Source organism: Jaculus jaculus, chromosome 18 (genome assembly GCF_020740685.1).
Source record: "Jaculus jaculus isolate mJacJac1 chromosome 18, mJacJac1.mat.Y.cur, whole genome shotgun sequence".
Classification (NCBI taxonomy): domain Eukaryota; kingdom Metazoa; phylum Chordata; class Mammalia; order Rodentia; family Dipodidae; genus Jaculus; species Jaculus jaculus.
The window spans coordinates 45016977-45089065 of NC_059119.1; the positions used below are offsets into that span (position 1 = coordinate 45016977).

Genomic DNA, 72089 nt, shown 5'->3' on the forward strand with positions numbered 1-72089 from the left:
CCAAATTGCCTTTTCCAAATTGCAGAGCCCGTTGTATGGAACCAAAAGGCTTTTGAGATATCCAAGGATCTCTCAAATTTGCACTTCACTAGGCTCCTGCGGCAACAAAAAGCGAACAAAAACAGAAGATCAGAACCCTAACCCTCTTAGGTTATGTCAAGAGGAGACACTCAAATGGACAGACACAAAGGTACGAGCACTTAGCTGCATCAGCCGTCTTGTAGCTACACGCTGGAAAGAAAAATGAAAGATTCTTCCATTTTGACACATGGATAGAAGACTCCCCCCCCACCTCCCCCTGTAAATTTAAGATGGAGGCAGGGGATTTTCTTATATGAAAATTTCCAAATCTGGGGAGACATTTATCAAAGAAATTAAGCTCTGGGACCTTTAGACTACAGATTTGTATGTGGGCATGATCCTAACAGCAACTGTTTAATTAAAAAAAAAAAAAGTTTTCAAGGCTGACCCCCCCCACCCCCCGCCCCCAACCCTCTCAACCCAAGCAGTCCATTATGGCTTTGCGCTCCGCGCGGAAGGACAGGGTGACGTCTGGGGCGCGGGTCCCCCTACTTCCTCCTGGGGCTGCGGCTCTGCGCCTGGGCGGCACTGATCAGCGAGCCGAGGCAGGTGCGCACGCCGGCCAGGTGCAGCAGCGAGCCCGCCGCCTCCTGCAGCTCCTCGTCGATCTCCGGGCCCGGCGGCTCGCGCGCCCTCGGGCCCTCTTGCCCGCTCTCGGGGGCGCCGGCGCGGGCCGGGGGCAGCCGGGGGCCGTAGCCGCCGTCGGCGAGGGGCTCGTCGTCGTCGTCCCCGTCGGTGTCGTCCTCGCTGCGGAAGCCCTCGCTGCCCGCCCGGCTGCTCTTGGGGACGAGGCCGCCCCCGTCCTCGCCGGAGGACAGGGAGGACGCGCTGCCCCGGCCGCCCAGGCTGCTGGCGCTGTAGTTGTGATCGGCCTTGGGGTCCACGCCGGCGGCCGCGGGCTCGCTGTCCCCGTGCCCCGCGCGGCCGTGCCCCGGGGGGTCAAAGGCGTGGCCGTAACTCCTCTTGTTCTGCAGGGACGTTTTCAGAGGAAGGGGCTTGTCGCCTGTGGACAGCGGAAGCTCTATGAATGGGTCACCTGTTATTTCGGCTGCAAAAAAAAAAAAAAAAAAAAAAAAAACCACCAAAAAAAAAAAAAAAAAAAAACACCACTGCAAAAGGCTGTCACTCCCCAGCAAGAGTAAAAAGCTTCCCATTTTTGTTTTTTAGGGAGTTCTCTTTCGTAACCAGGTTGTATTGTACTGTAGGCATTAATATGAAACATTTGCATACCATTTAAAATGATTTTTACCAGGGCTGGAGAGGTGGCTTAGCAGTTGAGGCACACGCCTGCAGAGCCTAAGGACCCAGGGTCCATTCCACCAGGGCCCACGTCAGCCACATGCACACAGTGGGGCATGCATCTGGAGTTCCTTTGCAGTGGTTAGAGGCCCTGGCACGCCCATTCTCACTCTCCCCGCCCCCCACCTCGTCTCTAGTAAATAAATAAATAAATCTTTTGAAAGATTTTACCAGGCCAGGTATAGTGGCACATGCCTTTACTCCCAGCACTTGGTGGGTGGGAGGATTGCTCAGAGTTCAGGGCCAGCCTGGGCTAGAGTGAGACCCTATCTCAAAACAAACAAAAAGACACACACAGAAAAAGAGGGAGGTAGTATGATGAAGAATGGAATTTCAAAGGGGAAAGTGCGGGGGGGGGGGGAGGGAAGAGGTATTACCATAGGATTTTTTTTTTATAATTATGGAAAATTGTGAAAATAAAAAGAAAAGAAAAGAAAAAAGAGTTTTCACAGAACATCTAATTTTCTTGAAGTAGTGCACAGAATGCGGGCCTCAGTATGACTATGTCACCTCGCCACAACTTCCCTGTGGATATATAGGTTGCTCCCGATTTCTTATTAGTACCAATAACGCTGCAGTGAAGGGTCTCGCTCTAGCCCAGGCTGACCTGGGATTCACTCTAGAGTCTCAGGCTGGCCTCCAACTCATAGCGATCTTCCTCCTTCTGACTCCCAGGAGTGCCAGGATTAAAGGTGTGCACCACTACACCTGGCTCCTTTAAAAAAAAAAAAGGACTTGTATCACGCCTGTAGCCAGACACACACTAGTGAGTCTCCTACCACGAGACTGCGTCTCTTGTTGCCGCGGGGTTTATTTAGTTGCTCCTTTTGAGACAGGGTCTCATTTAGCTCACTATGGCCTCAGATCCAGCAGGTGCTCTAAGATGACCCTTGAACTCCTGGTCCTCTGCCTCACCTCCAAGTGCTGCACCATACCCTGCCTGATGTAGTTTTCATAAAGATATGTTTGTTGTCAGAACTCTAATAATTTTGTATTTTATTAAAATTGGCTGGGTGGGGTGGCACACACCTTTCATCCCAGCACTCGTGAGGCAGAGGTAGGAGGATCGCCATGAGTTTGAAGCCACCCTGAGACTCCATAGTGAATAGGTCAGCCTGAGCTAGAGTGAGACCCTACCTCGAAAAACCAAAAAAAAAAAAAAAAAAAAAAAAATTGTTGGGCTGGAGAGATGGCGCAGTGGTTAAGGTACTTGCTGGTAAGGCTGAAGGACCCAGGTTTGATTCCCCAAAACCTAAGTTGGCCAGAGGCACAAGGTGGCACATGACTCTGGAGTTCATTTGTAGTGGCTGGAGGCCTTGGTGTGCCATTTTCTCTCTCCATAAAAAAAAAAAAAAAAAATGAATTTGTCCGTCTTTTCCTATATGGATTGCATAATTTGAGTATTTTGTTTGTTTCAAGGCAGGTTCTCACTCTAGCCCAGGCTGACCTGAAACTCACTTTGGGGCCAAAGGCTAGCCTGGAACTGAAGGTGATTCTCCTACCTCAGCCTCGAAAGTGCTGGAGTGCTGGACTACAGGTGTGTACCACTACGCCTGGCTGCAATTTGTATCGTAAGGAAGCTTTTGCAGGCTGGGGGGATGACTCAGTGATTAAAAGCATTTGTGTGCAGGGCTGGGGAGGTGGCTTAGCGGTTAAGCGCTTGCCTGTGAAGCCTAAGGACCCCGGTTCGAGGCTCGGTTCCCCAGGTCCCACGTTAGCCAGATGCACAAGGGGGCGCACGCGTCTGGAGTTCGTTTGCAGAGGCTGGAAGCCCTGGCGCGCCCATTCTCTCTCTTTCCCTCTCCCTGTCTTTCTCTCTGTGTCTGTCGCTCTCAAATAAAAAAAAAAAAAATAAAAAAAAAAATTAAAAAAAAAAAAACATTTGCGTGCAAAGCCAACGGACTCAGGCTCAATTCCCCAGTAACCACATAAAGCAAGGTGTGCAAAGTAGCAAATGTGTCTGGAGTTCACTTGCAGGGGCAAGAGGCCCTTGCCCCCTCTCTCTCTCCCTCCCTCTGCCTCCTCTCAAATAAATAAAGATATTTTAAAAGTATATTTTAAAACAAGTTTTTCCTATTCCAAATTGTAAAAATCTTTTTCTAAGGTTTATTATGCATTCATTGTTATTTTTAGTGCTTCAAGATTTATTTTTGTGTGCATGCTGGGGACAGAACCCAGGGCCTGAAAGCACTCCTACACTGAGCTAAATGGCTTAATTTTGTAAAGTGCTCTTTATCCCTCCGTTTCTTAATCAATGTAACAATCTCTTACAGCAGCATTCCTTCAAGTGATCATATAAATACAAATATAATAAAATAGAAACCGCAATATTAGATTAAAATACAAATTAAGCTGGGCGTGGTGGCTCACGCCTTTAATCCCAGCACTCGGGAGGCAGAGGTAGGAGGATCGCAGTGGGTTCAAGGCCACCTGAAACCACATAGTGAATTCCAGGTCAGTGACAATTTGTATGCTAAATTCTTACTTTGAAAAGACACTCATACAGTTTGTTTTTAAAAAGGCAAGTGTGGTTGCTTACATTCTAGGATCCCGTGTTCTATAGAAGTGTTTAGAAGTATCATTGCAGTGGCAGCGTCGATATCAGACTCTGAAAAGGAAAGAGTGGTCAAGTCAGTGTTCTGGATGAGAGAGGCTTCTATAAGTACTTTTGTACATACTCCACATAACCAGAATTAAGACTTCAATGTACATTCTTCTGCTAAAATACAAACCAAAAAGTAAGGCTGGAAATCCCAGCACTGGGGAGGCAGAGGTAGGAGGATCGCTGTGAGTTCGAGACTGCCCTGAGACAACACAGTGAATTCCAGGTCAGCCTGGGCCAGAGCGAGACCCTACCTTGGAAAAGCAAAAACAAACAAACAAACAAACCAAAAAACCTGGGAACACAGTTAAACAAAAATCAGATGCTATTACATTATCATTTTGGGAGTGGTAACACACAACTTTAATCCCAGAATGTGGGAGGCAGAGGTAGGTGGGCAACCTTGAGGTGGAGGCCATCCTGAGACTACAGACTGAATCAAATCAAACTAAGATTATGGAACAGTTTGGGGGAGAGTATTATATAAGGGAATAGACAGACACTAAATGGTAATAAAAGTTCTCTTCTTTACTCATGATAAATATTTTACAAGGTGTACCCTTAAACAAAATTAGTTAAGAATGCACACTGATACTACTTTCTAGCATTTTACCTAGGAAAACACCCTTACCTAAGCATAGTGCAATTATGAAATAGTATGTAGTAGTTGCAGGGATAAAGTACATGTAATTAGTCAATTTAGCTAATCTGAATCCATTAATAGTAAATTAATTAGTTAATGTAGGAACAAAAGTATTAGTGATTTTTTTGACATACTATACCTTTATAGCCTTCAAGTACCACACACACATTATTATTTATTTGGTTTTTCGAGGTAGGGTTTCTTTCTAGCCCAGGCTGACTTGGAATTCACTGTGTAGTCTCAGGGTGGCCTCGAACTCATGGCAATCCTCCTACCTCTGCCTCCTGAGTGCTGGGATTAAAGGCGTGCGCCACCACACCTAGCCCCATACGTTACTTTTACCATGCAGAGTCTCACTAAGTATGCAGGCTGGCCTTAAACCTGAGATAAGCCATCTCTGCCTCTGTAGTGCTAATTAAGGCGCGTGTGTTAACACACTGGACGTATAGATTTACCAAGCTGGGTAGTGTGGCCGATACAGAGGATCATGAATTCTATACCAACTCAGGCTGCACTGTGAAGTCCTGTCTGTGCAGTGCTGAAGTGTGTGTTAACACCCGGGGCTTACAGATTTACTTGGCCTGTATAGGAAGATCATGAATTCTATACCAACTTTGGCTGCACTGTGAAGTCCTGTCTCAGAATAGCTAAATAAATAAATACAGGTATGTCATGAGATCAGATGCAATTATGGCTATTCCAGAAGAAAAAAAACAAACTGGCTTTAAAAAGTTGGTAATAAGCTCTGGGTAAGAAATCTTCCACCTCTGCTCATGCCGGCAATCTTTTTTTTTTTTTTAATTTTATAAAGTACTTTGGAATAAACCTAACTAAGGAAGTGAAGGATCTCTACAATGAGAACTTTAAAACACTCAAGTGAGAAATTGCAGAAGACACTAGGAAATGGAAAGACATCTCTTGTTCTTGGATCGGAAGAATCAATATTGCGAAAATGGCAATCTTACCAAAAGCAATCTACACATTTAACACAATCCCCATCAAAATTCCAGTGGCAGGCTGGAGAGATGGCTTAGCGGTTAAGCGCTTGCCTGTGAAGCCTAAGGACCCCAGTTCGAGGCTCGATTCCCCACCCCCGTTAGCCAGATGCACAAGGGGACACACGCGTCTGGAGTTCGTTTGCGGTGGCTGGAGGCCCTAGTGTGCTCGCTCGCTCTCTCTCTCTCTCTCTCTCTGCCTCTTTCTCTGTCTGTTGCTCTCAAATAAATAAAAATAAAACAAAACAAAATTCCAATGGCATTCTTCACGGAAATAGAAAAAAAATTCCCAAAATTCATTTGGAAGCACAAAAATCTTTGAATATCTAAAACAATTTTGAGCAACAAAAATGAGGCTGGTGGTATCACCATACCTGTTTTTAACCTGTACTACAGAGCCATAGTAACAAAAACAGCCATGTAGATCAATGGAACAGAATAGAGGACCCAGATGTAAGTCTGGGTAGCTATAGCCTCCTGATGTTTGACAAAAATGCCAAAAATACTCATTGAAGAAAAGAGCAGGAGCCATGCATGGTGGCGTACACCTTTAATCCCAGCACTTGGGAGGCAGAGGTAGGAGGATTGCTGTGAGTTTGAGGCCAGCCTAAGACTACATAATGAATTTCATGTCAGCCTGGGCTAGAGTGAGACCCTACCTCAAAACCAAACAAACAAAAAACATTCTCAGCAGGCCCATGAGAAAAAAAAAAAAAAAAAACACAAGAGAAAACAAAACAAAGAATTACTAATGTTTTAAAACACAAAATAAATTAATTAAAACACAGCATGACTTACAGTGATAAGCACAATGGAGGAAAACTAATTGGGGCTGGAGAGATGGCTCAGTGGTTAAAGGTGCTTGCTTGCAAAGCCTGGTGGCCCAGGCTCAACGCACGTGTGGCGCATGGGTCTGAAGCTCATTTGTTGTGGCAAGACGCCATGGTGCACCTCTTCTCTCCTTGCCCCCTTCCCCGTTCCTCAACTATAAAAAATAAATACTATTTAAAAATGAAGGAAAAGTAAGAGTGAGGAGAGGTAGGGGAGGTCCTATTGGGGGGTGAAATTGTGAGGTTAAACTTAGGTCTAGGAAGCGCTGAGGAGAGGGTAACAGGTCAAGGCGACCTATGGGCAAGCATTCCAGGCTCAAAGGACAGAAAGCATACAGGAGATTGCCATGAGTTCAAGGCCCGCCTGAGACAACATAGTGAACTCCAGGTCAGCCTGGGCTACAGCGAGCATCTCCCTTGAAAAAGCAAAACTACAACAACAACAAAAAGAAGCAAGCATACAGGATTTGACTCAATACCCCTTGTGTTAGTTAGTGAAATACTTCAAAATGTTATTTTTTCGTTCATCTTTATGGATGCTATTTTAAAGGTGGGTGTTTTTTAAATCTTTTATTTTTATTTATTTGACAGAGAAAGAGGGAGGGAGGGAGGGAGAGAGAGAGAGAGAGAAGGAGAGAACGGTTGTGCCAGGGCCTTGGCCCACTGCAAACGAACTCTAGGTGCATGCACCCACTTGTGCATCTGGCTAATGAAGGTCCTGGGGGAATTGAACCTGGGTCCTTTGGCTTTGCAGGCAAATGCCTTAACCACTAAGCCATGCCTCCAGCCCAAGGTGGGTGTTTTTATTATATAATACATCTAGTTCATCAGCAAACCAAAATTTGACACTGAAATCAGGAACAAAAACATGCTACTGAGCTGGGCGTGGTGGCACCATGCCTGCCTCTCAAGATTATTATTTTTTGTTTGTTTGTTTATTTTTTTATTTATTTATCTGAGAGTGACAGACACAGAGAGAAAGACAGGGAGAGGGAGAGAGAGAGAATGGGTGCACCAGGGCTTCCAGCCTCTGCAAACGAACTCCAGATGCGTGCGCCCCCTTGTGCATCTGGCTAACGTGGGACCTGGGGAACCGAGCCTCGAACCGGGGTCCTTAGGCTTCACAGGCAAGCGCTTAACCGCTAAGTCATCTCTCCAGCCCTCAAGATTATTTTTAAAGGGATGAAGTGCAGTGAAAATCTTGACCAAAAGGAAGGCTTTTTTGTTTGTTTAAACTACTCCTCACTACCTGTTACTGGATGCCATAACACAGGCACTGGCACATAAAATGGGCAAAATAGATAAGAAATTGCTAACTATACCCCCGCACCAGCTTTGGCTGACAGCGGTTTTGAGACAGGAATTCATGTAGCCAGGCTGGCCTCAAACCCCTCCATATACAGCCGATCCTGACTTTCCGATCCTCCTGCCTCCGCCTCCCCTGTGTGGGATCGTAGAAGCACCACCATGTGTGGTTCACGCAGCTCGGGGAGCCAAGGCGGTGCCTTGGGCTCACTGGGCAAGCACCCTACCACATGCACCACATCCTGGCCCGGCCCGGCGACAGCAGTTTCCAGAGGTCCTGAAGATCACCTCTGCTGCCTAATGTGCAGTGGTGGCTCTAGTGTCATGACTGCAAGAGATGCCTCAGCAGTGACAGGTCAGTGTAGACGCTTTGCCACCGCCCAAGAGGAGTCACAAGTGCCCTTGACGCCACCCCTGGCCGAGAGCTCTTTGCCAGCTACTCCTGGGCACCGGCTAGTTCGAGCACGGGCTAGGAAACCGAGACCCCGGGATCCGAACCCTTTGCTGCCGCTTTCTAGTTCTGGGACCTTGAGAAAAGTCAATTCACTTCCTCATGGCAAAGTTCAGTTGCCTTATTTCAGAAAGGGAGGTGGGGGAGGACAATGTCTCCACCGACTCTTTGAGGTGGGGATTGAGGACATGAAGGGTGAGCATTGCAATGATTATCAACCATTTAGTATGTTAGCGTTCAAACAAGCAGCTCAGACTTGGCATGGTGCGAACGCTCCGGTCTTTGCCTTGCCCATGCTACATGGCCAGGCCACGTGGCCCTCTCTAAGCACCTACAGGTGGCACACTCCTTAATATGCCAGGATTCCCAGCAAGAGTCAGACCACTTTTTCCAGCAGCCAAGTAACTCTGCAGCCCCTCTAGCAAGCCTACACTCCCAGAGGTTAGACATCCTTGCAATTTTTAAAATATTTTTTTAAATTTGGCCGGGCGTGGTGGCACATGCCATTAATCCCAGCACTTGCTGTGAGTTCACGGACACCCTCAGACTACGTAATGAATTCCAGGTCAGCCTGGGCTACAGCGAGACCCTACCTCAAAAAAGAAAAAAAAATTTATATTCATTTGAGAGAGAGGATGGGTGCACCAGGGCCTTTAGCCCCTGCAAAGGAACTCCAAACACATGTACCACTTTGTGAATCTGGTTTACGTGGGTCCTGGTGAATCGAACTTTTGTCCTTTGGCTTTGCAAGCAAGTCATAACCACTAAGCGACTGCTCTAGCCCACCCTTGTGATTTTTGAGGCCCAGCTCAAGAAGCACACTTAATTCTCTAAGAGGATTTTCCCGCCCTGTTTAACTTAATGATCACCATCTTCTTTCAAGGTATATTGCATCATACCTCCTAAATTAATTAGTTAATTAATTTTGTTTTTTTCTGAGGTAGGGTCTCACTGTAGCTCAGGCTGACCTAGAATTCACTATGGAGTCTCAGGGTGCTCTCTAACTCACAGCAATCCTTCTACCTCTGCCTCCCAAGTACTAGGATTAAAGGTATGCACCACCATGCCTGACTAACTGCCCAATTTTTTAAAACAATTATTTATTTATATGAAAGAGGACAGGTAGGTGGTGGTAGGGGGCAGGGAGAGAATGAATGGGTATGCCAGGGCCATTGCAAACAAACTCCAGATGCATGTGCCACCTTGTGCTTCTGGTTTACATGGGTCCTGGTGAATCGGACCTTGGTCCTTTGGCTTTGCCGGCAAGTGCCTTAACAACTAAGCCATCTCTCCTGCCCTAACCTCCAAATTATTTATTTATTTATTTGCAAGCACAGAGGCAGAAAGAGAGGGGGAAGGAGAGAGAATGAGTGTGCCAGGGCCTCTGGTCACTGCGAATGAACTCCAAATGCATGTACCATTACATGTGGGTTTACATGGGTACTGGGGAATCAAACCCAGGCTTTGCAGACAAAAGCCTTAACCACTAAGCCATTTCTCTAGTCCTAACCTTCTAAATGTTAAGGGATAAAACAGAAGAACTAGAACAAAACAAAACAAAACCTTAAATAGCTAGGCATGGTGGTGCACACCTTTAATGCCAGCACTTGAGAGGCAGAGGCAAGAGGATCGCTGTGAGTTCAAGGCCACCTAGAGACTATATAGTGAATTTCAGATCAGCCTGGACTAGAGTGAGACCCTACCTTGAAACCCCACCCACCAAAAAAAAAAAAACAAAAAACCACACCTTAAACTTTCTGTTTAAATCTGATTGTTTAGGGCATATTCATAAACTTACAAGAAAATATATTCTTTTTCTTTATTTCTAGATAAAAGCTTTAAAACCCACAATGTGGATTAAAGAGTCACTACAAATAGCTGCTGAGCTCTTACGTTTTGCTAGGAATTGTCATAGGTGCTTAGAGACATGGAGAGGTGAGAGAGATCTAGGCTCTACTCATGTACAAGGCCCTGGATCTGATGTCCAGCAGAACCTCTCCAGACAAAACCAGGAAGGAAGAAGGGGAAAGTTGGGGATAGTATGGCAATCAGTAAGAGTGGGACGGGCACACGCCTTTAATCCCAGCACTCGGGAGGCAGAGGCAGGAGGAGCGCCATGAGTTTGAGACCACCCTGAGACTATAGAGTGAATTTCAGGTCAGCCTGGGCTAAAGTGAGACCCTACTTCAGCAAAACCAAAAAAAAAAAAAAAAAAAGAGGATAAGGGGGGTGAATATGATTGAGATGCATTACATAAATGTCTAAAACTTTCATAATGAAACCTGCTATTATGTATAATTAATGCATGCTGTTAAAGTTTATTTAAAAGGGGCTGGGGAGATGGCCCAGTGGTTAAGGCACTGGCCTGTGAAGCCTGAGGACCCAGGTTCAATTCTTCAGGTACCACGTAAGCCAGGGGCACATGGTGGCGCTTGTGTATAGAGTTCACTTGCAATGGCTAGAGGCCCTAGTGAGCTCATTTTCTCTCTCTGTCATAACTAAATAAATAATTTATTTAAAAGGGAGCTGGAGCGATGGCTCGGCGGTTAAGGCACTTGTCTTCAAAGCCTAAGGACCCAGGCTTAACTCCCCAGAACCCACATAAGCCAAACGCACAAGGTGGCATGTGCATCTGCAGTTTGTTTGCAGTGGCTAGAGGCCCTGGCATACCCATTCTCTCTCTATCTGCCTCTTTCTCTTACTACCTTTCAAATAAATAAGTTTTTTTAAATGTGTAAAAAAAGTCAACTTTCAACTTATTAGCTTCTTTAAATTAAAGCCCTTCAGATTTAACCTATAAAAGAGATAGTCTGCCTTTAGTCCCAGCACTTGCGAGTGGAGGTAGGAGGATCGCTGTGAGTTCAAGGTCACCCTGAGACTACATAGTTAATTCTAGGTCAGCCTGGGCCACTGGGCCAGGGTGAGACCCTACCTCAAAAAAAAGAAGTTGTGGGGGGGGCGCTAGAGGAATGGCTTAGCAATTAAGGCATTTGCCTGCAAAGCCAAAGGACCCAGGTTTGATTCCCCAGGACCCACGTTAGCCAGATGCACAAGGGGGCACAAGCGTCTGGAGTTAGTTTGCAGTGGCTGGAAGCACTGGTGTGCCCATTCTCTCTCTCTCTCTCTTTTTCTATCAAATTAATAAATAAATATTTAAAAATTGTTAAAAAATAGATTCTGAACTATGTTAAGCAGTTTAACACAAGGAATGGCAACCTTCTTCAGCAAAGGTTTAGAGAGTATTCACGTTTTATAGACTCTTGAGATAAAAACCAAAGATGTGGGCTGGAGAGATGGCTTAGCGGTTAAGTGCTTGCCTGTGAAGCCTAAGGACCCCAGTTCGAGGCTCGGTTCCCCAGGTCCCACGTTAGCCAGATGCACAAGGGGGCGCACGCGTCTGGAGTTCGTTTGCAGAGGCTGGAAGCCCTGGCGCGCCCATTCTCTCTCTCCCTCTATCTGTCTTTCTCTCTGTGTCTGTCGCTCTCAAATAAACAAATAAAAAAAAAAAATTAAAAAAAAAAAAACAAAGATGTAGCTGGGCGGGGTGGCACATGCCTTTAATCCCAGCACTCGGGAGGTAGAGGTAGGAGGATCACCGAGAGTTCGAGGCCAGCCTGACACTATCTAGTGAATTCCAGGTCAGCCTGGGCTATAGCGAGACCCTACCTCAAAAAACAAAAACAACAACAATGACAGCAAAACCCCTGCATTTTGACTTAGGCTTTTGAAGACTGGTCTTCACACATACCTTTGAGGGCGCGCACCTGACTCTGCTTGAGAACGGAGCTTAGGTAGTGAGGCGACAAGGAACCACTGCAAAGAAACAGACAAGAGCACTTACAACTCCTCACTTCACCTTCCTTCTGTGAACCTACTCAGCGAACTTATCTCACAGTGTTTTACCTCGTTTTTCTTTGATAGTAATACTCAGCTTAGGAGAGCCTGTTAAAGGGCTTATATAAAAGCCAAGATTAAATCAAAGCTATTTGGATTTTGTTAGGACAACGTAATTTCTCTCCTCATCTGTAAGACAGGAATAATTAAAACTCTCACACAGAGTTGTCGTTGCATCAATTAGAGAAGAATAATTCATTTAAATGCCTGGAAAAATAAATACCTACTATTGATTATCTTGTTTTGTGTTGCATGCTTAAGTTTGATATATTGCCAATACATATATTAACACGGAAATTAAAGCATGAATCAAAACAAGTGTCGACGAGTCTCAATGGTTAAGCCGCCTCTCCAGTCCTCATGCTTAGCTTTTGATTTGTGCTCTGCGGAATTACGTTCTGACGCTCTCCGGTGCTCAATGAGCTTAAGCAGCCAGCACTCTTAACTGAAGGGCCACTTTCCCACCCCCCACTTCTGAAAATGTGTAATCTCAATACCCAACTTCCTGTTTTCTAGAAAAAGAAACCAAACCATAAAGAAAACTGTCTTAGGCTAATGTTATATATAAATCCTTCTCTGAAAATTAGACAAACACAAAGGAAAAACAGAGAAGCCCCTGCGACGTTACTTTCTCCATCTCACACCATAAATTACACAACCATTGAGATTCAGAGGTACATCGTGGAGCCTTACCTTTGTGGAGAAGAAAAGGGTTGCTTCTTCAAAGCCTGCATAAGATTGGGTTTATATTCTGGATCAACACACCATAAGGAACCTTTTCCATTAACCTAGAATCAAGAGCACAAGAATTAACAAGCTGGAAGTTTTACACTCACACCATCAGCCTCGGGATGTTTTGAGTAAGTGTGTGTGGAAAAACCCCATAGTTAGCCGGACGTGGTGGCGCACACCTTTAATCCTAGCACTCGGGAGGTAGAGGTAGAAGGATCAGCGTGAGTTCAAGGTCACCCTGACACTACTGACTACCGAGTGAGTTCCAGGTCAGCCTGAGCTACAGTGAGACCCTACCTCCAAAAAAAAAAAAAAAAAAAAGAAAAAAAAAAAGAAAAGAAGGAAAGAAAAAGAAAAAAACCTCTCTAGTATCTTTTGAGTATAATACAAAAGTAGAATTGAGGAGCTGGAGGGATGGCTTAGCAGTTAGGCATTTGCCTACAAAGCCAAAGGACCTCAGTTCGATTCCCCAGGACCCACGTAAACCAGATGCACAAGGTGGCACATGGATCTGGAGTTCATTTGCAGTGGCTGGAGGCCTCTCTTTCTCCTTCAAATAAAATAAAATAGCAATTCTTTAGAAAGCAAATTTATGTGTTTCTTATTCCCCTATTCATTCTTGCTTGTGTAAAATCCTGTATGATATAAGATTTAATGTGATGATCTCCACAGTCCTTTCATTCCCTAAACTCTGTACATTGTATCATAATGTTTTATAGCACCATGGCATGAGGAGAGAACCTTATTCCACAAGTTTAATAACTGAGATCCTAATTGCTCCTGACTGGCTGGCTATGTGTGATATTGGATAAATCTTTTCATCTTAGTAAGTCAGACCTCCCATTCACATTTCACTCACAAAACAAGCATCAAATAAAGTAATTTATGTGCAAGAGACATAGCTGCAAAACAGGTGAGTGCTAACGAGGGACTCTGAAGCCGGCATACAGCATTTATTGAATGTCAGTTGGATAAAGTTGTATCTTTATACCTCTACCACCAAGAGATAGAGGAGAGGAGTTAACAGCATCAACAACAAAAAATTAGTTCTGAGTAAAAGGCAAGTTAGGTAATGAAGAATAAGGGATAAAATTAATTCAAAAAGAAAAATATTCTCTTTATTTTATTATTTATTTGAGAGAGAGAGGGAGAGAGAGAAAGAGAGAGGATGGGTGTGCAGGGCCTCCAGCCACTGCAAACGAACTCCAGACTCACATGGCCCCTTGTGCATCTGGCTTACGTGGGTCCTGGAGAGTCAAACCGGGATCCTCTGGCTTTGCAGGCAAAAGCCTTAACTGCTAAGCCATCTCTCCAGCCCCAAAAAATATTCTCTTGTCTGTAGAAAGGTATAGCAATTGAGTATTGAACACTTTAAAATATCTGAGTAATAACTTAGCCGCACAGGAAAAGAAAAACTGTGGGTTTCCTATAACACTGTCACGTAGAAAGAAAGATACCAGATTATCAGGTAAAACTCCTTTCTGGCATTCCAGAAATGGTGCTCCAGGAATTACACTCCTGCAAACTATTTGGTTTAAGTCTAGTTTTCAAATTCTGTAATAAAGGAACTGCAAATTGTTTCGAACACAATAGAATTGCCATTTCCTTGAAACAGCAAATCACAAGAATTGGCGTTGAGAACTTGCAGTTTCAGGGCAGTTAAATATCCCAAGTGTAGGCTCAAATAACAGTCTGGTTTATGTTACCATGGTAGCATTTCCTTTCACTGGGTCTGCTCACAAAACATCATTCATAAGAGATAAAAATCATATACTTGAAGAATGTTTTACATGCTTCAAAGAGAACTTACTTTTAACTAATTCTTAAATTTTGCTTAAATGATGGAACACACGCAGTAAGAGTTTAGTATTGCTTTTAAAATTAAGTTCTCCTATAAGAAATAAACCTAAGCAGGGCGTGGTGGCGCACGCCTTTAATCCCAGCACTCGGGAGGCAGAGGTAGGAGGGTGCCATGTGTTCTAGGTCACCCTGAGACTACGTAGTGAATTCCAGGTCAGCCTGAGCAAGAGCGAGACTGTACCTCAAAAATCCAAAACCAAACAAACAAAAAACCCGTAACACAAAAAATCTTTTGTGCAATGGAAATAGGAAATTTGCATTCTGCCCTGTACTATTATATATTTTAAAGGTCTATGACTAGATTTACTTGGTAGAAAACCAGTAAAAAATTTTGAAGGACTGAGGGATTTTTTTAAGGGCTGAACTTCAAATTGGTTTATAGGGAGCTGGGGAGATGCTGGCTCAGTGGGTAAAAAAGGCCTGCCGCACAAGCATGAGGTGCTTAGTTTAGATTTGCGGCATCCACAGAAAAGCCATGCAATGGCTCGTGCCTGTCATCCCGGCTCTGGGGGCTGGGGGTGGAGACTGGAGAATCCCTACAGCTGGCTGGCTGGCTAGTCTAGCCAGATTGAGGAGCTCTGAGTTGCATGAGAGAACCTGTCTCAAAATATGAAGTAGAGAGTGACCAATCTAAGGATGGAGAGATGGCTTAGTGGTTATGGCACTTGCCTGCAAAGCCTAAGGACCCAGGTTCGATGCCCCAGTACCCACGTGTTATGGTCAGGTTTGCATTGCTGCAAGAAATCACCCAACCAAGAGCAGCTTGTAGGAAAAAAGAGGTTTATTTTGGCGTATAGGCTCGAGGGGGAAGTTCCATGATGGCAGGGAAAACGATGGCATGAGCAGAGGGTGGACATCAATCACCCCTGGCCAACATAGGGTGGACCATTGCAACAGGAGAGTGTGCCAAACACTGGCAAGGGGAAACTGGCTATAACACCCATAAGCCTGCCCCCAACAATACACTCCCTCCAGGAGGCTTTAATTCCCAAATCTCCATCAGCTGGGAACCTAGCATTCAGAAAACCTAAGTTTAAGTGGGGGGACACCTGAATCAAACCACCACACCACGTAAGTCAGATGCACGCATCTGAAGGTTTTCTTTTCTTTTTTTTTTTTTTTTGCAGTGGCTATAGGCCATAACGTGACTCTCCCATCCCCCCAAAACAAAAATAACTCAGGGTCTATTGCAGAAGAGGTGACAGAAAGTATATAAGAGTCAAAAGAAGGCTGGCACTACTTACAATACACCATTTCAGACACAAAATGGCTTGGATATCCATGAGCTTGCAGTGCCTGACACTACCTACACAAGACCATCATAATAGGAGGAAAAGATGATGACATCAAAATAAAAGCGAGACTGATTGAGAGGGGGAGGGGATATGATGGAGTGGAGTTGGAAAGGGAAATGTGGAGGGGGAGGAAATTACCATGGTTTATTGTCTATATTTATGGAAATTGTCAATAAAAACATTAAAAAATAAAACTAAGAAAGTCTGAATAAATGCACATTAGTTTTAAAAAGTCTAGAGGGGGCTGGAAAGAAAGCCCAGTGGTTAGGTATCTGCTTGCAAAGCTTGATGACGTGGGTTCAATTCCCTAAGACCTACCTCAAAAATCAAAAAATAAAATAAATAAAGGGTGGGGGTCAGCACCAAAAGCAAGCAAGCACCCTCCAGGAAGTGCAGGCAAAGCTCAAGCACTTTTGAGGCTGGAATTCAGATCCACCCCCAGGAACAGCTTCTCCAGCCGAGTTACAACCTTGTCTGAAACTCCTGAATCTACTGGGGAAAATCCATTCTGAGTACCACTTTCCACCCTGGCCCCCAATAGATTCAAAACCATCTCATACTGCAGATTGTGTTCAGTCCAAATTGAAAGGTTCCCACAGTCTTTACCAGTGTAAGAGAGTTCTAAAGTCCCCAGTCTCATCTGAGATTTAAGACTGTCTTTTAACTGTGAGTCTTGTAAAATCAAAAGAAGTTATACAGTTTCAACATATAAAGAAAGGCACAGAGTAAACATTTTCAACTGCTAAAAGGCATAGCAAGGAGAGACTGGAACAATGCATACTCAATAGCCATCAAGCAAACATCAAATATCCTCAGTTCAAGTGAGATCTAACCAGTGACTGACAGTCTCCAGATTTTCCATCGTCACCCCTCCAGCTGGACTGAGTGGTCAGGGAAAATTTCCATCCCTAGCCAACAGCCTCCATGGTAGCCCCTGCACAGTCCTGGTATATCTATTTTAACATCCTTGGGTCTCCACAGCAAACTGCAGTCCATCTTCCGATGGCTTTACCAGCCTCCTCATCAGGGTCATCACGCCCTGCCCATATGCCGTGCCTCAGCAGCAGCTCCTAAAAATGTTTGCACTTCATGACCACTCCACGCATTGTTCATGCTTCCAAAACCAATAGCAGATGTGTGGGACCCAACCATATTCTTAATTCATAACCTTACATCGCAACTTTGAAAAACAGGTTCTTTCTCCAGTCAACTCTTTTCCAAAACAGTTTGCATTCGTACCATTCACTCTTTCTGGGCTGAGATCACCTCATCTCTCCATTGCTGTTTTTTTCCTTTGGAAAAAAAAATTTTATGAGAAAGAGAGAGAGAGAGAGAAGCAGAAGAGAGAATATGCAGGCCAGGGCCTCTAGCCACTGGAATCAAACTCCAGAAACGTGTGCTATCTTATGCACACATGCTACCTTGCATCACCTTGTGTACCTGGCTTATATGGGATCTGGGGAGTCGAACATGGGTCCTTGGGCTTCACAGGCAAGTGACTTAACCGCTAAGCCATCTCTCCAGCCCATCCAGTGTTTGAATGCAAAGCAGTTTCATCGTCCTTAAGCTTACTCCTGAGTTTGACAATAGCAGCTTCAGTCACCTAAATCCAGTCTCTGTGCCGGTACAGTTTAAACTCGAGTTTCTCCAGTTTTAAGTCTTGCATTCGTCAGTCCCGCATCTGTGGTCAAGCACATCAGTCCATTACAAATTTAACCTTGATCAAACTGTCTGGGCACAGGCAGCAGAACACAGCCAGCCCTTAGGCCAGTAGCGCAGTTCCAACAAAGTCCTCTGCAGCCTTTCTGTCCCCTTAGAAAGCTCATAACACAAGCCTCCAAACACAATTCTCTCTGCACTTAGCATGTTCAAATACTTGGCTTACTGCTCCGGAAGACATCTTCACTTGCAAGCACCAAGTTTTCCATTCCTCCAGCACACAAGTTGCAAAAAAACAAAAACAACAACAACAAAAACCCATTAAAATCCACTCAGTCAGGTTCATCTCAGCCACTCCCCATACTCTGGGACCAATTCTGTAGCAGACAGCTTCAGGTTGCTGGGATAAACTTCCAAACCAGGCACAAGTTATGGGAGGAAGGGATTTATTTTATTTCATTTCATTTATTTATCTTTTATGAGAGAACAAGTAAGGGAGAAAGAGAGAAGATTGGTGCGCCAGGGCCTCAAGCTACTGCAATACAGGTAAGTGCACCACCTTGTGCATGGCCTTGTATGCATACATCACCTTGTGCAATTTGCTTACATTGGTTCTAGGGAGTTGAACCTGAGCCCTTAGGATTCGTAGGCAAGCACCTTCACGGCTAAGCCATCTCTCCAGCGAGGAAGGGATCTTATTGGCGCTTACAGGCAGAAGTTCCATAAGGGCCGAAGAAGCTGGCCCACCTTTCACAGATCCATGCAGAGAGAGAGAGAGAAGCTACCACCAGAGGCAGGCAAGCACACTTCTAGAACTCCAGGCGAAGCTCAAGCACTTTGCACATCGTAGGTTAGAACTCAGGTCCACCCCCAGCAAGAGCTCCTCCAGCCAAGTTACACACCTGACTGAAACTGCTGAATCTACTGGGGGAACATCCACTCAACAGACTACATATTCAATTCCAGGTCAGACTGAGCTAGAGTGAGACCCTACCTCGAAAAACAAAAGCAAACAAACAAAATCTAATCAGCTGGGCATGGTGGCACACGCCTTTAATCCCAGCACTTGGGAGGCAGAGGCAGGAGGATTGCCATGAGTTCGAGGCCACCCTGAGACTCCATAGTGAATTCCAGGTCAGCCTGGGCCAGAGTGAGACCCTACCTTGAAAACCAAAAAAAAAAAAAGAAAAAAGAAAGAAAGAAAGAAAAATCTAACCAAAGACCTCTATGATTAAACTTTAAAACACCAAGGAAAGCAACTGAAAACCCTAGCGAATGGAAAAACCTCCCTATGCTCACTGATTGGCAGAATTAATACTGTGGAAATGACTATCATTGAAAGTTGTCTAATAGTCAATACAATCCTCACCAAAATTCCTTTTCTTTTCTTTTTCTTTTTCTTTTTCTTTTTTTTGGTTTTTCGAGGTAGAGTCTCACTGTAGTCCAGACTGACCTGGAATTCACTACGTAGTCTCAGGGTGGCCTTGAACTCATGGAGATCCTCCTACCTCTGCCTCCCGAGTGCTGGGATTAAAGGCATGCGCCACCACGCCCGGCCTCACCAAAATTCCAATGGCAGCCTTCACAGAGCTGGAAAACACAATCCTGAAATTCAAATGAAGCACAAAAGACCCCGAAGCGATGCTGGAGGCTTGGACGGCGGCGTGCAGGCGCGTCAGCAGGGTGCAAAGAGAACGACAGAATGACGCGGCCGGGCTACCGCTGACTCTCAGTCCGCCTGCCAGAGACCTGCACAGCCACGTCAAGCGCTGGACTGTGCGCGACAGCCAGGAGCTGGGACAAACAGCCCAGTGCTCATCAGCGGACGGATGGACAAAGAGAATGTGGGGCGCCCACACGACAGGATCTTATCCAGGATAAAGCATGAAATGATGTCACCTGCACTGAAACCGAGGAGTCTAGAGACCAGCTGCTAAGTGAACAAGCACGGTGCAGAGAGACACATTTCATGTTTTCTCTCGTATTTAGTTAAAGCTCAAACAAAATGACCTGAACATCCATGACCTCACAGTGCCTGACACTACCTACACAAGACCATCATAAGAGGAGGAAAAGATCACGACATCAAAATAAAATAAAGAGGGGCTGGAGAGATGGCTTAGCGGTTAAGCGCTTGCCTGTGAAGCCTAAGGACCCCGGTTCGAGGCTCGGTTCCCCAGGTCCCACGTTAGCCAGATGCACAAGGGGGCGCACGCGTCTGGAGTTCGTTTGCAGAGGCTGGAAGCCCTGGCTCGCCCATTCTCTCTCTCTCCCTCTATCTGTCTTTCTCTCTGTGTCTGTTGCTCTCAAATAAATAAATAAAAAATTTAAAATAAAATAAAATAAAATAAAATAAAGAGACTGATTGAGAAGGGGAGGGGCCATGGAGAATGGACTTTCAAAGTGGAAAGTGGGGGTAAGGAGGGTATTACCATGGGATATTTTTTATAAACATGGAAGTTGGTTAATAAAAATTTGAAAAGAAAAAAAAAGAAAAAGAAAAAAAAGGTATGGGCTACCATGCCCAGCTCCAGTTTTGATTTTTAAGAACAGATGTAAGAGGAAGGAAGGGAGGAGGGTACTTAATAGGTTGGTATTGTATATATGTAAGTACAATGATTGAGATGGGGAGGTAATATGATGGAGAATGGAATTTCAAAGGGGAAAGTGGGGGGGGGGAGAGAGAGGGAATTTCCATGGGATATTTTTTATAATCATGGAGAATGCTAATAAAAATTTTACAAAGAAGAACAGATGTGACCACTGGTCATATCTACCAATATGTACACTTTCTCTAACAAAAGGACTCATGTGTTTATATAGGAAATAAAAAAATGTTCCACTATTTAAAAATTAATTTAAAAGTTGGGCGTGGGGGGCGCATGTCTTTAATCATAGCACTCGGGAGGCAGAAAGTAAGAGTATCTCCGTGAGTTCGAGGTCACCCTGAGAATACATTGTGAATTCCAGGTCAGCCTGTGATAGAGTGAAACCCTACCTCAAAACAAAACAAAACAAAAAAAAGAAAAGAAAGAAAGAAATTTCCCTTGAGACTGGAAGCCAAAATAAAAAAATAAACTTTCCTCCCATCAACTGTTTCTGGTTCCAGAGACAGCACTGGTGCTGAGCCTGACTCCCGGTGCATCTCCTAGGTTCTCTGATGCTGGCGATTGTACTTAAGAGCTTTACCTGCACCCAATTAGCTCACTTCCTATCCCGTATTTAGAAATACCTCGTGAGCTGCCGTAAGTGCAAACACAACAGTCCCAAAAGGTAGAAGAGAAGGAAGTTCAATGACAATGTCTCATTATTTCCTGTAGAAAGGGCAGATCCAACATTTCTAACAAAAGATAAACTTTTCAATAACCTCTAACATCTTCTCTGACTTACCATACCCTCATTAGTAAGAAAATTTGGGCTGGGGAGATGGCTCAGCAGTTAAAGGTTCTTGCTCACAGAGCCTCCTGGACTGGGTTCCATTCCCCAGAACCCACATAAAGCCAGATGTGCCAAGTGGTGCACACGTCTGGAGTTCCTTCGCAGGAAGAGGCCCTGATGTGCCCATACACACTCTTTTTCTCTCAAGTAAATAAATGAATAAACAAGCCGGGCGTGGTGGCACACACCTTTAATCCCAGCGCTCTGGAGGCAGAGGTAGGAGGATCACTGAGAGTTTGAGGCCACCCTGAGACTACATAGTGAATTCCAGGTCAGCCTGAGCTACAGTGAAACCCTACCTTGAGAAAACAAAACAAAACAAAAAAGAATAAACAAAATCCTTTCACTTACAAAATTACCAATACTTTATTTTCTCAATTCTTCTTCTTCTTTTTTTTTTTTTTGTTGCTCAACAAGGCAAACCAGTAAGTTAAAGGAGGTATGGGTGAGGGGTTACTCACAGGAGCGTCCATCACCAGAAACCATGTAGGTCTGCTGACTGGAGTGTCCCCTCTCCACACAGTACTTACTGCTTCCGTAACATTTAGGGAGGGGCCTCGTGAATCGTACAAATGTCAACAACTTCCTGACCCTTGGAAGTTTCATTTACTTTCTGAGTCTTACAATGTTTCAATAGGGATATTGCTACGCCACACAAAGATATAAAAATGAAAGAGCTGGGCATGGTGGCACATGCCTTTAACAACAGCACTCAGGAGGCAGAGGTAGGAGGATCACCGTGAGTTCGAGGCCAGCTTGGGACTACACAGTGAATTCCAGGTCAGCCTGGGTGAGAGTGAGACCCTACCTTGAAAAACCAAACTAAATAAATAAAAGAAGAAGAAATAGAGGCTGAAGAGATAGTGGTTCATTTCACTAGTTAACAAACCCGTCAGCCAGGTTTCAATTCCCCAGCCAGAAGGGAAGAAAGTACTGCATGTATCTGGCTTGAGTTTGTGGTGGGAAGGGAACCTGGTGCATACACATGTGAATCTGTATACATAGAGATAAATAAAAATAGTTAAAAAAAAAAAAAGAACCTGAGGCCAGCCTATGCTGCATGAGACCCTGTCTCGAAATTTTACAATAGTGACAGGCACACACCCTCAGCCACTGAACAGCATGACCAGAGATTCAGCATGATGAAGAAAACAAACAACCCAAAATGTGCATGCAATCCCTTTCATTGCAGCAGTGTTTGGGAAAAAAAATTAGAAAGTTAGACACCCATCTGTAAATCACTATTAATAAAGTGAGATAAAATAATACAGTAATATGGAAAAATGCTGAGCTATTAAATGGGTTTTGAAATAATCTTCCATGTTGTATGCCATGGTGGTGCACACCTTTAATCCCAACACTCGGGAGGCAGGAGGAGCACCGTGAGTTCGAGGCCAGCCTGAGACTACATAGTAAATTCCAGATCAACCTGGGCTAGAGTGAGAGCCTACCTCGAACAAACAACAACAAAAAGAGAATTTTAAAATGAATAGTAGGGCTGGAGAGATGGCTTCACAGTTAAGGCGCCTGCCTGTGAGGCCTAAGGACCCATGTTCAATCTCTCTCCAGATCCCAAGTAAACCAGACGCATAAAGGTGAGGCAAGTGCAAAGTCGCACATGCCCCCTAGGTAGTGCAAGCACCGTAGTGGCTGAGACCCTGGTAAGCCAATTCTCTCTTTCTCTCAAAAAAAAAAAAAGTAGCCAGGCATGGTGGCACACGCCTTTAATCCCAGCACTTGAGCACTTGGGAGGCAGAGGTAGGAAGACTGCTGTGAGATCGAGGCCACCCTGAGAACTACATAGTGAATTCCAGGTCAGCCTGGGCTACAGTGAGATCCTACCTCAAAAAACAAAAACAAAACAAAACAAAACAAAAAAACTGAAGTGTGAGTAACTTAGCATGACATTCACTAAGTCACTAGTCTTCATATTTATTCTGCCTTTCCACGCTGCCTCCCACACTTCCATTCCTACAGAATATACGCCTGCTCCACAGAACATACTACTGCCTACAGAAAGCCTGTTTTGTTGTTGAGTGTTGTTGTTGTTTGTTTGTTTTTGAGGCAGGGTCTCACTCTAGTTCAGACTGACCTGGAATTCACTATGTAGTGGTGGCTTTCCTTTCCTTTCCTTTCCTTTTTTTTTTTTGAGGCAAGGTTCTACTCTATCCCAAGGTGGCCTAGAACTTACTCTGTAGTTCATACTAGCCTTGAACTCAGTGATCCTCCTACTTTAGCCTCCTGAGTGAGCCCTGGGATTGTAGGTGTGAACCACCACACCTGGATCGTGTTCTACTTTTTTTTTTTTTTTGGTTTTTTCGAGGTAGGGTCTCACTCTGGTCCAGGCTGTCCTGGAATTAACTCTGTAGTCTCAGGGTGGCCTTGAACTCACGGTGATCCTCCTACCTCTGTCTCCCGAGTGCTGGGATTAAAGGCGTGCCCAACCACGCCCGGCTACTTTTTTTTTTTAAGCACATTTAAAAATTTTTTTAGGGCTGCAGAGATGGCTTAGTGGTTAGGGTGCATGCCTGTGAAGCCGAAAGACCCACGTTCAGTTCTCCAGGTTCCAAGTAAGCCAGATACACATGGTGGCACATGCATCTGGAGTCCATTTGCAGTGGCTAGAGGCCCAGAGTGTCCATTCTCTCTTTCTCTCTCTGTGTCTCTAATAAATAAATAAATTTTAAAAAATAAATAAAAACAAGCTTTTAAACACAGAATAGGTATGCAGAAAACAAGCAAAACAGCAAGCCTTATCATAACCCTTTTTGGCTGTTGTTTTATTTTTTGAGGTAGAGTCTTGCTATAGCCCAGGCTAACCTAGAACTTTATGTAGTCTCACGCTGGCTGGAACTCACAGGAATCCTTTTATCTCAACCTCGGCCTCCTGAATGCTGGGATTCAAGGCATGTGCCATCGTGCCCGGATATCATAATCTTTAACCATACGGTAAATTGTCATACTGAATAAACAGGAAATATATGCTGATACAGTTGCAGAAACGAAGAACAGAATATTCAGGTGGCTGGGGACACAGCTGAGGGATGGAGCACTTGCCTAGGTTCCTTCTCTAGTACCAAACGCAGGGGATATAATAATTCAGGTACTGATGTCATGTAGACTGGGCATAGGTCTGACAGATGCCTGTCCACACTAGAAGATCACACAGCATCTCAGCAGGAAGTGATGAAGCCGTACCCTTCACCTCCGACTAAAGTACCATGACTTGACCCTGTCACCCTTAGTTTTGCAACTCGGTGAGGCAAAGCAACGTTCACCAGCACTGACCTTGCTGTGGCTTCTTTCTACTTTCTGAAAGCACTTGTTCAGGGACAGGTTATGCCGCACGGAGTTCTTCCAGCCTATCGGCGCGGTAGCAAAATACGGGAAGCGGTCCAGAATCCAGCTGTAAATGTCTTTGACGGGCAAACATTTATTTGGAGAGTGCTCGATGGCCATATAAATGAGAAGACTGAAGGAGTACGGAGGCTTCGAAGTCGCCGATTTCTTCTCTGGGTTCTGGTAGCAAGACTGCCCAAAAGACGGCACGTCGTCGCCCTCCCCTATGTCGTACAAGGGGCTAACCACCGGAAGACCCTCCCGCCCCAGGCTGAAGTTTGTGAGAAGGTTAGTGCTTTCGTGAAGCCAGTTCAAGTTCGTGAGCTCGTCGTCGGCCGAGTCACTGCCCACCAGCGTGGCCTTCGGGCCCGCAGCGTTGGCAGCCTCGGGCAGGCTCCCCATCCGGTCGATCTGGCAGAGCCCTGCGACCTTCTCTGCTCCCGGGGCGCCAGCTCTCTTGTCTGGAGTCATTCCAATTACTGGACCCATTTACTCTCATAAGTCTGCAATGAAGAAAATAACTGTCAGTGAACGTAGTAATTCTTACACTTAAAGAAACAATTTTTTGTTTATGTTTATTTATTTATTTGAGAGCGACAGACAGAGAGAGAAAGAGGCAGAGAGAGAGAATGGGCGCACCAGGGCCTCCAGCCACTGCAAGCGAACTCCAGACACGTCTTGTGCATCTGGCTAACATGGGTCCTGGGGAACTGAGTCTCGAACCAGGGTCCTTAGGCTTCACAGGCAAGTGCTTAACCGCTAAGCCATCTCTCCAGCCCATTGAACGTAATTCTTAAGCTATGGAAAGATATGCCCAAATCAAAGACCTCGGGCAATCAAGTATCCCACAATATATACTTTTGATTTGTGTTACTTTTTTGAAAAGTATATTTATTTATTTATTTATTTGCGAGAGAGGGAGAATGAGACAAAATACGAATGTGTACGGGCACATCAGGACCCTTGCCACTGCAAACCAACTCCAGTATATGTGCCACTTTGTGCATCTGGTTTTACGTGGGTGCTCCACAGTCAAACCCAAGGCCAGTAAGGTGTCGCAAGAAAATGCTTTCAATAACTGGGCTATCTCTCCAGCCCATATTTTTATTTATTTTACTTATTTATTTATCTGAGAGTTATTTATTTATCTGAGATATACAGAAGTAGGCAGGTAGAGAGACACGGAGAGAGAATGGGTGCGCCAGGGCCTCCAGCCACTGTAAAGGAACTCCAGATGCGTGCGCCCCCTTGTGCATCTGGCTTACGTGGGTCCTGGGGAGTTGAACTTGGGTCCTTTGGCTTTGCAGGCAAGCGCCTTAACTGCTAAGCCATCTCTCCAGCACCTCCAGCCCTCATGTTTTTCTTTTTTTTTTTTTTTTATTTTTGAGGTAGGGTCTCACTCCAGCCCAGGCTGACCTGGAATTCACTATGGAGTCTCAGGGTGGCCTTGAACTCATGGCGATCCTCCTACCTCTGCCTCCCGAGTGCTGGGATTAAAGGCATGCGCCACCATGCCTGGCTCCAGCCCACATTTTTAAAACTATTTTTTATATATTGGTGTGTGTGTGTGCCTGCCATGAGTGCTCCAGGGTCTCTCGCTGCTGCAAATCAACACCAGACGCATGGACTACTTCTTGTGTCCAGGTTAACATGGGTGCTGAGGAAGTCAACCCAGGCTGGCAAGCTCTGCAAGCACCTTTAGTTGCTGAGCATTCCCCCCAGGCCCTGCCTAGGTAACGTTTAAATACAATATAGTTATAACAGTTATGGTACTTACAAGGAACCAAAGTTACTTCAAATGATTTGAAACAGTTGTAAATAAAACATAACTTTATAGCATCGTATGTATGCAGTTTGCTTAATAAAGATCCAAGTCTACAGTAACCACCTAAATAGTACTGTTATTAATAATGAATAACACAGCCGGGCATGGTGGCACACACCTTTAATCCCAGCACTTGGGTGGCAGAGGTAGGAGGACTGTAGTGAGTTCAAGGCCACCCTGGAATTACATACTGAATTCCAAGTTGGCCTAGGCTAGATTGAAACCCTACCTTAAGAAACCAAAAGAAGGGCTGGGGAAACGGCCTAGCGGTTAAGGCATTTGCCCGCGAAGCCTAAGGACCCAGGTTTGATTCCCCAGGACCCACGTAAGCCAGATGCACAAAGGGGGCGTATGTATCTGGAGTTTGTTTGCAGTGGGTGGAGGCCCTGGCACGCCCATTCTCTCTTTCTCTCTATCTGCCTCTCTCTCTTTCAAATAAATAAATAAAATACTAAAACAGAAAAGAAAAGTAAAAAATTGAATACTGGGACTAGAGAGACAGCTCAGCAGTGCTTGCTTGCAAAACCTGATGGCCCAGGTTTGATCCCCCAGCTCCCACATAAAATTCAGATGAGTGGCAGCGCACGCCTTTAATCCCAGCACTTGAGAGGTAGAGGTCGGAGGATCGCCGGAGTTCAAGGCCACCCAGAGCCTTCAGAGAATTCCAGGTCAGCCTGGACATAAGTGAGACCCTACCTCATAAAAAAAAAAAAAAAATACCCCAGATGCACAAAGTGGCACATGGGTCTGGAGTTCGGCTGCAATGGCAGAAGCCCTGCTTGTTCTCGCCTTCTCTCTCCCAAGTTAATTAATTAATTTAACTAAAAACTCTTAAGACGGTTTGCCATAGCAACAGTATGTACACATCGCCCAGGAGGGCCAACGGAGGAGGAATTAAGGGTCCTGGGAAGGGGAAGAAGCCCTTTACCCTAAGATCTTGTGTCAACAGACTTCCAACACAGCAGATTAAGCAAAAATTACCTACAGAGATTTTGCATTTTTCTAAGGACATCTCAAAAGATGATTAAAAAGACACACACATATTAGCTATGCTTACAGTAGGGCCAAAGTGTTTGTAACCTTCAGTTTCATGCTGTTCCCTCTCCTCTCCCATCCCTACACCTGAGCAATGAACAACAGAAAACCACCTTCAAATAGCATTTGCAAAGGAAATTCCAGATAAGAAAAATAAGGAAATCAGTTCATAGATTTTTTTAACTTATCCACAGAGAATTAAGAAATGTAACAAGGGCTGGAGAGATGGCTTAGCGGTTAGGGCGTTTGCCAGCAAAGCCAAGGGACCCAGGTTCGACTCCCCAGAACCCAAGTAAGCCAGCTGCGCAAGGGGGCGCACACACCTGGAACTCATTTGCAGTGGCTGGAGGCTCTGACAAGCCCAGTCTCTATCTGCCTCCTCTCTGTCTCTCAAAAAATAAATACAAATATAAATAAACCAAAAAAATGTAACAAAAAAAAATTCATTGACTGTGGGTTTAGGACATGACTCAGTGGTTAGAGACGCATCCTTACACAGCATGCCAGCCCAGGTTCGATCTCCTGGCAGCCACACAAAACCAGATGCACAAGTGGCACATGCAGCTAGTTCATTCACAGCAGTAAAAGATCCTGGCCTGCCTGTCCTCTCTCTCTGCTTGCAAATAAATATTTTTCTTAAAAGAATTCAGCAGAAAAAAGCCAGGCGTGGTGGTGCACACCTTTAATCCCAGCACTTGGGAGGGGGCAGAGGTAGGAGGATTGCTGTGAGTTTGAGGCTACCCTGAGACTACAGTGAATTCCAGGTCAGCCTGGGCTACAATGAAACCCTCCCTTAAAAAAAAAAAAAAAGAATTCAGCTGGATGTGGTGGTGCATGGCCTTAACCTCAGCACTCAGGAGGCAGAGGTAGGAGGATTGTTGTGAGTTTGAGGCCACCCTGAAACTATATAGTGAATTCTAGGTCAGCCTGGGCTACAGTGAGATCCCACCTCAAAAAACTAAAGCTAAAAAAAAAAAAAAAAAAAAAAAAAAAAAACTCAAACAAACAAAAATATTCATTCACTCAGACCAAGATAGGAGGATTGCTGTGAGTTTGAGGCCAGCCTGAGATTACACAGTGAATTCCAGGTCAGCCTGGGCTACAGTGAGGCGCTACCTCGGGGGGGGGGGGGGGGAGCAGGAGTGAATCCGGGCTTCCTGAGCTTGTGCTACATCACAGACGCAAGACAGAATCTCTACTTTCTTTGTGACTTACAACTTTAATTCTATGTATGTTTTCTATGAACTCTGGGGGGGGGGTGGTGGAGGGTATCTTTCCATTTTTTGTGTTCCTAATCAATCCTATGGAAATATCGAACCGGAACAATATGCTAAGACCCTATTGCAGAAAACTCCACATGCCTGTCTGCAGGTCACTGAGAAATCAAGCTGGAGCTGAGCTGGAAACCACTTCCCCTGCTGACTCTCTGAGCCTTGGAAGGTGCCATGGAGATGCGTCAGGGCTGAGCACTCCATAGTCGCTTTTTCTCAGCACTGACACATCTCCATCACACCTGCCAAGGTTCGGGGTCCACTGCAGAAGAGGTGGTAAAAAGAATGTAAGAGCCAAAGAAAGGGTACATTTGCTTACAAAAGACACCAAACGGCCTGGATATCCATGACCTCACAGTGCCTGACACTACCTACACAAGACCCTCATATAAGAGGAAATGATGATGGCATCAAAATAAGAGAGAGACTGATTGAGAGGGGGAAGGAATATGATGGAGAATGGAGTTTCAAAGGGGAAAGTGGGGAGAGGGAGGGTATTAGCATGGGGTATTTTTTATAAACATGGAAGTTGTTAATAAAAATTTTGAAGAAAAAAAAAGAATTTTCAGATTGAGAAACAAAAAAAGAAAAATAGTTGTTTTCTACTTACTATATTCTATTTTGGAAAATATAGAGATTTTTAATAAAACTTTTACCTTTTATGTTTAAAAAAAATTGAGGGGCTGGAGAGCTGACTTAGTGGTTAAGGTGTTTGCCTGCAAAGCCAAAGGATCCCTGTTCAATGCTCCAGGACCCACGTAAGCCAGATGCACAAGAGGGCACATGCATCTGGAGTTTGTCTGCAGTGGCTGGAGGCCCTGGCATGTCCATTCTCTCTCTCTAATAAAAAAAAAAATAATATATATATATATTTTTTTAAATTTGAAAAAAAAATAAAAAAGAGACTAAGTGAGAAAGGCAGGGGATATGATGGAGAGTAGATCTCAGATGGGGAGAACAGGGAATGCAGGGTGTGTGAGAATTATCACGGTTTACTGTCTATATTTCTGGAAGCTGTCAGTAAGTTTTTAAATTAAATTAAATTTATTTGCAAGCAGAGATAGATAGAGAAAAGAGAGAGAGAGAGAGGAGACAGAGAAGGAATGGGCATGCCAGGGCCTCTAGCCACTAGAAACGAACTTCAGACACATGTGCTCCCTTGTGCATCTGGCTTACGTGGATACTGGGGAATCGAACCTGGGTCCTTTGGCTTTGCCATCTCTCCAGCACCAATAAAATGTTTAAAAAAAATGTTGGATAAGAAGAGGCACTTAAATCATAATTATCTCAGATGCAAATAAACACATCCTATATTACATATAAAAATATATATTATGTGTGTGTGTGTGTGTGTGTGTGTGTATATATGTATGTATGTGTGTATGTATGTATATATATATATGTATGTATGTATGTATGTATGTATCTTCCTTCTTTGTACCAAATGCCATATTAACCACCTCTAAGCATTGCTTTGTTGTGAAAATGAACCTTTTAATGTAGATAACATCCTAAATGTAAGCAAAAAAAAAAAAAAAAAAAAGGTGAGCCAGGCATAATGGCACATGCCTTTAAGCCTAGCACTTGGGAAGATCATTAGTTCGAGGGCACCCTGAGACTACATGGTGAATTCCAGGTCAACCTGAGCTAAAGTGAGACCCTATCTCGAAAAACTACTAAATAAACAAATAAGTAAATAAATAAAAAGTAGAGACAAAATTATAAATCTGGTTGAGTTTAATAATATCCAATCTAATATTTGGTATCCTAAAATAACTGAAGTAAACTAAAGTGTTTATAAAAATTAATAGAAAAGGGGTTGGAGAGATGGCTTAGCAGTTAAAGCACCTGCCTGCGAAGCTTAAGGATCCATGTTCAATTCTCCAGGTCCCACATGAGCCAGATGCACAAGATGGTGCATTCATCTGGACTTTGTTTACAGTGGCTACAGGCCCTGATGTGCCCATTCTCTCCTTCTCTCTAATAAATAAATAAATAAAATAAATATATTTTTTAAAATTAGTAGAAAAGTATATTAAAAAGCTAATGTGGGGGCTGGAGGGGTGGCTTAGCAGTTAAGGCATTTGCCTGTAAAGCGAAAGGACCCAGGCTGGATTCCCCAGGACCCATGTTAGCCAGATGCACAAAGTGGCACATGCGTCTGGAGTTCAGTTGCAGTGGGTGAAGGCCCTGGCACACCCATTCTCTCTTTCTCTCTCTCTGTCCCTCCTGTTTCTCTTTGTCAAATAATTTTTTAAAAATGCAGTCACATGAGCCAGGCGTGGTGGCGCACGCCTTTAATCCCAGCACTCGGGAGGCAGAGGTAGGAGGATTGCCATGAGTTCAAGGCCACCCTGAGATGACAGAGTTAATTCCAGGTCAGCCTGGACCAGAGTGAGACCCTACCTCGAAAAACAAACAAACAAACAAACAAAAAAAAATGCAGTCACAGGGAGAGGGAGGGTATTACCATGGGATATTTTTTATAATCATAGAAAATGTTAATAAAAATTGTGAAAAGAAAAAAAAATAAGACAGAAAACATTTAGAGAACCTCAAGATTGTGATCAGTATGTCTGCTTTACACCTCAAGGGCGTTCTTCCGGGACCTCCGTTGGGATTCTCGGTGACTGCCCTCCCTCTGCGCAGTAGTAGTATTGTCGCATGCTAAATTTCCCTGACATTGCTAACTACAACCAAAGATCACCATTTCACCACGGCAAGGAACCACTATATTCAGTACTGGGCAACTGTGGTCATCACTGCTCAATATCAAAGACAACACAGGGTTAAGAAACAGAAGGGAAGGGCTTGTCTCTTCACTCTGTTCATAAGACTCATTTAGTTGACAGAGAGAAATTACATGAGTGTACAATGTGAATGCATTGTTTTGGCATCTGGTTTTATCTCTTTAGGCAACAAAATGTCTTGGCAAGCATAGGTCTTTCTGTGAGTGTTTTGGTCTGTGGTCCTTCCTATCATAGAAGGCTACAGACTGTTCTCAAGGCTAGAAAGTCAAGATCAAGGAGCTAGAACATTAACAGACCCACCTCTGGCAGAAGGCCAAACCTGGATGCAAAAAATGGGCTACCCTTGTCTTATTTCAGGAATTATTCTGAGTTAGTGAACTCATTCCCTAAAGATGGCCCTGGGAGTTTTCACTATAAAAGTCTCCTCTGGCTGGAAACATTGCTCAATGGTTAAGGTGCTTAACTGCAAAGCCTAGTGACCTGGGTACCATTCCCTTGTACCCACAAAAAGCCACATACACAGAGTGGAACGTGCATCTAGAGTTTGTGTGCAGCAGCTGGAGGCCCTAGTATGCCCGTTCATTCTCTCCCCTGTCTCTCTCTCTTCCTCCCCTTGCAAATATAATATATTATATATTATTTAAATAAATATCTATTTAAATATATATTTATTAAAAAATGCAGTCACAAAGAACAGTTAAGGACACATCAGAATGCTCAAGACAAAAACAGAAGCCACCTCTTACATTTTTAGTATACAGCCTATAGTTACAAAGCTTCTCTACATCATAAATTAGTTCATCAATAAATAGGGAAAGGTGTCGGGTGTGGTGGTGCACGCCTTTAATCCCAGCACTCGGGAGGCAGAGGTAGGAGGATCGTAATGAGTTCGAGGCCACCCTGAGACTCCATAGTGAATTCCAGGTCAGCCTGGGCTAGAGTGAGACCCTACCTCAAAAAAGCAAAAATAAATAAATAAATAAATAGGGAAAGGAGGGGCTGGAGAGATGGCCCAGCAGTTAAAGGTGTTTGCTTGTAAAGCCTGGCTCATAGTCTCTCTCTCTCTCTCTCTCTCTCTCTCTCTCTGCACTTGCAAATAAAAATATGTTAAAAGGGCTGGAGGGATGGCTTAGCAGTTAAGACATTTTGCCTGCAAAGCCAAAGGACCTTGGTTTGATTCACCAAGACCCACATTAGCCAGATGCACAAGGGGGCGCACGTGTCTGGAGTTGGTTTGCAGTGGCTGAAGGCCCTGCTACGCCCATTCTCTCTGTCAAATCAATAAATAAGCATATTTTTTAAAAAATATGTAAAAAATAAATAAGGCAAGGACCTTAATATAATGAAAACCACAGTGGTTTGTACACTCTTCCAAGGCTAGGTTTTCGCGCTACCAAATAACAACAATAGCTGAACCCCAAACAGACTCACGACATGAAAGACACGCTGTGCGTAATTCTCACTTGACCTTTGTTCTAGGTCATGACGCAGGGAGGCCACGGGTTTTTCTTAGAACAGCCTGACGGGCTGCTTTCCAAGTCTCCGCGCCACTCACCCTGGCTGCAGAGGCTGTAGCTTCAGCCACCCTCCCACACTTTTTAAAATCCTAAATTGACAGGTTTTATATTCTAGTGTTCTCATCAATCCGTACTTTTGTTAGCATTCTGGTTACAAGGTTTTGGGTGAGTAGAATAATAATTAACTATGAATAATTTTAGTGTTTTCAGGAATATATAGTATATACAAAAATTTGGTATTTCATAAGAAAAATGAAGAAAACCCTTATTTTATATGAAACTATAATACATGTTGCTAATAAGGTGCTAGTTTAAGACACATTGTTTCAATTACTCCAGCCAGGTTTTGTTAGACTCATGAGTATTAACTTGCCAGCAACTCTTTCTCTTTTTATTATTTTAGTTTTATTTGCAAGGAAGACAGACGAGAGAGAGAACTGCGTGAGAGAGCTTATGGGCACACCAGGGCCTCTAGCCACTGCAAACAAACTCCAGACACACGCACCACTTTGTGCATCTGCCTTAATGGGGGTCCTGGGGAACTGAACCCACCCGGGGCCACAGGCTTTCCAAGTGCCTTTTACCACTGAGCCATCTCCCCATCCCCAGGACCACTTTCAATGCTTAGCTTACAGTTTTAGCATAAATTCACACTGCAAACTTTTGTGAAGGCTGATTTGCAGTGGCAAATTTTTCATAGAATTGTATCTTTCTCCCTTGTAGCTATAGTCTACAAAGGCAATGTTCTGGGAGCAAGAAGGAAAAGAATTTCTAAATCCAATCATGAAACACTTCACAAGATTCAGCGCAGTGGACCTCAAATGAATGGGGAGAACTATTCTTGCCAGATCCTCTACCTTGAATGAATCTGGCTTGGTTCCCTGACCCCTAAATCTCACAAGGCCATAAAGACAGAAGGTCACCAGATTGGGCAAATACCCTCAAGGCAATAGGCAGCTTTAGAACACAGCCTACTTCTAGGGGTTTCTAACTAGTGTCTTGCTTAGGCATTTTTTTTTTAAATTTTATTTATTTATTTATTTGAGAGTGACAGACACAGAGAGAAAGACAGATAGAGGGAGAGAGAGAATGGGCGCGCCAGGGCTTCCAGCCTCTGCAAACGAACTCCAGACGCGTGCGCCCCCTTGTGCATCTGGCTAACGTGGGACCTGGAGAACCGAGCCTCGAACCGGGGTCCTTAGGCTTCACAGGCAAGCGCTTAACCGCTAAGCCATCTCTCCAGCCCTTGCTTAGGCATTTTCTACTTTGTACCAAAAAGTGATGCATTTAAAACTACCTGATGTTCAGCACTTCAGGATGCTTTCAGGAGAATGCTAGTCCGGAAACACAGTTCAGTGGTTAAGATACTGCCTGCAAAGCCTAAGGACCCAGGTTCAATTCCCCAGGTCCTGTGTAAGCCAGATGCACAAGGTGGCACATACATCTGGAGTTTGCTTGCAGTGGCTGGAGGCCTTGGCTCATCCATTCTCTCTCTTTTGCTCACAAATAAAGAAATAAGTTATAAATGGTTAGATTAAAAAGCTGATGCTTACACTAGTTTCTTATGGTGAAGTCAATAAAATACATTATCCTTTATTTTATTTGATCACTTTTTAAGGATTTTTTTTCCATCAGCATAAATCTGTCACATTCCCACCAGGAAGGCTGCTCACTAGGATGGCAATTCCCAATGACAAGTAGGTACTGAACATATCATGGGATTTACCTAACAGTAGCAGGCACTGATCAGAACTTGAGGCTTAACTTGTGGAGGAAAAACAACTCCGTCAGTAATACATCACAAAAATAATCTGGAGAGAAGGAAGCTAAGAGTTAAGATTTTGAGCTGTGAAGACATGGGTTCAAATCCCAATTATGCCAGTTGCCAGGCTATAAGAACTCTCAATTTAGAATTATATATATATATATATATATATTTGTTTGTTTATTTGAGAGAGAGAGAAGGAGAGAGAGCAATGTAGACACAGAGAGAGAAAGAATGGGCAGGCTAGGGACTTGAGCACTGTAGACAAACTCCAAATGCATGTGCCACTTGGTACATTTGGCTAATGTAGACACTAGGGAATCGAACCTAGGTCTTTAGGCTTGGCAGCCCTCAACTTAGAATTTAATATCCCTACCTTTTTTAAAAAAGATTTTAGAATAAAATAAATGAAAATAAAACACTGAAAACAAAACAATGAACACCCTTGGACGTACGCCTTTAAGCCCAACACTCAGGAGGCAGAAGTAGGACCGCTGTGGGTCTGAGGCCATCCTGAGGCTTCATAGTTAATTCCAGGTCAGTTTGGGCTACAGTGAGACCCTATCTGGACGAAAAGAAAAAAATTAAAAAAAAAAAACCAACATTGAAAAAAAGATTAAGTAGGCACTGAAGAGATGGATCAGTGCTTGCTTGCTATACAACTCTAAGTTCCTGAGTTTGCATCCTCAAACCCCACAAAAAAAGTGAGAAACGCTGGGCATGGTGGTGGCACACGCCTTTAATCCCAGCACTCGCGAGGCAGAGGTAGGAGGATCACCGTGAGTTCGAGGCCACCCTGAGACTCCATAGTGAATTCCAGGTCAGCCTAGGCTAGAGTGAGACCCTACCTCGAAACACCAAAAAAAAAAAAAAAAAAAAAAAAAAAGTGAATAGCTATCCAGGCATGGTTGTACATGCCTTTAATCCCAAAACTCGGGAGGCAGAGGGAGGAGGATTGCCATGAGTTTGAGGCCACCCTGAGACTACATAGTGAATTCCAGGTCAGCCTGAGCTACAGTGAGATGCTACCTTGAAACACAAAGAAAAAAAAGGGGTGGGGGTAAGAAGCTGTTGTTGACGTCTATACTTCTATAATTCCAGAGCACCTATAGCCAGATATCAGAGAGACTGAATTTCTCCCAGGAAAAAAAAAAAAAAAAGCACCTTGAGTCTTTAATCCAAGCACTTGTGAGGCAGGATCGTTTTGAATTCCAGGCCAGCCTGAAACTACAGAATGAGTGCCAGGATAGGCTGGGTGAGAGTGAGATCCTATGCCCCCCACCAAAAAACAAAAACAACAAACAAACAAAAAACCCCACAAGTGTCTTGAATAAAATATCGAACAGCAGTAAGAAACTTGGCCTTACCACTCGGTGCAAGGTGACCAGACCTGAAAGTTGGCCTCTGACTATAATCTCAGCACCTGGGAGACTGAGGCAGGAGGACTACCTGAAGGAGAAGGCCAGCCTGGGCTAAGAATGAGGTCCTAACTCAAAAACAAAAACAAAAAAAAGCCTAGAGGCGGGCGAGGTGGCGCACTGTAATTTACCCAGCACTCGGGAGGCAGGGATAAGAGGATTGCAGTGAGTTCGAGGCCACACTGAGACTTCATAGTGAGGTCCAGGTCAGCCTGAGCTAGAGTGACACCTTCCTTCCCTTGAAAAACCAAAAGAAAAAAAGGGCCAAAAATTAAAATAAGAGTGCGAAATTAGTAAGTAATGCAATTTGTTTTGAAACTATTAAGTATAAGTTTCCTTCACGGCCCTGACCCGCCGCTGGGCACGTCGGCCAACTTCTCAGAACAGTGCTGAAATGACTCTTTCATCATTTTCCTGACAATGCTATTCTCATTTCCTTTTTCTATTTGCTTCACGCACTGTACGCCATGCCCATACTTTGCTGGTTATGCCACATGACAGAAGCCCTTTTCCGATTTCTGGGAATTAAGTAATCTAAAAGATTTAAAACTCGGAACGTTTGGTGTTTTGCTATTAATAGCCCAAAGTAACAATTGTTGGCTGATGCCAAAATTCTCAGACACTAAAATAATTTATATATAAAAGATACAACCTCTGGATTTTATTAAGTTGTGTATGTATGGAGGTTGTCAATAAAATGTTTTAAAAAATAGATAAAAAATGGGGCTGGACAGATGACTTAGCAGCATTTAGGGCATTTGCCTGTGAAGCCTAAGGACCCAGGTTCAATTCCCCAGGACCCACGTAAGTCAGATGCACAAGGTGGTGCATGCATCTGGAGTTTGTTTGCAGTGGCTGGAGACCCTGGAGCGCCCATTCTCTTCCTCTGCTTGCAAATAAATAAAAATATTAAAAAGCTGGATATGGTGACACATGATTTTAATTCCAGCACTTGAGAATCCTTTTGAGTTCAAGGCCACCCTGAGACTACATGGTAAATTCCAGGTCAGCCTGGGCTAGAGTGAAACCCTACCTCGAAAAACCAAAGGACAATAAAAATTTTTTAAAAAGGGGAGGGGGGCTGGAGAGATGGTTCAGTGGTTAAGGTGCTTTCCTGAAAAGTCTAACAACCCAGGTTAGATTCCCCAATACCCATGTAAAGCCAGATGCAAAACGTAGCACATGCATCTGGAGTTCATTTGCTACAGCTGGAGGCTCTGATGCACCCATTCATTCAGGCTGTCTCTCTTCTCCCTATCTCTGACTGCTTGCAAACAAATAAACACATAGATGCATAGTTAGTTGAGCTGGCCGTGGTGGCTCATGCTTTAATCACAGTACTTGGGGAGCAGATTTAGGAGGATCACTGTGAGTTTGAAGCCAAACTGGGACTACACACTGACTTCCAAGTCAGCCTGGGATAGACTGAGCCCCTACTTCATGTAAAATAATAATAATAGCGGGTGTGCAGGCAGAGGTAGGAGGATCGCCGAGAGTTCGAGGCCACCCTGAGACTACATAGTGAATTCCAGGTCAGCCTGAGCTAGCGTAAGACCCTACCTCTCTCTCTCTCTCTCTCTCTCACACACACACAAACACATAATAATAATAATAACAATAATAGAGACAGGAATGATGGTGTACACCTTTAATCTCAGCACTCAGGAGGCTGAGGTAGGTGGATCACTGTGAGTTCGGGGCCACCCTGAGACGACATAGTGAATTGCAGGTCAGCCTGAGCTAGAGTGAAACTGTACCTCAAAAACCAATAATAATAAAACCGGATGTGGTGGTGCACACCTTTAATCCCAGCACTTAGGAGGCAGAGGTAGGAGGACTGCCATGAGTTCGAGGCCACTCTGACACGTAGTGAATTTCATGCCAGCCTGGGCTAGAATGAGACTCTACCTCAAAAAAAAAAAAAAAAAAAGAATAAAAATAAACAGTAAATTTGGGGGTGAAAAAGTTGATTTTCGCTGGATGTCATTCATCCCAGCACTTGGGAGGCAGAGGTAGGAAATTGGCCTTGAGTTTGAGGCCACCTTGAAACTACTGAATTCCAGGTCAGCCTGGGCTAGAGTGAGACCCTATCTTGAAAAACAACAAAAAAAGTTGATTTTTTTAACAATCCATGGCATTGTCATTATTAATTAATAATGCCATAATTAATGTCAAAAGACACAGCAACAGACATAATGGTAAAGACAAAGCAGGAATACACATATCTACACAGAATTATATTCCTTCATAACCACTTAATTTAGACTCGATTTCCTAATTTTATGACGTTAAACAGGTACAATCATTCCCTATTATCAATTACTAATTACTTCATGAATTTCAGCACATCATCTTCAATATACTTGTGCTGAAAACCCAGAGCCTTGGACAGCAAAAGCGCAACACTCCCTCTGAGCTACGGCTCTAGCCCTGTATGCTACTTTTAAAATATAGGCACACTAATGTAAAATTTATTTAATGACCAAAAGAATACAGTCTCAGCTGATTGAGATGGGGAGGGGATATGATAGGGAGTGGAGTTTCAAAGGGAAAAGTGGGGGGAGGGAAGGCGCTACCATGGGATATTTTTTATAATCGGATGTTGTTAATAAAAATTTGAAAAAAAATTACAGACCCAGCTCAGAATTCTTATGAACATGAAAGGTGTACAATTTATATATTTAGTCATTTATTTTTGAGGCAAAGGCTCACTATACAGGATGACATGACAGGCATATGATAGGCATACATCACACACCCAGCCCTCCAACATACACTTCAGTAAGTGATATGCAACCTCAGCAAATAAAAAATAAATTCAATCATGTCACTTCAGTTGCTTTGGTCAAAAAAAAAAATACACACACACACACACACACACACACACACACACACACACACACACATAATTTTTTGGTTTTTTGAGGTAGGGTCTCACTCTAGCCCAGGCTGACCTGGAATTCACTATGGAGCCTCAGGGTGGCCTTAAACTCGCGGCGATCCTCCTGCCTCTGCCTCCCAGTGCTAGGATTAAAGACGTGTACCACAGCTATGGTCAATATTTTTAAAACCTTTAAAATTTCTATTATTGACCTTTCTTTAGACTACAGCTTCAATTCTGCCTGTTTCCACTTTACCTATATGCCAATGTTTTGTAAATAATTTTGTTACAAATTTTGCATTAAATCTATAAAGTTGCCTAAGTCTTATGTGGAAAAATGAAATCACACTAAAAAAGGACTCAGAACAAAATAAAATAAAAATCAATTTTTGATACTCCAAAGCAAATTAATTCTGTTATTTTTTTCTTACACCCTCAAGCCAACCATTGATTATTCATTCCTAGTCACCCTCTTTAGATAATGAGGAAGATCAATTTTGCTGTTTCTAATACAATTTTACTATAGTAGAGTTAAAAAAAAACAAAACTAGCCATCTGTTAGGCTCTGCTGGAACAGAGAGAAAGTCTAAACCAACACTTGAGCAATTCGCCCCAGCAGCCCTGAGGAAGACTGCCCTCCGCTCCACTGTAGGCTGACAGAGAGCTGTTTCCAGCCATCTGACTTTGTGTTAAAGATCCCTACTCAAAAATCAGTCTCACTAAATACTTTTGAAATGTTGCAGCATGTGATGTATCAAGTATAATACACTCTGTTCACAGTTTCTAATTATTTTAGGTGCTCTTAATACAGTTGGGAACAGTATTTATTGACTTGTCATTTTATTACCCACCAAGAATTTATTATCATCAAGCGATCTCAAATTTGTCAGAAGAACAGAGAAGGCACAATGGTAAAATTTTTTATTTTTATTTTTTTTCACAATGGTGAAATTTTTGGCTGTCTCCTCCATTTAAAAAAAAAATGGGGCTGGAGAGATGGTTTAGTGGTTAAGCGCTTGCCTGTGAAGCCTGAGGACCCCGGTTCGAGGCTCGATTCCCCAGGACCCACGTTAGCCAGATGCACAAGGGGGCGCACACATCTGGAGTTCGTTTGCAGTGGCTGGAAGCCCTGGCATGCCCATTCTCTCTATCTGCCTCTTTCTCTGTCTGTCACTCTCAAATAAATAAATAAAAATAAAAATAAATAGGAGGAAAAGATCATGGCATCAAAAAAAAAAAAAAAGAAAGACTGATTGAGAGGGGGAAGAGATATCATGGAAATTGGAATTACGAAGGGGAAGTGGGGGGAGGGAGGGCATTACCATGGAATATTTTTTTATAATCATGAAAGTTGTTAATAAAAAAATTTGAAAAGAAAATAAATAAATTAATTAAAAGAGCCTCATTCTTTTTTTAATATTTTTTGTTCATTTTTTATTTATTTATTTGAGAGTGACAGACACAGAGAGAAAGAGGGAGAGGGAGAGAATGGGCGCTCCAGGGCTTCCAGCCACTGCAAACAAACTCCAGACGCGTGCGCCCCCTTGTGCATCTGGCTAACGTGGGACCTGGGGAACCGAGCCTCGAACCAGGGTCCTTAGACTTCACAGGCAAGCACTTAACCGCTAAGCCATCTCTCCAGCCCAAGAGCCTCATTCTTAAAAAAATAACTTGAATAAGCCAGTGTGGTGGCATATGCCTTTAATCCCAGCACTCAGTAGGCAGAGGTAGGAGAATCCACTGAGTTTGAGGCCATCTGACACTACAGTGAATTCCAGGTCAGCGTGAGCTAGAGTGAGATCCTACCCTGAAAAACCAACCAACGAAACAAAAAAAGACGGTGCTGGGCATGGTGGCACTTGGGAAGCAGAGGTAGGAGGATTCCTGAGTTCTAGGTCAGCCCAGGTTACAGTGAGAACGCACCTTGGAAAAACAAAACAACAAAAATGATGGGCTTGGGCTGGAGAGATGGCTCAATGGTTAAGCGCTTGCCTGTGAAGCCTGAGGACCCCGGTTCAAGGCTCGATTCTCCAGGACCCACGTTAGCCAGATGCACAAGGAGGCGCATGGATCTGGAGTTTGTTTGCCGTGGCTGGAGGCCCTGGCGTGCCCATTCTCTCTCTCTCTGCCTCTTTCTCCCTCTGTCACTCTCAAATAAATAAATAAAAATAAAATTAAAAAAATGATGGACTAAAGATTAATTTTACTTATTATTTATGTATTTATTTTTTGTGTGTGAGAGAGAATATGGGTGTGCTTACATTCATTATTGCATAAGGTGCCACCCTGTCCTTACTTCCTAAGAGCAAAGGCTACACAAAGTATATGCATTCAGTAAACCAGTATCTCCACCCTTGACCCAACACTCCTGTATCTGAATCCTGATCAAATACTGCCTGCCTATATCTGTCCAGGCTTGCTCAGCTACTGTAACATCTGGACAGGTATTTCCTTTCATACCTGCCAGCTTTTAGCCAAACACCCAAATTTAAAGATCAATTTGAGTCAGGCATAGTGGCTCACACCTGTAATCCCAGCACTCTGGATGTGGTGGCAAGAGGATCAGGAGTCCAAGGCCAGCCTTGGCTACAGGAAGCCCTGCTTTAAAAAAAAAGAAAAAGAAGAAAAAAAAGCTGGGTGTCATGGAATATACCTTTAATACCAGCACTCGGGAGGCAGAGGTGGAGGATTGCTGTGAGGTTGAGGACAGCCTTGAAACTACATAGTGAATTTCAGGTCAACCTGGGCTAAAGGTAGACCCTACCTAAAAGCAAAAACAAACAAAATTAAAAAAAAAAAAAAAGCACACTGGGGCGGCCAGGCATGGTATCACACGCCTTTAACCCCAGCACTCCGGAGGCAGACGCAGGAGGATCACCATGAGTTCGAGGCCGCCCTGGGACTACATAGTGAATTCCAGGTCAGCCTGAACTAGAGAGAGATCCTGTCGTGAAAAACCAAAAAAGAAAAAGCCATGGGGGCTGCAGAGATGGCTCCACTGTTAAAGGCACTAGTTTGCAAACCCGATGGCCTGGGTTCCATCCTTCGGTACCCACATAAAGCCAGATACAAAGCGGCACAGGCGTCTGGAGTTAATCCGCAATGGCAGGAGCCCCGAGTGTACCCATATGCACTTTCTCGCTCTCAATTAAAAGAAAAAAACCAACCCTATCGTAATGGTTAACTCTTATTAAGGATTTGTAATGTCCAGTATGTTCCAGTTGCGTTTATACCTTTTGCTCTTGTGGTTATTAAATAGCAAAACGAAAAACAAAACAAAACCAAAAGCCATAGTGCGTCAGGTTGTAGGGTTCACATCTTTAATCCCAGCAGCCCTCGGGAAGCTGTGGTAGGAGGATTGCCATGAGTAGTTTCAGGGCAGCCTGCAGCTACAAAATGGGTTGTGAGTTCTAGGTCAGCCTGAGCTGGAATGAAACGGCATGAGTTGTGGGGAAGTAAAAAAAAAAAAAAAAAAAAAACAATAGGCCATTTTATACTTTATAAGGTAATTAATCTAGGCCAAGTCACTTTGTTAACCAGAGAAGGAGAACAGAAAAGAAAAAAAAAAATTGACACCAGGACTCTAAGCAGTCAGTCAGGTATAACCTGCCGGTATAGAACCTGCTGGCAAACTAGACATGACACGCCGAGGAAAAAAAATATATATATCAAGACAGGTCATTGTTGTTTCAACTAAACAAAGATGTTTTTCTGCTGCTATCTGGCTAAATGTATATACTATGCTTATTAAACTGCCCAGTAAGCACTTTTCTTAATATTCATACCATCTCTTATTTTGGGTAGAGAATCATCTCTTTTCAGATGGCAGTGGCCTTGGGATGACTCAGAAGGTATCATAGTGCTGAAAAGAAGTGACTGGAATACTGAGTAACACCTCGATCACACCTTCCAAGGCTCAGGGTCCATTCAGGAAGAGGTGGCGGAAAGAACATAAGAGCCAAAGGAAGGGTTGGACTCCTTACAACGTGCTCCCTCCAGACACAAAATGGCCTGGGTATCCATGACCTCACAGTGCCTGACACTACCTACACAAGACCGTCATAAGAGGAGGAAAAGATCATGACGTCAAAATAAAAGAGAGACTGATTGAGATGGGGAGGGGATATGATGGAAAATGGAGTTTCAAGGGGGAAGGTGGGGGGAGGGAGGGTATTACCATGGGATATTTTTTATAATCATGAAAGTTGTTAATAAAAATTGAGAAAAAATAAATAAAAATAAAAATGACGAAAGAAAAAAAAAGATGTTTTAATCAGACCATGTAACAAAAAATGGAAGACTGAAGTAGTATACTAAGCAACACTACCCAAATACTTGATACTGTGTTTCCCACTCTGCTTTGCAATGTTATCACCACCAAAAGGCGAGGGGCTATTCAACCAAGATTTTTTTTTTCTGTTTGTTTGTTTGTTTGTTGTTGTTTTCAGGTAGAGACTAGCCCAGGCTGACCTGGAATTCACTATGTAGTCGCAGGGTGGCCTGGAACTCACAGTGATCCTCCTACCTCTGCCTCCCCAGTGCTGAGATTAAAGGCGTGCACCACCATGCCCACCCAGCAAGGGTTTGGTTCTGATTTGATTTTTCAGTATTGGGGATTGAACCCAGGGCCCCACAAAGGCTAAGCAAATATTTTTCCACTGCCTTAAGTGATATTTGGCAAATAATATCACAAGAAAAAATCACTATGTTATTTTAATTCCACACGAATATGCTATTTTAAAAGCACAACTGAAGGCATCTACAATAAACCCATTTATATGATATACAACTAATGAAAAAGTTTATAAAAGGAAAAGGATGAAATTATTAAAGGTACTGATACAACTCCTATTATGTCTATAAAACCATTTCTACCAATCTCTACCCTTTAAAGATAGTTACTTCCTACTCTCCCTATTCCCAAAGTATCCTTGAATCCATGTTGACTCTGTCTAGAAGAATCTAGACTCTAGTACACATTTACCTCTAACTCATACCAATCCTCCTACCTTAGCCTCCCCAGTGCTGGGATTAAAAGCAGGAGCCACCATGCCCAGCTGATAATAATACAATCTTTTTCTTCCTCCTCCCCAGGTAGGGTCTCGCGCTACCCCAGGCTGACCTGGAATTCACTATGTAGTCTCAGGGTGGCCTGGAACTCATGGCGATCCTCCTACCTCTGCTTCCTAAGTGCCAAGACTAAAGGCGTGCGCCACCTCACCCAGCTACTAATACAATCTTGAACAAATGACTGGACATCTGTGGAAGCACAGAACAGCACCCTAATTTACAACAAAAATGTAGTAGTGTTCCTGCTATAAATACTAGTCACCCCTCCTCATTCTTTGCAGATCAATATGCAATTATTTCAACCTAACAAATCACTATTTCCTTTCCTTTTTTTTTTTCATAGCTATCTTCACATTTTGAAATTTTTATTTATTTGCTAGAGGGAGACAGAAAGGGTGAGAGGGAAACAGAGAGAATGAATATGGGTACGCCAGGGCCTCTGCCACTGCAAACAAACTCCAGATGCATGTGCCTCTTTGTGTATCTGGCTTTCCATGGGCACCGGAGAATCTAACCTGGGACACCAGGCTTTGCAAACAAGCGCCTTCAAACACTGAACTATCTTCCTAACCCTCTTAAAATTTTTAATATCTGAAGGCAGGCCTACATAATATTCCAAGCAATATTCTTAGGATAAAAATTTTGTGGTTTTGTTGAGAAGGAAATATTTGTTAAGATGGCCTTCACTGGTGTGTCATTTTTAAAAATTTGTTGTTTATTTTTATTTATTTATTTATTTGAGAGTGACAGAGAGAAAGAGGCGAAGAGAGAGGGAGAGGGAGAGAGAGAGAGAGAGAATGGGCACGCCAGGGCCTCCAGCCATTGCAAACGAACTCCAGATACGTGTGCCCCTTGTGCATCTGGCTATCGTGGGTCCTGGGGAATTGAGCCTCGAACCAGGGTGCTTAGGCTTCACAGGCAAGCGCTTAACCGCTAAGCCATCTCTCCAGCCCTGGTATGTCATTTTTATTGTCCCTTAAAGCACTCCTGGGAGAGGTTGAAAACCTGAATGTTCCTCTAAAAATCGTGTGTGGGAGCCAGGCGTGATGGCACATGCCTTTAATCCCAGCACTTGGGAGGCAAGGTTAGAACTGTTGTGAGTTCAAGGCCACCCTAAGACTACATAGTGAGTTCCAGGTCAGCATTGGCTATAGTGAGACCCTACCTTGAAAACCAAAACTAAAACCAAAACCAAAAAAAAAAACAAAACCCAAAATGGCTGTGTGGTAATAAACATCCCGTCCACATGGAATGTGTGATATGTGTGATGCCAACTCTTCGTCTCTCAGATAAACTCATCAGGGTCCACCTGATACCAGCACGCCTGTAACTGAGCCACCAATGGCCCAGTGTTTCCACACCAAATTGTCTTGGAGGCTGTCTTAGCAGTTAAGGCATTTGCATGCAAACCCAAAGAACCCAGGTTCAATTCCCCAGTACCCAGGGAAAGTCAAGATACACAAGGTAGCACATGTCTAGAATTCATTTGCAGTGGCTAGAGGCCCTGGCTCACCCATTCTATCTGCCTCGCTCTCTCGCTCTCTCTCAAATAAATAAAATAAAATGTGGGGACTGGTGAGATGGGTTAGCAGTGAAGCCACTTGTCTGTGAAGCCTAAGGACCTAGGCTTGACTCCCCAAAACCTATGTAAGCCAAATGTACATGGTGGCACATGCCTCTGGAGTTCTTTTGAGTGGCTAGAGGCTCTGGTGTGCCTATTCTCTTTCTCTAATAAATAAAAAATAAAAATAAAGAGCTGGGTATGGTGGCGAACACCTTTAATCCCAGTACTCGGGAGCCAGAGGTAGGGGGACTGCTGAGTTTGAGGCCACTCTGAGACTACATAGTGAGTTCCAGGTCAGTGGGAGAGCCTACCTCGAAAAACTAAAACCAACAACAAACAAAAATAAAAGAGCTGGAGAAGAGATGGCTCAGTCGTTAGGGTGCTTACCTGCAAAACCTAAAGACCCAGGTTTGACTGTCCAGACGCCATGTAAGCCAGACACACAAAGTGACGCATGGGCACAGGTGCGCACACATCTGGAGTTTGCAGTGGCTGAGGCCCTAGGGCGCTGATTCTCTCTCTCATTAAAAAAAAAAAAGTCTTGGAAGATGTGGCCAACATGCACACAGGAGAGGAAGTGAGCCTCCTGCTGGGTGTGAGCGGAAGTATGCTCCCCAGAGTTCCTGGAGGGCCTCTTGCCAGGCTTCATCTCAGAGGCTTGCAGTGAACACAGGCGTCCACCCCAACGAAAGATCTGACCTGCGGCCCCAACGCAAAGCACCTATCAGCAGGTGCTATGAACTCTTCCAAGTAATGGTCAGTGGGTCTTCCCGCAGCAAAGCTGTCAGGCGCACGGTGATCTTCTGTCTGGCACGGTACTTTTTGAGGACAGATCTGCAGTAAGTGCCTTCCGTGAGGTCAAATATAGGATCTCACTCTAGCCCAGGTTGACCTGGAATTCACTATGGAGTCTCAGGGTGGCCTCGAACTCATGGTGATCCTCCCACCTCTGCCTCCCGAGTGCTGGGATTAAAGGTGTGCGCCACCATACCCAGCTTTTTGTCCTTGTTTTAAAGTTCTCTTTGTCCGCATGTTGAGAACCCTGGGTCCCATGGTTAAACCAGCTAGAAGACCACCAGCCCTTCTGACAGCTGATGGATTCAGGTGACAGTCCACCCCGGCAGAGAGGGCATGGTGGCGGGAGCTTGAAGCACAGTGGTCATGTTCAGACCACGGTGAAGAAGCAGAGGTTAATGGTCCAACTCATTATTTGCTTAAAAAACTTCAAAGTGAGTACACAGGATGTGCACTTTTAGTATAACAGATTTGAGTGCATACGTATACCCAGCACCACATTCACCTAAGTTTTCAGTACTTACTTATAAGAATATAATTCTCCCTGCATGGTTGTTGATGGGAAATGAATTATATACTCATGTGTATACTAGCAGAATTCCAACAGGACATGGTGACACACGTCTTTACCCAGCACTTGGGAGGCAGAGGTAGGAAGACTGCCTAAGAGTTTAAGACCAACCTGAGATGACATAGTGAATTCCAGGTCAGCCTGGACATAAGTGAAACCCTACCTCAAAATAAATAAATAAAATAAATCTCTTGGGTGTGGGGGGGTGTTGTCAGTGGTCAGTGTTTGCCTGAAATGCAAAAGCTTGGGCTCAATCCCCAAAACCACATAAAAGTGGACATGGTGGCACACATCTATAATCCTAGCACTTACCAGGAAGGAGGAAGATTAAAAGTCTAAGGTCAACTAGGCATAGTGGTCCACGCCTTTAATCCCGCCTTTAATTTAATCCCACGCCTTTAATTCTGGAGGCAGAAGTAGGAGGACTGCCATGAATTCAGGCCTGCCTGGACTACATAATGGATCCCGTTCAGCCTGGCTAGAGTGAGACTCCATCTTGACCAAAACAAAGGGGGGGGGGGTATTGTTTCAGTGTAGTGTCCGGCACTAAGTGAGACATCTATCCTACCCTCCAAGGCTCAGAGACTATTTTGGAAGAGGTGGCAGAAAGAATGTAAGAGCCAAAGGAAAAAGTGGGGGAATGCTTACAATACTGTCTTACAGACACAAAGTGACTTTGACATTCATGACCTCACAGTGGCTGATGCTACCTACTCAAGATATGCATAATAGAAGGGGGGAAAATGACAGTGTCAAAATTGGAGATGGCTTAACGGTTATGGTGCTTGACTGCAAAGCCAAAGTACACAGGATCCATTACCCTTTGCAAAGCCAGATGTACAAGGTGGCTCATGTTTCTGGAGTTTGTTTGCAGTTAAGAGGTCCTGGTAAGCCCATTCTCTCTATCTGCCTCTTCTCCCTCTCTCAAATCAATAGTTAGAAAGAGGAAGGGATTCAGTGAAGAAGGTGTTGGGAAAGAGAAAAGGGAGAATGATAAGGGGAGATTATGATCTTGGTAAATTGTCTGTATTTATAGAAACTGTCAATAAATAGTTTAGGGCTCGAGAAATGGCTTAGTGATCAAGGCACTTGCCTGCAAAGCCAAAGGACCCAGGTTTGATTCCCCAGGACCCATGTAAGCCAGATGCACAAGGGGCACACACATCTGGAGTTCGTTTGTAGTGGCTATAGCCCCCTGACATGCCCATGCTCTCCCTCAAATAAATATTTTAAGAAACAAACAAAAAAATAAATCCCCATACAGAAGAGTATCTAATGATTAGCTGCCATAAGAACAGCAGGCACTGTTTGGGTAGCCCTTTTAAATTTCATTTTGAAGGTTGGGAAGACGGCTTACTGGTTAAGGCACTTGCCTGTGAAGCCAAAGGGCCCAGGTTCAACTCTCTAGGACCCACATAAGCCAGATGTACAAGGGCACATGTGTCTGGAGTTCATTTGCAGTGGCTAGAGGCCCTGGTGTGTCCATTCTCTCTTTGTCTACCTCTTTTCTCTCTCTCTCTCTCTCTGCTTGCAAATAAATAATTAAAATTAATTTTTTTAAATTTCATTTTGACACCAAGTCCCCAAAGTAATGATGCCAGGTGGTTAACTTCAGCATATGTTTTCAGCGCTTCCTGCTTTGTATAAGCACTTCAGGTCTTTTCCTTCTCAACTAAACAGTACTGTTGGTGGTCAGCAAACATTTGTTTTTCAACTATACTTTCCTTTCTGTACTGGACTGTGTGCCGTTACAATGTAATTAAAATTCCAACAAATAGGGCCACTATAATTTTTCTACACAGTTCTTACAAATATTTCCTGTGGTTCAGCATTCATTTAAACTAAAATAAAAACATGTGTTAGAGAAACAATTCAAATTCACCAAAGCACTGTGTGTTAGTATCTATGATTATATGTGCCTTCTAAAAGTTTTCACTTTCTAAAAGTTTAACTCTTTGACCTTTCGCTACGAAAAATTAAAATTTTCAGAGTTAAAAAATTTCAACCATCACTTGGGAGGCAGAGGTAAGAGGACAGCTTTGAGTTCAAGGCCATTCTGGAGCTACAGAGTGAGTTCCAGGGTAGCCTGGGCTACAGTGAGACCCTACCTCAAAAAAAAAATTCAAATGTCCCTTAAAATAAAAGGTTCATGTTACCATCCATATTAACTGCTAACATTTCCCCAAAAAGCCTATGTGCACATACACAAATCTAGTATTTACTTGATCCCTAAAAAATATTCTCAGACTGGAGAGATGGCTTAGTTAAGATGCTTGCCCGTGAAGCCTAAAGACCCAGGTTCGATTCCCCAGGACCCACATAAGCCAAATGCACAAGATGGTGCATGAGTCTAGAGCTCGTTTGCGGTGACCAGAAGCCCTGGTGCACATAATTCTGTCTTTTCCTCTCTTTCTTCCTCTTTCAGTCTCTCAAGTAAATGTATACCTATTTTTAAAAAGTATTCTCTGCTAATCGAAGTACTTTAGGTGGTAATTTCATGGAAAGGGAGAAAAATCTGAGACTGTTCTTAAACTCAGAAATGAAACCCACTATCGAGTGATTATTTCAGCTTAGCATTCTCACGGATGGCTTTGAAATTCGAATTCTTTTTTTTTTTTTTTTTTTTCAGTGTGGATAACTCTGTAACCTTCCCTGCCCTCTTTTGATCATTCCTAGCGGTTGAGATTTTAAAAGACGAATCATCCAAACGCCACTGGTGAGGGGTGGGGGGAGGGAGGGAGGGGTCGCAATAACGTCAATGCACACCTTGCCAAGAAAGTGCAAAGGATCTGGAGATGAAGTCTAAGGCGGAACACCCTGCCCTTCCGCCTATCGGAATAGGCACCGGTGCCCGCAGCAGCTGCCCCTGGCGACAGAACCTCGCCGCCGCCGCCGCTCCGGCACTCCGGCGGCCACGTGGCTGTCACCGTCGGGAGATGGCAGAAAAGAGCATCAAAGTTCAATCGCTCACCCCCAGCTCTCTCCCCTCGCAGCGGAGTTGGGGAAGAGAAAACTCCGTCTGTCACGGCTTTGCACACGCTATGGCTTGGCTTCCCACCGACCGCCCCCCACCCCCACAAGGCGAAAAAGAAAAATCAAGGCTTTATTTAAAAAAAAAAATTTTTTTTTTTTTTGCAAAGCTTTAGGAGATGCACACGGTGCCTTTGCACGGCCCGTGAGCAGATCAGTGAGAACGAGCATTATTATTATTATTATTATTATTATTTTTTTTTTTTTGCAAGAGGATGCATGCACCCGGCATGGGGGGGGGGAGGAGGTGCGGTGGGGTTGGGGGAGATGCAGTTTGCAAGTGGCAGCCCCGAGCACATGGACTTGGCCACCTCGACTGCCACCCACCGTCCTGGGGGCTGGCAAGGAGACGGGTGGTGGTGGGTGGGTGGGTGTTGGCGGAGGCTTCTCCCCACCACCCCCCACCACCACCCCCAAAGCACCCCCAAGCACCACGGCCCCCAAGGAGGCGGAGAACAGGAAGTGTCCATATTGCAACGTTGGAAACACCATTCCTCCCCCCCCCCATACAGCCGACACACACACACATACACACCCAAGTCACCCATCCTCTGGGGACCCCGTGGACGAGGGGAGGTGTGGGGGGATCTGCAAGCATCTGCAAACCCCGGGGCCGCACGAGGACTCCACGGCCCCGGCCGGCAAAAAGGTTCTGGGGACAGCTGTGGCGGCGGGTGGGTTGGAAGGGGTGTGGGGGGGGGGAGAGTCCTTCTCCTCCATCCGTCTCTCAAGCCCACCCTCCCAAGTCCTCGCGGGGAAGTCACGGCACGCGACGGCTTCGCGGGACAAAATAAATAAATAAATAAATAATAAATAAATAAATGGATAAATCCATAAAGAGAAAAAAAAAAAAAAAAAGATCGCGGCGGTGGGCGCGCGTCCTCCCATTCCCTCCCCGCCCGGCCCACGCCCCGGGGCGGCGGGCAACTCACCGTCAGCTCGGGCCGCCGCGGCGCGCGGGGTGAGCGCAGGAACGCGAGGAGCGGCCGCCCCGAGACGCGGGCAGACGCACGGACACAATACGGCGGAGCACCGCAGCTGCTCGCCGGCGGCGGCGGCGGCGGCGGCGGCGAGACCCAGCGACCAGCCACATCCCGCCTCCCTCCCTCCCTCCCTCCCCTCTCCCTCCCGCTCGCTTCCTCCCTCCTTCCCTCTTCGCTCCTCCCCCTCACCCAGCCCTGCTGCCATGGCAACGAGGCGCCAAGGAGATTAGCCACGCCCCCCTCTCTCTCTCTCTTTCTCTCTGAGGGAGAGCGGCTCGGCCCCCCTCCCGCGGTTTAGTCGGCCGGAAGGGCGGGGCTCTCACGGAAAGGCGGGCGGGACGCGGAGGGGAGGGTGGGAGAGGAAAGGACCAATGGGAGTGCGGCGGAGGCGCGGCTCGGGCTCTGATTGGGCGAGCTGGCGCGGGGGGCGTGGCCGGGCTGGGAGCGGTCGCTGGGCCCTGTGTGTGTGCCTGTGCGTGTGCGTGTGTCTGTGTCTGTCTGTCTGTCTCACATCCTCAGGCTTTTTTTTTTTTTTTTTTCCCCCCCTTTGGTTTTCGAGGTAGGGTCTCCCTCTAGCCCAGGCTGACCTGGAATCCACTCTGTGGTCTCTGCCTGGCCTCGAACTCACGGCGCACTTCCTACCTCTGCCTCGCCAAAGTGCTGGATTAAAAGGCTTGGGCCACCACGCCCGCCTCTTAAGGGACCCAAAAGCAGGACTGAAAATAGCATGAGCCTCGCTTGGCTGGAATGCTGTGGGAAGTATGCAAAGAGTGTTTTTGTTGCTGGGGGGGGGGAGGTGGAATGGAATCTGGAACAAGAGCCAAGATGTAAAAATAGGAAAATATAGGACTGATTAGCGGTTAAGGTGCTTGCCTGAAAAGCCAAAGGAGCTCGGTTGGATTCCCCAGGACCCGGCATAAACCAGATGCACCAGGTGTCACATGCGTCTGGAGTTGGCTTGCAGCCACCAAAGGCCCTTGGTGTGCCCATTCGCTGGCTCTCTCTCTAAATGAATACAATTTTTCTTAATGTATAGAAAATAAATTTTCTCTCGCTCTCTCAAAAATAAAAGACAAGGGGCCCACGCATCTGGAGTTCATTTGCAGAAGCTGGAGGCCCTGGCGGGCCCATTCTCTCACTCTCTCTCTCTCTCTCTGTCTCTCTCTGTCTCTGTCTCTGTCTCTCTGCCTCTCTCTCTCAAATAAATAAGAATGAACAACAAAAAAAAAATTTTTTTTTAAAGTGCCAGACAGAAGGCTTATTGGTTAAGGTGCTTGCCTGTAAAGACAAAGGACCCAAGTTTGATTCCCCAAGACCCAGGTAAGCAAGATGCACAAGATGGCGCATGCTTCTGGAGTTTGTTTGCAGTAGCCAAGACCTCTTCCCCTGCATCTTTCTCTCAAATAAATAAAAATAAAAAAATTTTAAATATTTACATTGACAATTTCCATAATTATAAACAATATCCCATGGTAATTCCCTCCCTCCCCCCACTTTCCCCTTTGAAATTCCACTCTCCATCATATCCCTCAACTCTCGATCCGTCTTTTATTTTGATGTCATCATCTTTTCTTCCTATTATGATGGTTTTGTATAGCTAGTGTCAGGCACTGTGAGGTCATGGATATCCAGGCCATTTTGCGTCTAGAGGAGCATGTTGTAAGGAGTCCTACCCTTCCTTTGGCTCTTACATCCTTTCTGCCACCTCTTACGCAATGGACCCTGAGCCTTAGAAGGTATGATAGAGATATTGCCGTGCTGAGCACTCCTCTGTCACTTCTTCTCAGCACCATGATGCCTTCTGAGTCATCCCAAGGTCACTGGCACCTGAAAAGAGAAAGTTCTTTAACCAAAAGTGAGAGTAGCATTAATATATGGGTATGAACATTAAGAAAAGTGCTTACTGGGCAGTTTGGTGAGTATAGTATATACATTTAGCCAGACAGCAGCAGACGTTATACCCTAGGGCTCATGACTACCCCTGTTGTAGGTTTTCAGTATCAGGGATATATTCCCTCCCATGGAGTGGGTCTCCAGTCCAATTAGAGGGCAGTTGGTTTCCCCCATAACAGATGTGCCACTATTGCACCAGTTGGCTCATTTGGCCTGGCTGGCCAAATATAAGGCTTGCAGTGTCCACTGTTGGGTATCTTCATTGATGATTTTTCTCTCTCCCATTGAACTGCGTGCAGCATGGCTTTTTCTAGCTTTCTGTCAGCTGGTCTACATGGAGGAGGTTTTCAGCTCATCTCCATCAGGGTTTCTCAGTGACCTTGCAGCTCATGTATGTGGAATCTTCAGCAATAAAGTCTTACCATCTATTCCTGGAGGGAAACCAAGGGCCTTGGCAATGGACTGTAATGTTTGGGGGGCATCCGGGACCTCCCTGGCAAATAACTCACTGGAAGGTGTCCCATTCCTGGCCCTGAAAATTTTCTAGTAACAATCTATGGCTCCTGTGTGCTCCATTGTCCCAAAAAGTAGGTTTTCATATGACTTATTTATATCCTCTTAGCTTTTGATTAGCCCTCCCTCCACCTTTCCTTAATGTCTTCCCCTGACCTCACTTAGACCTTTACGCCCCATTAATCTGTTCTTCTACTTACATACTTACATATATACAATACCATCCTATTAGGTCCCTCTCCCTCTCTTACTGTTCCTTTTATTTTATATCTCCTTTCTAGCTTACTGGCCTATGCTACTGAGTTTTCTTCCTACTTACACGGAAGTCCAGTTATTTGTAGCTAGGATCCACATATGAGAGAGAACTTGCGACATTTGGTTTTTAAAAAGTAAATAGCATCTACTGTGAGACTGTCACCAAGACACTCCCCACTCCCAGGCATGGTGGCGCACACCTTTAATCCCAGCACTCGGGAGGCAGAAGTAGGAGGATCTCCATGAGTTCAAGGCCACCCTGAGACTACATAGTGAATTCCAGGTTAGCCGGGGCTAGAGTGAACCCCTACCTTGAAAAGAAAGGAAAAAAAAGACATCGAGCCACTGATAAGGACAGTAATAAGAACTATATATATCTCACATTATAAATATATACATATATAGTCATAATGGCAACAGTGTTGTTAAATAAAAACAGGATTACACATTGAAAGTTGAATTTCAGACAAATGTGGAGTAAGTTTCATGTAAACACTATTCCATTTGAGATTCCTGGTTGTTTTGTTTTGGGGTAAATCTTCCAACCACTTTGCTGATAAACAGGTTTATCACCATTCAAGCTGACGTGGTGGTGCAAGGTAGTAATCCTCACTGCTCACTAGGCTACCGAGAATCACCACATATCCAGGCCAGCTTAATCCACACACACCCAGTATCAGAAAGGGAAAAGGGCCAGGCGTGGTGGTGCATGCCTTTAATCCCAGCACTTGGAGGCAGAGGTAGGAGGATCACTGTGAGTTTGAGGCCACACTGAGACTACATAGTGAATTCTGGGTAAGCTAGGGTGAGACCCTACCTTGAAAATACAAAAAAGAAAGGAAGGAAGGAGAAGAGAAAAGAAAAGAAAAGAAAAGAAAAGAAAAGAAAAGAAAAGAAAAGAAAAGAAAAGAAAAGAAAAGAAAAGAAAAGAAAAAAGGCCAGGCCATGCCTTTAATCCCAGCACTCCGAAGGCAGAGGCAGGAGGATGGATGTGAGTTGGAGGTCAGCCTAGACTAGACTGAGACCTTACCTCAGAAAGAAAAGAGGGAGAAGAAAATTAAAAGGGGGCTGGGGACGCAGCTCAGCAGATATAAAGTGCTTCCCTGCCCCGCAAGTGTGAGGACCAGGGTACAGACCGCCAGCTCCCACGCTAATGCCTGGAGGGGCAAGTTGATCTCCCTACTTGGGATGTGGAGACTGGGGGACTCTTGAGCTACACCAGTGGATTCAGCGAGCTGTGGGTTTAAGTAAGAGACCATGTGCAAATGAAGTGGGTAGCCATGGAGAAAGACACCTCACACAAACCTCTGGCCTCCACACATATGCCCACAAACATGTGAAAACACACACACACACACACACACACACACACACACAGCAAAAGAGCCGGCCTGGCGGTGTACACCTGTAACCCCATCACTTGAGAAGGAGGCAGAGGTAGAGGCAGGATGATCACCCAGAAATCATGCTCCACATAGTAAGTTCCAAGTTAAGCTACATAGTGAGACCTTTTCTCATGACAGGCGGGGATGCTCACCACTATACTAAGGAGGATGGTGACAGACCTTATCTTTAAAAAGAAAAAAGAGGGCTGGAGAGATGGTTTAGCGGTTAAACGCTTGCCTGTGAAGCCTAAGGACCCCAGTTCGAGGCTCGGTTCCCCAGGTCCCACGTTAGCCAGATGCACAAGGGGGCGCACGCGTCTGGAGTTCGTTTGCAGAGGCTGGAAGCCCTGGCATGCTCATTCTCTCTCTCCCTCTCTGTCTTTCTCTCTGTATCTGTCATTCTCAAATAAAAAAAAAAGAAAAAAGAGAAAGGGATGGAGAGATGGCTTAGCCATTAAGACACATGCCTACAAAGTCAAAGGACCTAGGTTTAAAAAATTTGTTTGAAGGCTATAGAGATGGCTCAGGAGTTAAGGTGCTTGCCTGCAAAGCCTAACAACCTGGGTTTGATTCCCTAGTACCCACAGAAAGCTGTATGCATAAAGTGGCATATGCACCTGGAGTTTATTTGCAGCAGCTGGAAGCCCTGGCTTGCCCATTCTCTCAATCTGTCTGTCTCTTCTTGCAAATACAAAAAAATATTTAAAAAATTGTTTGAGTGTGTGTGCACATGCATGCACATCTGAGCACACATGCATGTATGTATGTGCACATGTGCACACCAAGACCACTCGCTACTGCAAAGGCACATCAGATACATGCATTACATTTTGCATCTAGATTTACGTGGGGAATGGAGAGTTGAACTTGAGCTGGCAGGCTTTGCAAGCAAGAACCTTTAATGGCAGAACAATCTCTCCAGCCTTTAATCTTGTTTCTTACTATGTATTTGATGAGCTTTCCCACTCCCCTCCCCTTTAAACAAAACAACAGAAAAGTTATTTATTTATTTTTATTTGAGAGAGAAATAGGCAGGGGGAGAGAGGGAGAGAGAATGGTGCACGCCTTTAATCCTAGCACTAGGGAGGCAGAGGTAGGAGGATTGCTGTGAGTTCTAGGCCACCCTGAGACTACACAGTGAATTCCAGGTCAGCCTGGGCTACAGTGAAATCCTACCTCAAGACAAAACAAAACAACAACAACAAAAAATGGTTTATTTAAATCCAGGTGTGATGGCGCACACCTTGAATCCCAGCACTTGGGAGGTAGAAGGATCGCCGTGTGTTCAGGGCCACCCTGAGACTACCTACCAAGTGAATTCCAGGTCAGCCTGGGCTGGAGTGAGATCCAACCTCGGAACCGCCCTCCCCCCAGAAATTTATTTTATTTATTTATTTGAGAGAGAGAGAGAGAGAGAGAAGCAGATAGAGAGAATGGGTGTGCCAGGGCCCCTAGCCCCTGCAAACGAACTCCAGACACATGTGCCACCCTGTGCATCTAGCCTTGTATGGCTACTTGGGAATAGATCCTAGCTTGGAGGGCAAGCAACTGCTATGCCATCTCTCCAGCCACAAACAAATTTTTAAAAAGGCAAGATTAAGGTTCCAGTTAACTGTTGTCATTTTAGACCCAATGATTAAAGCTCTGAGTTTCTAAATCTGCTTTTTCAAAAACTATACTATGAATATCTATGTCACAAAGATGTTGAATGGATTCAAAGTTAAGATAACTGAAACCCAGACACTGAATAGAAATTCATTTCCTTCCTGAACAATGAACGTTAACTAGACATTCACTGTGTGCTGGGCTGTGGGCATGAAGCGAACAGAATGGGAAACATGCTGCTTGCTGACGCGCACAGGTCAAGCTGTGGGTCGGCGGGGAAGCCAGAAAACAGAACTAAGTGCCTCCGGATATGTAAAAACAAAAACGTGGGAGTATTTGTGCCCCTCATTCCACAGATGAAACCCACTGCTCTTCCATGACCTATCCAAGGTCACCTACTCATTGCATTTGTTTTTGGTTACACTGTCCTGGAAAGCCCCCATTTATTCAGAGTAAAAGGGGAGGGAAGGAAGGCAACTAGAATGGCAGTTGCTGCAAACTCTCCCTCCATGGCAATCACTGCCCCCCCACCCCATGTGAACAAATTAAAAGAAGTTCATTGGGCTGGAGAGATGGCTTAGTGGTTAAGCGCTTGCCTGTGAAGCCTGAGGACACCGGTTCGAGGCTCGATTCCCCAGGACCCACGTTAGCCAGATGCACAAGGGGGAGCATGCATCTGGAGTTTGTTTGCAGTGGCTGGAAGCCCTGGCGTGACCATTCTCTCTCTCTCTGCCTCTTTCTCTCTCTGTCACTCTCAAATAAATAAAAAATATATATATTTAAAAAAAACAAGCTCATGGAAGTAGAGTGTACAAGGCAGAGCAGAGGAGAGAAAGGAAACAAAAAAATGTGGCTTGTAAGGAGCCACAGCCTCTCCAATACTTCAGTCTCATTTTGTCATAGCCCGGCATTTATCTCTTGACAGTTACATACTGATGTCAGACAAAATACATGAAGCCTCTCAGTTCTCTTTGTCTTTTGTTACTCCATCTATTTTGTTTTATTTTTTTGGGTTTTCGAGGTAGAGTCTCCCTCTAGGTCCAGGCTGACTTGGAATTCACTATGTAGTCTCAGGGTGGCCTCCACCCCTGCCTCCCGAGGGCTGGGATTAAAGGTGTGCGCCGCCACACCCGACTCCATCTATTTTAAATTCAAGTGGCTAAGCACTGTTCCTGAACTCTAGAAGAAGTTTGAGAGCTGAAAAAATATATTTTGGTCAGTAGAGTAGATAAAACTGGGCTTGGTAGCACTAACCTGTAATCCTGGCAATTGAGAGATGGAGACAGGGAGAATGAGAAGTTTAAGGTCATCCTCAGTGTGGGGGTTTGATTCAGGTTTCCCACATAAATGTATGCGTTCTGAGTGCGAGGTCCCCAGATGGTGATAATTTTAGAATTGAGTCCTCCTGTAGGAGGTGAATTGTTATGTACACTTAGCGATGGTATAGCCAGCTTCCCCTTGCCAGTGTTTAGCACACTCTCCTGTTGCTGTTGTCCATCTGATGCTGGCCAAGAGGTGATGTCCACCCTCTGCTCATGCCATCATGGAGCTTCTCCTGGAGTCTGTAAGCCACAATCTTTTCCTCCCACAAGCTGCTTCCAGACAGGTGCTTCCTGCCAGTGACTACAACACTCAGCTACGGGGGGAAGGCCAGCCTGAGCTACATGAAACCATGTCTCAGTCCCCCACCCCTATAATCGCCCAGAAAAAAAAAAAAAAAGATATCTAGGAACTCAATCTATCATGGATGAGAAAAACCCAAAAACATTACTGCTCTATCTTTCCAGGCATCGTGGCGCATGCCTTTAATCTCAGCGCTCGGGCAGCAGAGGTAAAGGATTGCTGTGAGTTCGAGGCCAGCCTGAGACTACATAGTGAATTCCAGATCAGCCTGGGCTAGAGTGAGACCCTACCTCAATGACCACCCTCCAAAAAAAAAAAAAAAAAAAACACCAAACAAGCAAAAAAGTTACTTATCCTTAACCACTAGATTCTCTCTGTTAGTCACCCAGTGATATTTCTATTTTATTTATCCATTTTGTGAGAGAGAGAATGGGCCCATCAGGGCATTCAGCCACTGCAAACGAACTCCAGATGCATGGACCCCATTGTGCATCTGGCTTACGAGAACACTGGGGAAATTGAACCTGGTAAAGCTTTTGCAGCTTTACAGGCAAGCGCCTTAATCACTAAGCCATCTCTCCAGCTCTTTTTTTTAATTTTTATTTTTTATTTATCCATTTTGAGCAAGAAAGAGAGAGAGAGAGAGGCAGATAGAAAGAGAGAAAGTCCTCCAGTGATGAACCCAACCCAAAAAGGTTGGGCACATTTGTACAATCTCTGTGGGAAAATCTCGAGTCCTGGAAACTTTGTTGCACTTAGCTTAAAGTCCAGGGATACTTGTATTCCTAGAGGCTCATTTAGAGTACTTTGAACATTCACTAAGGGGAAGCTCTAGTTAAAAATAATGATCACACACCTTCCAAGGCTCAGGGTCCACTGCGGAAGAGGTGGCGGAAAGAATGTAAGAGCCAAAGGAAGGGTAGGACTCCTTACAGCGTGCTCCTCCAGACACAAAATGGCCTGGATACCCATGACCTCACAGTGCCTGACACTACCTACACAAGACCGTCATCATAGGAGGAAAAGATCATGACATCAAAATAAAAGAGAGACAGATTGAGATGGGGAGGGGATATGATGGAGAATGGAGTTTCAAAGGGGAAAGTGGGGGGGGAGGGAGGGAATTACCATGGGATATTGTTTATAATCATAGAAGTTGTTAATAAAAATAAAAAAAAGAAAAACCCAAAAATAAATAAAATAAGATAAAATCATTAAAAAAATAATAATATTGACTCAGAGTCCATAACTTTTCCCACAATTCTATGAGAATAAAGTCTAGGAACAGAATCTAAAGCTTTACAAACAAATCTTAGGTTCAAGATCTCTTCTGGAGCTTTATTCTTCTTTCTCTAAAACACTTCAAAGGAACACACACAATGATAAACCTTACAGGAAAGTAAATACATTTGAAGACGTATTGTTTAAAATAGCCTCATAATAGCTGGGTGCGGCGTCACACACCTGCATCCCCAGCCTTTGGAGCCACAAGTTTGACATCAACTCGGTATACATATTGAGATCCAGACCAGCCTGCATTGCAGAGTATGACTCTGTCTCAAAGGGCAGGGTGGGGGGGGGGCAGGTAGAGTGGAGGGGACCTAAGTAAGAAAAATGGCCCTGCGGGTGTGGTGACACACGCCTTTAATCCCAGAACTCGGGAGGAAAAGGTAGGAGGATCGCCATGAGTTTGAGGCCACCCTGAGAATACATAGTGAATTCCAGGTCAGCCTGGACTGGAGTGAGACCCTACCTCGGGGGTGGTGGGGGAAGGCCTCACATTTAGACTGAAAAGTAGGAGGAATTCAAACATATGTGGTTAAATCTTAAGTAAATGTATCATTATACAATACTACAGATATTTAACAAAAGTCCTTGTAATCAGGAATAAATGATTCTAAAAATAGCTACTTTATTACAAAGGAATCTAGATTTTATGTTCCTTAGTCACAAGGACCATGACTATGTCTTTTTCATCTTTTAAAAATATTTTTAAATTTATTTTTATTTGAGAGAGAGAAAGAGATAGAGAAATATGCATAGAGAGAGAGAGTGAGAGAAAGAAAGAATGGGCACACCAGGGCCTTCAGCTGCTGTAAGTAAACTCCAATTACACATGCATCACTGTGCATCTGTCTGTACATGGGTACTGGGGAATTGAACCTAGGTCCTTTGGTTTTGCAGGTAAGTGTCTTAATTGCTGACCCATCTATCCAGTCCCTAAATTATATCAACTGATTCTGGTCAAGTGTTTTTTTTTGTTTTTTTTTTTAATGAATGTGTGTACAAATCTATAGTCTGTTCTAGTAAGGTAATCAATGGTTGGATGAAACCAAGCTATATTATGCAGAGTAAGCTGCTTTACTCAAAATTTATTAATTTAAATGCCAATCTCATTATTACTTTTTTTTAAATTTTTTTGTTCATTTTTATTTATTTATTTGAGAGTGACAGAGAGAGAAAGAGACAGATAGATGGAGAGAGAGAGAATGGGCGCGCCAGGGCTTCCAGTCACTGCAAACGAAGTCCAGATGCCTGCGCCCCCTTGTGCATCTAGCTAATGTGGGTCCTGGAGAATCGAGCCTCAAACCCGGATCCTTAGGCTTCCCTGGCAAGCGCTTAACCACTAAGCCATCTCTCCAGCACTCATTATTTTTTTTTTTAAAGGTAAATAAACAGCACTAGAGATTTGGCTTTGTGATTAAGGCGTTCGCCTGCAAAGCCAAAGGATCCCAGTTCAACCCACCAGGACCCACATAAGCCAGATGCACAAGGGGGCGCACACATCTGGAGTTCCTTTGCAGTGGCTGGAGGCCCTTGTGTGCCCATTCTCTCTCTTTCTCACTCTCAAATAAATAAAGCATATATTTGCTGGGCGTGGTGGCGCATGCCTTTAATCCCAGCACTCGAGAGGCAGAGGTAGGAGGATGGCCGTGAGTTTGAGGCCACCCTGAGAGTACATATGAATTCCAGGTCAGCCTGAGCTAGAGTGAGACCCTGCCTCAAAAAAAAAAAATAGAAAAAAAAATATATTTTGTAGAAAATTAAAAATTAATAAATAAACACCTTTACAGAAATATTTAAAATAATATTTGACATAATGTCTGGGTATCCTGGTACACCAAAATTGACAATTGGGCTGGGAAACGGTTTGGTGGAAAAAGTGCTTTCTGCTGTGTTTGGTTGCTGGCTGGACCTGTGTTCAGATCCCTAGCACCCACGTAAAAGCCATTCCTGGCAGGGAGGGCCTGTAATCCCAGCACTGGGGAGGTGGAGGCAGGAGGAGCCCTAGGGTTTCCTGACTATCTTACATTAGCTAAGCCAATGAGCTCTAGGTTCAATGAGACTCTGGCTCAAAAAATAAAGTGGAGTGCAACTGAGGAAGACGCTTGACACTGACCTCTGGCCTCCATAATGAGCACACATATAACATGCATACATTCACGTACACAGCACACAAAAAGAAAGCAAAAGAGCCGGGCGTGGTGGCGCGCGCCTTTAATCCCAATACCCCGGAGGCAGAGGTAGGAGGATCACCGTGAGTTCAAGTCCACCCTGAGACTACAGAGTAAAATCCAGGTCAGCCTGGACTAGAGTAAAATCCTACCTTGAAAAACCAAAAGAAAAAATAACAAGCAAAAATAATGCATAAATGGCCGGGCGTGGTGGCACACGCCTTTAATCCCAGCCCTCGGAAGGCAGAGGTAGGAGGATCGCTGTGAGTTCGAGGCCACCCTGAGACTCCATAGTGAATTCCAGGTCAGCCTGGGCTAGAGTGAGACCCTACCTCGAAAAACCAAAAAAAAAAAAAAAAAGAAAAGAAAAGAAAAATAATGCATAAATGTATCCGTTATACTAGCAATGAGCAATATAAAAGTGGGCGGAGGACTGGAGACATAACTGTGGCGGAGTACTTGCCCAGCATGGATAAGGCTCTGGGTTTCATCGCCAGCACCAGAAAAGTGCATAAATAATAGGTTGTGAGGAAATGGAACAATAGCAACAGAAAACCCCTGCAAGGACGCCAAAACAGAGTCCATATGCCAACCAAAAAGAAAGAATTCACGGAGGGGGGCGGGGGATGGGTGTGGGTCAGGAATAGGATGGCGTGGAAGTAGCATCAGGGGATGTAACCCAGGCGCTCTTCAAACTCGCGAAGTAGCCAGTATATGACCCTGAACTCCTGATCCTCCTGCCTCCACCTCCCCATGCTGGGGTTACAGGCGTGAGCCTCCACCCACTCCTGCCACGCCCATGTCTTGCGGCTCCACCACGATGGCTCTGAAAGCTGTGGGATTCCTAGACCACCTCAACCCAGATCACATGTGGGGTCTACACTCTCCATACTGACTGGGTCCTTTAACTTTTCACTTCTCTTTTTTTTATTATTTATTTATTTACTTATTTGAGAGCGACAGACACAGAGAGAAAGACAGGTAGAGGGAGAGAGAGAGAATGGGCGCGCCAGGGCTTCCAGCCTCTGCAAACGAACTCCAGACGCGTGCGCCCCCTTGTGCATCTGGCTAACGTGGGACCTGGGGAACCGAGCCTCGAACCGGGGTCCTTAGGCTTCACAGGCAAGCGCTTAACCGCTAAGCCATCTCTCCAGCCCTCCTTTAACTTTTCTACATGTGGCTCTTTCGCATACTCTCTGCAGGTAGAGTTATCACACACCAGCGCAGGGCTCAGGAAAGGATAAATCTTGCATCTAGCATGGCCGTTATTTCTGCTGATTTGATCAGGTAAAGCCTATTACAGGCCCATACCTAAATCGAGGAGAAGGAGTGACACAAGTGTGTATTTGTTGTTGTTAATGTTTGCTGAGGTTAGGGTCTCACTCCAGTCCAGGCTGGCCTCAAATAACATGGCAATCTTCCTACCGCCGCTTCCTAAGTGTCTCCATTGAAGGTTTGTGCCTCCACGCCAGGCTGTGTGTGTGTTTTTAATTAATTATAATTAATTATCACATGCTTTTGGTGTTTTGAAGCAGAATCCTGCTCTAGCCTAGGCTGACCTGGAATTAGTCTCAGACTAGCCTTGAACTCACATTGATCCTCCCAACCTCTGTCTCCTGAATGCTGGGATGAAAGGAATGAGCCACCCATGCCCAGTTTAGGTTTGTTTCTATGAGATAGGATCATTCCTGACTCAGGATGGCTTTGAACTCATCCTCCTGGCCCCCATCTCCCCAGTGCTTGGCATGTGCCACCAAGCTGGGTTCATCAGTATAAATACTACGAGGTGAGGTGAAGCTGGGGTTACATATTGACGTAACTGACCACTAGGACTGGACATGAAATCATAACCTGACTATGTGCTGCCTACAAGGGATACCACAGAAAAATACTCAAAGCTGGCCATGGTGGCCCATGCCTTTAGCCATCCCAGCACTTGTGAGGTTGGGGTAGGAGGATGGCCATGAGTTCAAGGTCAACCTGGCCTAGAGTGAGAGCTTGTCTCGACCAAAACACCAACCAACCAACCAAAGAAAAAAGACCTGCGACGCTCATGGATCAATGGAACCAGTAGGATGAAAATATCAATTTTAGCTGGGTGTGGTGGTGCAGGCCTTTAATCCCAGCACTCGGAGGCAAAGATAGGAGGATTTCCATGAGTTTGAGGCTACCCTGAGACTACATAGTGAATCCTAGGTCAGCCTGGGCTAGAGGGAGACCCTACCTCGGAAAACCAAAAATAAGCCAAGTATGGTGGTGCAGAGCTTTAATCTCAGCCCTTGTGTAGTGAACTCTAGGTCAGCCTGGGCTAGAGAAAGACCCTACCTCAAAGAAAAAAAAAAGCTGTAATAGCTAATATCAGATTAAGTAGATTCTTTTTTAAAAAAAAATATTTTTGTTTATTTTTATTTATTTGAAAGCAACAGAAAGAGAGAAAAAGGCAGATAGAGAGACAGAATGGGCACGCCAGGGCCTCCAGCCACTGCAAACGAACTCCAGACGCGTGCGCCCCCTTGTGCATCTGGCTAACGTGGGTCCTGGGGAATGGAGCCTCGAACCGGGATCCTTAGGCTTCACAGGCAAGCGCTTAACCGCTAAGCCATCTCTCCAGCCCAGATTAAGTAGATTCTAAGACAATGACAGAACCACTAGTGATAAAGGAATAAAAATGTATATATGAGGGCTGGAGAGGTGGCTTAGCAGTTAAGCGCTTGCCTGTGAAGCCTAAGGACTCCAGTTCGAGGCTCTGTTCCCCAGGTCTCATGTTAGCCAGATGCACAAGGGGGCACACGTGTCCGGAGTTCGTTTGCAGAGGCTGGAAGCCCTGGCGCGCCCATTCTCTCTCTCTCCCTCTATCTGTCTTTCTCTCTGTGTCTGTCGCTCTCAAAATAAATAAATAAATAAAATTAAAAAAAAATGTATATATGAAAGAGGAACCCAGTGGTGTGAGCGCATGATAGTGTGGGCGCACGGTGGTGTGGGCCCATGGCTGTTTATGGCAGAGCTACCAGTCATTTGTGAAATCTGGATATGAAGGTTGTTCAACTGATCTGGTAGCAAGAAGCAGAAATGTAAGCCAATTGGCTACCTTAAGAGACCAGATATAAAAATAGGCAGGGATTATGGAAGCTCAGCTAGCATTGCAAGATCTCTCTTCTCTCTCCCTCTCTCTCTCCTTGCTGCCTCCTCTTTCGTCTGGTTAGTCTTCACATTTTTTTGTGAGCTTGCTTCCCTCTGCAGGCTTATCTGCTTACATGTGACCTCATATGGCTGGCCCACAGAACAGCGTTGGCTCTCAATTCCAACCAGCTTGCCCAGCCCACCTGCTTAGCAACCAACTGCTGTTACCTGACTCAGTCTCAAAAGCCCAATTCCAAACTCCCAGGAGTTGCCATCAGACTAATGCGGCTTCCACAAGCTTCCAGATAGGGGTCAGCAAACTTGTCTGGATGGCCAAACCTTTTATACTTTTCTTTCTTTACTTATTTATTAGAAACAGAGAGAGGGAGAGACCTGGAGAATCGAACCTGGGTCCTTTGACTTCTCAAGCCAGCGCCTTAACCACTAAGCAGTCTCTCCAGCTGTAAATAGTGTCTTGGTTCTTGGCTACATACACTTACTTCTTTCTGTCTTGTCTCAGGCTGCTTTTGCATTCTAACGACAGGGTTAGATACTTGCAACAGAGAAAACTCCAGACCAAAAAAGTTGACCTTTATGAAGAAAATTGACAGAGCCCTGCCTATGAAAATTAGATGTTGGGGCTGGAGAAATGGCCCAGCAGTCAAAGGCTTGCAAAGTCTGATGGCCTGGGTTTGATTCCCCCTCAGTACCCATGTAAATCCAGATACACAAGTGGTGCATGCATTTGAAGTTCATTTGCAGTGGCATTGGTCCCTGACATACCCATTCTTCTCAATCTCTTTCATACTGTCTCCTTTGTTTGCTCGCAAGTAAATGCAAGAAAATAAATGAAAATAAAATAAAAACTTATCTGCTTTTGTTTTCGTTTTTTGTTGTTGTTGTTGTTGTTTTGAGGTGTGGTCTCACTCTAGCCCAGGCTGACCTAGAATTCACTATGTAGTCTCAGGGTGGTCTTGAACTCACAGACTCACAGTGATCCACCTACCTCTGCCTCCCCAGTACTGGGATTAAAGGCATGTGCTACCACACCTGGCTCCATTATCTGCTTTTAAAAAAAAATGGGCTGGAGGGAGGGATGGTTTAGCAATTAGGTGTTTGCTTGCAATGCCAAAGGACCCAGGCTCTATTCCCCAGGACCCACGTTAGCCAGATGCATAAGGGGGCGCACGTGTCTGGAGTTCATTTGCAGTGGCTGAAGGCCCTGGCGCACCCATTCTCTCTCTCTTCCTCTTTCTCTGTCAAATAAATAAATAAATAGAATAAAATATTTTAAAAGAAAGAAAGGAGGAAGCTGGGTCAGGAAATCCCAGCTCTGGAGGGGGACAGCCAGCCTCTCCTCTCTGAAGGAAAAGGATAATGTGGGGCAAAGCCACTAAGGAAGTATTTTGTAAAGGAAGTGTTTGAAAGTTCTAACACAGGGGAAAAAGAAAATCAATCTCTAGTAGTGTTACATTTTCTACGCAAAGGGTGGAAGAATGAGAGACTAACTCCTTAATGTGGAGAAGTTCATTAAGATGCTAAATTTAGGGGAGTATGTCACCCTAAACCACTTTTAAATAACTCACTACTTGTGGCAAGTTTCCCAGACCCTCCCTAGCAAGTTCTCGTAGAGAAGAACTGGCCTAAACACAAGGCTCATCATGCATAAGAGTTCTTAAAAGACCAGAAGTCTATTACTTATAAAGAGCACTCTGGAGGCAGAGGTAGGAGGATCGCTGTGAGTTTGAGGCCAGCCTGAGACTACCCTACCTTGGGGGGAAAAATAAAGAAAGGAAGGAAGGAAGGAAGGGAGAAAGAAAGAAAGAAAGAAAGAAAGAAAGAAAGAAAGAAAGAAAGAAAGAAAGAAAGACACAGACAACAGAGATAGAAATAAACAGAAAATGATACAAGTGGATGGGAAGAGAGCCAGAGACTTTAGGGTGGCAGGGATACAATGAAATCTAGAATTTACCTTTTTTTTGTGGGGGGGGGCGTTCAAGGGTCTTACTCAAACTCAGGCTGACCTGGAATTCACTTTGCAGTTTCAGGGTGGCCTCGAACTCAAAGTGATCCTCCTACCTCTGCCTCCCAAGTGCTGAGATTAAAGGTATTTGCCACCATGCCCAGCTCCTAGAGGTTACCATTTTGATAAACATAAAATTGTTGTGGGAAGTTTTAAAACCCTTAGAGATCATTCTAGTTCCTTGCTACTTAAGGGTGGCCATGCATACTCGTCAGTACTGGCATCTCCTGGATCGTCCCTGGAAATGCAAGATCTTAGGCCCCACTACAGACTGCTGAGTAGTAGGAATCTCGCTAAAATCGAAACAAAATCAACAATACTTTTTTCCCCCTTTATTTCCCTGAGAGAGAGAGAGAAAGAGAGAGAGAGAGAAATAGGGGGAGAAAAAGAGAGAATGGGCGCGCCAGGGACTCCAGACACTGCAAATGAACTCCAGACACGTGTACCCCCTTGTGCATCTGGCTTACGTGGGTCCTGAGGAATTGAACCTGGGTCCTTTGGCTTTGCAGGCAAGTGCCTTAACTGCTAAGCCATCTCTCCAGCCCAACAATAATTTTTACTTTGTTTGTTTGTTTGAGGTAGGGTTTCACTCTAGCCCAGGCTGACCTGGAATTCACTATGTAGTCTCAGGGTGGCCTTGAACTCATAGCGATCCTCCTGCCTCTGGAGTGCTGGCACTAAAGACATGAGCCAACATGCCTGGCTGAACAATACTTTTTTTTTTTTGTTCATTTTTATTCATTTATTTGAGAGTGACAGAGAGAGAGAGAGAAAGAGAGAGAGGGAGGGAGGGAGGGAGGCAGATAGAGAGAATGGGCGCACCAGGGCCTCCAGCCACTGCAAATGAACTCCAGAAGCATGCCTCCCCTTGTGCATCTGGCTAACGTGGGTCCTGGGGAATCGAGCCTTGAACCGGGGTCCTCAGGCTTCACAGGTGAGCGCTTAACCACTAAGCCATCTCTCCAGCCCTCAATAGTACTTTTAATGCAGCAGAGTGAGGCCGACCCTATTCAGGACCACAGCAGGGGTGTAAGCCCCAGTGCAATGGCATTTTGCAGCAGTGGAGAGAAGGCGGGCTCAACTCCAGAAACAGCCTGGAAAAGTGGGAAATGAATGGCAGGGTAGAGGTCTCAAAGGATGGAAGATTGATTCCTCAGTGGAAGCCTCCGGGGCGAGTCTGGCTGTACTAACCCAACGAGATTCTAGCCAAACACACCTAGGCAAGCATCCATCACCTGGGGGGATATTGGCAGATGAATGAGCCAATCAGATGTTGAGGATGACCTGCTCTACATCCAAACAGCACAGGGTTCTTACGAAACTGACTCAGGAGGGTTCCTTGCTAAAATGTGATTTTACAAGAAAGTACACTGAAGAATGAACCTGTGAGAAAGCTAACAAGCCTCAAGGAAGCTCCATTTTCTTTGAATGGAATCTTTTCTTTGTTGTTCTATATTTAGCTTTTCATTTAAAAATTTAGTTATTTTACTGAGCAACAAAAATAAGGCTGGTGGTATCACCATACCTGATTTTAACCTATACTACAGAGCCATAGTAACAAAAACAGCATGGTACTGGCACAAAAACAGACATGTAGATCAGTGGAACAAAACAGAGGACCCAGATGTAAGTCCAGGTAGCTATAGCCACCTGATATTCGATAAAAATGCCAAAAATACTCATTGGAGAAAAGATGGCCTCTTCAGCAAATGGTGTTAGGAAAACTGGATATATATCTGTAGAAGGAAGAAAATAGATTCTTCTCTCTCTCCATGCACAAGAATTAAGTCCAAAAGGATTAAAGACCTTAACATCAGACCTGAAACTCTGAAACTGCTAGAGGAAAAAGTAGGGGAAACCCTTCAACATATTGGTCATGGCAAAGGCTTTCTAAATATAACCCTAATTGCTCAGCAATAAAACCACATATTAACCGCTGGGATCTCATGCGATTACAAAGATTTTGTACGGCAAAGGACACTGTGAATAAAGCAAAGAGGCAACCTACAGAATGGGAAAAATCTTTGCCATCTATACATCTGATAGAGGATTAATACCTAGGATATACAAAGAACTCAAAAAATAAAGTAATGGGCTGGAGAGATGGCTTAGCGGTTAAGCGCTTGCCTGTGAAGCCTAAGGACCCCGGTTCGAGGCTCGGTTCCCCAGGTCCCACGTTAGCCAGATGCACAAGGGGGCGCACGCGTCTGGAGTTCGTTTGCAGAGGCTGGAAGCCCTGGCGCGCCCATTCTTTCTCTCTCCCTCTGTCTTTCTCTCTGTGTCTGTCGCTCTCAAATAAATAAATAATTAAAAAAAAACATTAAAAAAACAATAAAGTAATAAGAAATCAAATAAGCCAATTAAAAAATGGGCTGTGGAACTAAATATAGAGTTCTCAAAATAAGAAAAACGTGGATAGCATATAAGCATCTAAAAAATGTTCTACTTCCCTAGTCATCAAGGAAATGCAGATTAAAACTACCTTGAGATTCCATCTCACTCCTGTCAGATTGGCCACCATCATGAAAACAAATGATCATAAATGTTGGCTGGGATGTGGAAAAAGAGGAACCCTTCTACACTGTTGGCGGGAATGCAATCTGATCCAGCCATTGTGGAAATCAGTGTGGAGGTTCCTAAAACAGCTAAAGATTGATCTACCATATGACCCAGCTATAGCACTCCTAGGCATATATCCAAAGGACTCATCTCATTTCCTTAGAAGTACATGCTCAACCATGTTTATTGCTGCTCAATTTACAATAGCTGGGAAATGGAACCAGCCTAGATGTCCCTCAACTGATGAGTGTATAATGAAGATATGGCACATTTATACAATGGAGTTCTACTCAGCAGTAAAGAAAAATGAAGTTATGAAATTTGCAGAAAAATGGATAGATCTGGAAAGGATTATACTAACTGAGGTAACCCAGGCCCAGAAAGCCAAACATCGCATGTTCTCTCTCATATGTAGATCCTAGCTACAGATGATTGGACTTCCATGTGAGTAGGAAGAAAACTCAGTAGTAAAGGCCAGTAAGCTAGAAAAGAGATATAAAGGGAAGAGAAAGGAAGGGAGGGGGGACCTAATAGGTTGGTATTGTATATATCTAAGGAGAAGGGGGTGAAAGTTCCAAGTGAGGTCAGGGGAAGAGATTGAGTAAAGGAAAGGTGGAGGGAGGGCTAATCAAAATCTAAGAGGATATAAATAAATCATATGGAATCCTATTTTTTTGGACAATGCAATACTCAGGAACCGTAAATTGTTGCTAGAAAATTTTCAGTGCCTGTGATGGGATACCTTCCAGTGATTTCTTGGCCAGGGAGGTCCCCGATGCCCTCAAAACATTATAGGCCATTGCCGAGGCCCATGGTTTCCCACCAGGAATAGATGGTAGGACTTTATTGCTGAAGATTCCACATACTTGGACTGCAAGGCCACTGAGAAACCCTGAGCTGAAAACCTCCTCCATGTAGATAAGCTGACAGAAAGCCAGAAGAAGCCATTCTGCACACAGTTCAATGGGATAGAGAGAAATCACCAGCGAAGATACTCAACAGTGGACACTGCAAGCCTTATATTTGGGCAGCCAGGCCCAATGAGCCAACAGGTGCAATAGTGGCATGTCTATCATGGTGGAAACCAACTGCCCTCTAATTGGACTAGAGGCCCGCTCCATGGGAGGGAATATATCCCTGATGCTAAAATCCTACAACAGGGATAGTCATGAGCCCTAGGAGAGTAATGTCTGCTGCTGTCTGGCTAAATGTATATACTATGCTCATCAAAGTGCCCAGTAAGGACTTCTCTTAATGTTCACACCCATATATTAATGCTACTCTCACTTTTGGTTGAGAACCTTCTCTTTTCAGATAGTAGTGACCTTGGGATGACTCAGAAGGCATCATGGTGCTGGAAAGAAGTGACAGGAGTGCTCAGCACTGCAATATTTCAATCACACCTTCTAAAGCTCAGGGTCTATTGTGGAAAAGGTGGCAGAAAGAATGTAAGAGCCAAAAAAGGGTAGGACTCCTTACAACGTGCTTCCTCCAGACACAAAATGGCCTGGATATCCATGACCTCACAGTGCCTGACACTACCTACATAAGACCATCATAAGAGGAGGTAAAGATCATGACATCAAAATAAAAGAGAGACTGATTGAGATGGGGAGGGGATATGATGGAGAATGGAGTTTTAAAGGGGAAATTGGGGCAGGGTGGGGAGGGTATTACCAGGGGATATTGTTTACAATCATGGAAGTTGTTAACAAAAAAATTGATTAACTAAAAAAAGAGAAGAGGTCTGGAGAGTTAGCAGTTAATGTGTTTTCCTGCAAGTTCAATTCCCTAGTACCCACATAAAGCCAGATGCACATAGGGGCACATCCATCTAGAGTTTGTTCACAAAGGTTAGAGACCCTGGTGTGCCCATTCTCTCTTTCTGCTTGCAAATAAATATTTTCAAAAAATAATAAAAAAAAAAAAACGGAAAAAAAAGCTTGGGCTGGAGAGATGGCTTAGTGGTTAAGCTACTTGCCTACAAAGCCAAAGGGCCCAGGTTAAATTCCCCAGGACCCACATAAGCCTGATGCATAAGGTGGCACATGTGTCTGGAGTTCATTTGCAGTGACTGGAAGCCCTGGCGTGCCCATTCCTTCCCTCTCTCTCTCTGTATCTGCCTCTTTCTCTTTCTCTCTCTCAAATAAATAAAAACCTCTCTTTTCCTTTCTTCCCCACCTCCCACTTCTCCATTTTAAAACTGTAACGTCTCTCTGTAGCCCAGGCTCACCTCCCTATGTAGATAAGGCTGGTCTTGAATCCACAACCGTTCTTCCACTCATTCTCCTGTGTGTTTGGATTATAGTCATGTGGTGGAGCATGCCTTTAGTTCCTGGAATTCTCTAAATAGTACTAGGTTGGTCTTGAACACACTCACACAGCGATCCTCCCCCCTCAGACTCCCCAGTGCTGGGATTACAGGAATGTACCACCACACCTGGCTCTGAGATTCCTTTCTTTGGCTAAGAATCTGGCTTTCCCTGAGGGCAGCCTGGATCAGAATGTCCATCACCGACCTTCAGAGTGAGGCATTGCTAGTCACTGTGGACAATGCCTTCACTCTGTCTCCATGTTTTGTACACAAAGTTCAAACCTTGAAGTCATTATTGGTTCTTCTTTCATACCTTTAAAATACACCTAGGTGGGCTGGAGAGATGGCTTAGTGGTTAAGGTTTGCCTGCGAAGTCAAAGGATTTTGGTTTGATTTACCAGGACCCACATAATCCAGATGCACACGGGGGTGCATGCATCTGGAGT

The 72089-nt window shown here is 44.5% G+C and overlaps 1 protein-coding gene across 2 annotated transcripts; it reads right to left on the reverse strand.

Moving 5' to 3' along the window:
- Positions 1–506: 506 nt before the first annotated feature.
- On the reverse strand, positions 507–50911 carry Foxn2 (forkhead box N2). 2 transcript variants are annotated; one of them, XM_045137613.1, is made up of 6 exons: positions 50848–50911; positions 24373–24926; positions 12794–12888; positions 11955–12019; positions 3920–3988; positions 507–1084 (listed from the first exon to the last, which is right to left on the reverse strand). In XM_045137613.1, exons 2-6 carry the CDS (start codon positions 24910–24912, stop codon positions 570–572), a joined length of 1284 nt encoding a protein of 427 aa, XP_044993548.1. In that variant the 5' UTR covers positions 24913–24926; positions 50848–50911; the 3' UTR covers positions 507–569. The 2 variants fall into 2 exon arrangements, with proteins under 2 accessions (XP_044993548.1, XP_044993547.1); XM_045137612.1 differs by having other exon boundaries at positions 507–1129.
- Positions 50912–72089: the final 21178 nt, after the last annotated feature.

Coding starts and splice junctions, on each gene's coding strand:
- Foxn2 (XM_045137612.1), bottom strand. CDS start 24,912: ATGGGTCCAGTAATTGGAATGACTCCAGACAAGAGAGCTGGCGCCCCG. Junction 3,989..11,954: donor TCAGGTGCGCGCCCTCAAAG/GTATGTGTGAAG, acceptor TTTCCTTTTCAG/AGTCTGATATCGACGCTGCC. Junction 1,130..3,919: donor AGAACACGGGATCCTAGAAT/GTAAGCAACCAC, acceptor TTTTTTTTGCAG/CCGAAATAACAGGTGACCCA.